The sequence below is a fragment of the Hakea prostrata genome, chromosome 2 (genome assembly GCF_041222555.1).
Source record: "Hakea prostrata isolate BN-2017 chromosome 2, UWA_Hpros_2, whole genome shotgun sequence".
NCBI classification, from domain to species: domain Eukaryota; kingdom Viridiplantae; phylum Streptophyta; class Magnoliopsida; order Proteales; family Proteaceae; genus Hakea; species Hakea prostrata.
In genome coordinates, this window is record NC_142601.1 from 29,530,577 (window position 1) to 29,602,665 (window position 72,089).

At 38.3% G+C, this 72,089-nt stretch overlaps 1 protein-coding gene and 1 pseudogene across 1 annotated transcript; one reads left to right on the top strand and one right to left on the bottom strand.

Annotated features, from left to right (window-relative positions):
* The first annotated feature begins 10,445 nt into the window (after positions 1-10,445).
* On the top strand, positions 10,446-51,783 carry LOC149024194 (glutamate receptor 2.7-like; annotated as a pseudogene).
* Positions 51,784-59,673: 7,890 nt separating this feature from the next.
* Positions 59,674-65,263, bottom strand: LOC149024195 (glutamate receptor 2.7-like). The gene is made up of 5 exons (XM_089142905.1): positions 64,936-65,263; positions 61,566-62,905; positions 61,142-61,454; positions 60,515-60,921; positions 59,674-60,413 (listed from the first exon to the last, which is right to left on the bottom strand). Exons 1-5 carry the CDS (start codon positions 65,222-65,224, stop codon positions 59,856-59,858), a joined length of 2,907 nt encoding a protein of 968 aa, XP_088999031.1. The 5' UTR covers positions 65,225-65,263; the 3' UTR covers positions 59,674-59,855.
* Between the last annotated feature and the right edge of the window lie 6,826 nt (positions 65,264-72,089).

A 72,089-nucleotide genomic window follows, 5' to 3' on the forward strand; every position in this document is an offset into this window, starting at 1 on the left:
TTCTAGCAACAGTAAGTGTAAAAAGATAGATTCCAAGACAAATACACTCCATTAGAGATTGAAGGGAATATAGGCACCCGCAGACTTAAGCTCTTTACACCCTCTCTTGAGTCTAGCTCTAGGCAAACAATTGAATCGAGAAGTCTCCTCTTATCTTTAGCCCACCAATTCACCCTCAGATAAGACTAATCTAGGTACCAAATAATACCAAGAACTCAAGATCTACACAATATTGACCTTCTTAGACATTTAACATTTATAAGCACATTAATTCACTTATTTCTTTCATGCACACAATTCTAGTATGTGCAATGTCTTGCCTCTTAAGCTTTCTAGATGGCCTATGTAACGAGTGTTGGGTCAGCCACTCTCAAGCCAGATGGCCTTAAGAGACTATGTGTAGAACACCCCTCAAACTTACTTACTCAAGCCAACTAGGCTACAAGCTAAGACTGGACCAAAGACACCCCAATTGTTTGACGCGAGGAACAATGTTGGTGACACCGAGACCCGATTACTAAGAAGGAGGTATAAACTATAAACTTCAGCAGATGTTTTCCTTTTTTTTTTTCTTTTTTTTTTCACATTATACTTCAATTCAATTCACATTAAATAGTCTAAAATCGGTCTCGACTTGTCACCATAAGCACAAGGCAATACAAGACCACTAGATGGTTAGACCTTTCAGACTACCTAGAGTTCCTATTTTCCGACAAAATTTGATCATGTCGCTAACCAATCAAAAATAAAATCCTATACTAATCTAGCTAGCAGAAAGTACGGGGTTGAACTATGGGGAACTAAAAGGCTAAGTTATTAATATTGAATTCAACAAAACTAAATTTAAATTAAATCTATTAATTTATGCAAAAACTTAAACTATGATTACATGAAGATCTTTGGGATTTTGTATCCCAATGCTTTTCACTAAACGATATAACTCTACACTTCAAAGCAAATTAAGGATGGTGTTTCTAGGTATACCCTATCTTCGCAAGACTATCATCATTCGCCGAAGGCTGGCATGCTTAGTTTGCTGAGATATAGAACATCTTTGGCCAGACTCAAACACAATCAACTAGAAAATATAGAACAATCAAATTAGTGAAATAAGCATGGTTCATCTACATCCCAAAGAAAAGAAACTAGCTACTCATTATCACAAAGTTCACAATACAAGTAAAGATGAAACATAGAGAGAGAGAGAGAGAGAGAGAAAGAGAGAGATGTGGTCTTCTTCTTGAGCAATGAGAAAGATGAGAGCCAAAATCCATGTTCGCCGTCTTCTCCTCTTTTCTTTGTGGCTGGCTTCTCCTTTATGTATCCTGCACACAATGAATTCATTCCTTTTACCCATCAATTCGACCTTTATTCATTCGGATTCTAGAAAAACTAAAAACTACAAAATTGTAGATATTTTTGTTACTTTCCATAGCATCTTGAATCACCAAAATACAAGTTCATACGAGAGAGATATGTCCAAAATACTCAAGGTGGGTCTGTTTACCCGATTTTTAGATCTTATTACCAATTTTGTTCCTTGGGCCTCCGCTTGTTTCCAATTTGGCTAAGATTCATGCTCTCCTTGAATAAAATACAAGTTGCTCTCCACTTGTTTCCAATTTAGCATTCATGATTTCTTGGGCAGCAAGATTGAATCCCATGATTTAAAATCCTCCAATATCTAATATATTTGCCAACTTTGCTCCACATTATCTCTAATAACAAAAATCAACTTATTCCTGAAAAATACACAAAAATAACCAATAAACTCTTTTTTAATTAACTAAGTATGGGAAATTAAATCAAATAAATAGTGATAAATGAATGCTTATCAACGACTGCAAAGCTTATGACTCTGTGCAGTGGAGCTTCCTCTTCACAGTGCTCAGTAAGTTTAATTTCCATGCAAAGTTCATTAATTGGATTGTACATTATGTAGTTGACTTGAGTTATGTTGTTTTTGTGAATGGAGCTCAATCCCCTCATTTTACTACTAGTTGTGGACTGAGACAGGGGTGTCCAATGTCGCCATTACTGTTCAACCTAGTATTACCAGTGTTCTCAGACTTTCCTTATGCTGCTATTCGAAGTGGAAGGTTCCATTATTATCAACATTGTGAGGTGGCTCGCATCACTTTGGTGTGTTTTAAAAATGATCTCATAGTCTTTGGTAAGTCTTCTCTAGGCTTTTGACACATTCTTGATACATGGGGACAGGCTACCGGTGGTTCGGTACCTTATTAAAGATAGCAAATCCATTAACCTGTGGAAAGATCCATGGTCACCTGGAGGGTTTTTCTAGCATGAGGGAGTGCTAATGTCGCTTGCCCTTGGGAGGAGTTCATTTGATGAAGTGCACCAACTCCTTGATGAATCGGGTTGCGAAGTAGATGGGGTGAAATTCAAAGTGTAAGTATCCACCCCAGGGTCTTGTCAGATATTTTAGTTTGGATGCCGTTGGCTAATGGAGTTTTCACCTTATACACAACGTGGGATTCAATCCACTGAACTGTTGAAAGGGTGTTGTGGTCGTCACTGGTGTGGTTCAAACACCACCAACCTAGGTTTTCATTTGTGGCGTGGCAAGCTTGTAGGCAACTTAATAGCCACAAACATGCTAGACCAATGGGGAATGCTGGTTGCTGAATGGTTTGTGTTGTGTGACGGTAATAGGGAGGACATCTCCACCCCTTCTTTCGATGTTGATTCTTTACTGAGGTTTGGATGCATGTCCTATAGTTGAGTGGGTTTGCTAGGGTGTGAAATCCAGCTCAAACCCTAATCCGGAAATCTATTTTGTAGGACCGAAGACCCGAAGTGAAGGAATAAGCAGTTGTGGGCCATCTTAGTTGAACCTATTGAGTCTGATCCAGAACCCATGGAGATTGATGATGGTGTTTCTTCTATGGAAACATTACCCAACTTTGAGAAGAAGTTGCAGCTTGTTGATGAAGAGCTTGTTTGACGGACTTGAGCCCTAGCTTGACACTCTTCGGAAGGTCCTTCAATGCTAGGTATGACCCTTTGCTAAGTTAGGAAAAGACCCAGTGGAGTTTGTGAATTTTGGAGATCAAAGACCTGATTTTGGCCTCTCTGACCACCTTGGTCTCTCTAAGCGACTAACACTCCAAGCGACCAAAGGTGCGAGGGACAATTTGGTCAATCTTTGAGATTTTAGGTTTACAAAGCCCTATTTATTAGATCTTCGAACTAATTCATCTCATAATGCTATAAAGCCTCTGAAGAACGTGGTAAGCATCTCTTAGCACTCTCATTGGAGCTTTGGAAGATCCTCAAACTTTTGCCAAAGTTCTTTTGTCGAATCTTCTTCTTCAAGGATAGTAATCGCTCTCACTCTCTCTAGATTTACTCTCTTCTTAGTTTCTACTTACATTTGTGATATTGAGGAAGGTTTCATGCCATTGTTATAACCTTTCCTTCAATCCCCATAGTCTTAGAATGAATCCCCATTCATTCTATTACTTTTGTGATCTACACAGGATGATTTCGAAGGGGAAATCTAGTGTAACCTTCACGAATGTGTATCCATTTGAAGACTTTGACTTATACTTCTTATTAGATCTGTTCTTATGTTTGTTTTTGATTATTATCTACTGTTCTCTCTTTCCTAGAGTGAATCCTCATTCGATTGGATTTCTATCTATTGACCATCATTGATGCTTAGAATATGCTAGGTAATCTTATTTTACTATTATATAATTTCCCTTAAAATTTCAAAGTGTTTCGAATCCCAGAAGATGAGTTTCCAATCAAAGTTTAGAGTTTCTATCTATACAGGGACACTTTGATCGATTGAGCCTTGGTCGCTCCAAGTGACCAAGCCTGACTGACCAAAGGTGGCAGTGACAACAACTTTTCCAGCTTTGCTCAGTTTTGATCTCCAATCTTTGGGGGTTTGTTCCTTATACTTAAACTATGTTTGTTTAGGGTTTCCTTGGTAACTTTGGACCTATCCTTTGACCTTTCCTCCGGAGCCTCCTAACGCTTTTGGCTTACAATATATTCCCTATGCAATGAGGTTCATCTGTTTTTTTTTTTTTTTTTGTTAGGTTGTCCATTCCAGAATCTTTGATAAATTGCATTTATTTTTGCACATGTTGTCTTTGGGAATCTCAGACATTGCATTCATTATAAAACCATATATTGCAAAGCCGCCTACATCAATACGCCTCTTCCCACAAAGGAGAGCTTTGTTGCCTTCCAACATGCCATCTTCTTGGTCATTCGGTCCAGCACATTTTGCAGGGTTTTTGCCTTCCCTCTCCCAGTCATCTACTTCGTATCCAGATATGTCGTTTCTCCTCTTATCTCCGATACCCTTAGGATGGAAAATATTGCATTTCTTTCTTCTCTGGGAACATTTCAGCTAAAAAGTACTCCACTTTTCTCAAAATTACTCTCTTGCCCATTCAAATCCAAGAAAAGTTCCAACACTGCCTTTAATGCCAACACTTCTTCTGTGTCAGCTTTGCAGAATAGGAAAGTATCATCTGCAAAAAAGAGATGTGTAATATCTGGTGCCCCCTACCTACTTAATACTGCTAAGAAGTTTGAGTGATTTGTACTCATCAAGTAGACGAGACAGAACTGCCATGATTAATATAAAAAAGGTATGGACTGAGGGGGCACCCTTGGCGTAAGCCTCGGGAACCTAAGAACCAAGAGTAGGGAGATCCATTGAGCTTAACAGAGAAGGTGGGGGATGAGATTAAAATATCAATTAGCCTGCACCACTTATCATCAAATCCAAGAAAATGGAACAACTTTATTAAAATGCCCCTATTAGCCCTATAATAAGTTTTTGACATATCTAATTTCATAGCGATAAACCCTCTTACATCGGGTTTTATGCATGAAATGAAAGATTTCATGAGCCACAATGATGTTATCTGTAATTTATCTTTGAGCAACAAAAGCCACTTGATTCGGGGAAATGATCCCCGGAAGGAAAGATTTTAATCCTTTCGCTAAGATTTTAGCAATAATTTTATAGGAAACATTGCATAAGCTGATGGAACGAAAATCAAAGACAGATTTCGCATCCTCCTTTTTAGGGATGACACACAATAAAGTGTGATTTACACCATCAGGAAGAAATTCATCCAAAAAGAATGAATTCACAAAACTGATAACATCTCCACAGATTAAATTCCAGAACATCTGAAAAAAGAAAGCATTAAACCCATCCATCCCCGGTGCTTTATAAGGACCCAGCGAAAACACAACATTCTTGAGGCAAGAGGCATTCAACAAAGTCAGAGTCCAGCGTACGACTAGCTTGGAACAGCTGTTTCATATAGTCCGCAAACACTCCTACTATCTCACTTTGGTTCGAGAAAAGCCTCCCATTAGCTTCCACAACTGAAATCTTTCTCTTGTGGAAGTAAATTTTGCTGGAAAGATGGTAAAATCTGGTTAATATCCCCATCAGAAATATATATCCCATGTGATTTCAGAAACCAGAACATTTCTTCAGCCTCTAGGGCCTACTCCAGCATTTTTTTTTTTTTTTTTAAAGAATAACATTCCAATTTGGATTAGAACTTTGTTCTAGAATCTCAATTTTAAGAGAAGTTCCATGGAAAACATTATCCACCAGGCCAAACACCAAACTATTCCAGTGTTGTAAGAAATGGGTCATATTTGCCAATTTAATATTTAGAGGGGTACAAGAATTTTTAAACCATGCATATTGGAGATCCGCGGAAAACTTAGGATGAGAAATCCAAGCATTTTGAAAATAGAACAATTTTCTTTTGATAACATGTCACAGAATGTCTGAAGAATTAAAGGGTTGTGGTCAAAGCTAGTTGCGAGAAGTTATTTCCACTTGCTAGTTCGGGAAAACACTAATCCACCTTGGTGACAATAAGACCCTATCCAGTTTTTCCTTAACCAAATGAGGAGGTTTTTGTCTATTTATCCAAGTAAAAGAGCAGCCAGGCGTAGAAATCTCATACAGATTTTCATCATTAATTATAGCTCTTAACACTGGTAGCGCCCCCGAAGGCCTAAACAACCCCCGAATCTTATCATTGGCCTCTAATAATTCATTGAAATCCCCCATAATTACATAAGGTTCAGTTAAGTTTTGTACCAATGAAGCCACCTAGGACCAAAAAATATTCGATCCGAGTAATGGGGGGCATAAATAAAGCAAACAATGTACGAGAAATCATTCATCCAGCATCAAATCATGAAAGTTGAAGGGTGTGAGTGAATTTGTTCAGCTCTGAAATCCATGGATCTTAGGGCCATAGTTCCTCCATTCAACCCTTTTAAACCGCTACTAGTCATATGCCCCACTATACCATACCTGTGAAAAATATTCCACTTTTTCGACCCCAAGTCTAGATGATCTCGACATTTTGTTTCACACAGGAAAATAAGGTCCGGTTTGTGTTTTCTCAGAATTTTTTTAAGGCATTGTTGAGTGAACTTGCCATCGATACCTCGCACATTCCATGCCAAGAATTTCATAATGATTGAGAAAACAATGATCCACCCAGTTAGTTTAATCAAGAACCCACCTAATGATTTCCACCACCTATCTACCCGCCCTCGAATCCAATTGCAAGACCAGATATAATGATGAAAAACTAAGATAAGAAAAAGGAAAAGTATAAAATAGATAACACAAAGTTTTCCCCCTACTAAGCATAGACATTCAAAAGTAATATTGGTGATTAGATCAAAGTAAATCAATAGGTTAGCAGAAAACCTATTTCTAGATTTAGGATTGATTTTTTTCAGCCAGCTATTCATGACATCAAGGATTGAAATAAAAAGCACAATGCAGAAGTCAAAGAACTAAGAGTATTTGTGATATGGAAGACCTCGGGGATGCCAGTCTCTGTTTCCATCACCATGTTCTAGAGGACAGCTCGATTGGGCTGTTGTAGCTGTATCATCTGTTGAATGGGAATCATTGGGTTAGGATTAAGCAAGTAACACTTTTCCCTAGATTTCCAAGCCTCCCAAAACAAAGTATTCGGATCCAATGACTCCCTCAAAAGTGACTCCATAAAGAGGTTAAAGCGGTCGATAGGAAGAAGTTGCATGTAATCCGGAGAAGTCCTACGACGTTTGCGAATGATTGAAACATCGAGTGCAGGTTGTTCCACTTCCTCCCGTTTCGGCAGTATCCCTTCATCCGTTTGTGTGAATGCATCTGCTGTTAATGATGCTTGTTTAACCCTATTCCCAGAACCGTTTCCCTCCTCTTTTGAGCATTCATAGTTTGATGCAAAAGTGACCGAATTGGTATGTAGTGACTGGATTGTCACTCTCTCCAATTGTTCCAGCCGCTCCATAGCTAACAAGACTTTTTTCAGCGTTCCTGCGTCTACCTCACTTGGTTCATCGGTACCACTTGCTTCCCATCTTTCACAATCATCTTGTCTTTGTTGCAGACCTGACCATTTTTTTCTCCTTGATCAAACTGGCTCTTTTCATTTTTGTCCACTTTTTTCATCATGAGCTCTAGCTTTGGTATCATGCTAATACTCTCGAGCTCCAGATCAGAAAGATCCACCTTCTTTTGCATCTTCAATTTTTTTGCAAACATTCCCCTTGAGGCCACATCTCCTTTCGCATTTTCAGGTGCTAATTCTTCTATTTTTCCAGCACTTCCCAAACCACAGTTCACCATCGATTCTTCAGTTGGTCCCTTCGACTCATTCTTCCTACTTTTGTTCTTGCTTTTGTTAATTTTCTCTGCCTCTTTCTCACCTTGTTGCCTCAAACCTCTTGACACCTCCCGATTACTAGTTTGGCCATCAGTTGATTCCTCCATTGAAGAAGGGAGCTTAAAGAGGTTTTCTAGAATATTGGTTGACATCATTCGATTATTCCTAAACTTAGTTGGCATTGTGGTTAGTTGTTGATAAATCTTCATACCTCCTTGGGACAGTGTCATATTGTCATATTCAACCGATGGACATCGCATGGTGGGGTGAGTGATTTTTCAACACACCTCACAAATGAACTGAAGTTCGTATTGTAATTTCACATGAACCCACTCTTCACCATTGCTTTCAATCTGAGCGTACAGCTTCACAAGGTGGTTGATGTTGAGCATAACTTTAGCTCGAGCCGAACCTTCAAGTAACCCCATATCAGTGACTTCTAGCTGATGTTCCACCACTTTCCCAACCTCATTAGCTGCCTTCAAGATCATCCCGTATTCGAAGCAGTCAAAACAAATATCTTGCAGTTGGATCCATATCGGAATAGGAGGCAGAACACAGTTGCTTTTGTACTCAGGGATAGGGTCCATTGACAAGTGTAAGAGTCTATTTTCCACCCACTAGGGAGCCACGGAGAGCACTTCATTTCTGTTGATTTCCAAAGCAAAAATCGCCTGAAAGCCTTCCTTGCCGATGAAAGAGATGTCAATGGCACCCACCGGTACCCAAAGTTCCACCAGTCTTCTACAGATATCAGATATCTGTTCAACCTACTCTCCGATGATCAAGCCATATAGAGTTTTAGACCCCATGCATCGAGCAGAAATATTCGCAGAGCCAACTTCCTTCCAACCCATTGAGCTTGAGCTTGAAAAACCCTTGTGGTTATCCCTTGCCCAAGTTCATTCCCTTGCCGGAGTGAACAACTTGCTCGAGTTGGTCGCTGCAGTGGATATTTTAGACTCGGGATGGCGGGAACCACCTGCACTCACGTGTCTCTTCATTGCACCGTCGTAAGAACAACCCCACAGAAAAGGCAACACCGACAGTGAAAGAAACAAGAAAGAGGCTGCCTTTAACCTTTGGTCCATCTTCACTTGCAAACAATCAAGAGAAAACGCACCAAACGAAGAAAGAAACAAGACAAAGAAAGAAACAGGACAGAGACAGTTCTCGGAAGTTTTGAGATAAGGATGGGTAAGGAAGTGGAAAAAAGAGTAAGAGTCAGGTTCTTGGGGTCTCGTTCAACGTTAAGAAAATTAATGGCAAATGCTTTATCAAGGGCAGCAATGAGAGGGGTGGTAGGTGATCATAAAGGCGGTGGAAATCCATCACTGTAGCTGAGGTGCAGCTAATGCTCAGTCATAAGGAGGTGTTACCTGCTCAATCTTTCACCCTCAACCCCTCCCAGCTGTTCCATTAACCTGGTGATTTCATGCAGACCAGCATCCCCCAGAGGGATTCTAACCCAGAAGAGAGGAGAGCACAGAGAAGAACGGGAGGCTCTGTTTGAAAAACGGTGGAAGATGGGTATGGAAATGGTGGAAATCATATTTCTAACCAGAGGGATTCTCGTTCTAGAAGGGTTCACCAAAATTGTATTTTTCTTGAACACTATGTTTGAGAACCAAGATTTGTTCCTTTTTCTTTATCTCTGATTCTTCTATGCATTACGTGCCACTTTGCAAATCTCCAAAAAAGCCCATCTTTTAAAGCAGAAGATGTTTTGGACCACATTCAAAATCTGCAACTAAACTTGTTTTATATCCCAACTTACAGCTGTCCCTTCTTAACGAGGAGACCCCAACCCAAGAGCCAAGGAAGAACTTTCCTTCATACAGTACCATAGGAACCTTCACTGTTAAGAGCTTCGTAACAAATATAATATTCTGCAAATCACATTTCAAAGTAATTTTAGATCCCTCAGGCACTTAGAACGTTTATGTTGGGGGTAATCTGGTAATTGTCTCTTTTAAGTCATGTACTAAACCGGTTGGGTTCATACGGTTCATAGCCTTTGTATTTGATGAGGCTTGGGTTGGTTCATGGGCTATTATGCAATTCGTTTTCTTTTACATTTTGAGGTTCTGTTCTACGGGTTCTTGGAGCTCTCTTGAAGGATTCCATGGCAGCCATCTTCGAGCATCTGCAACTTTGATTTCCAAAGGATCTTGATGAAGATTGTTTAGGGCTTTTGATCAGAGGAAGAAGACGAACACTCGATGGTATTATTGGGGCTTATTGTCACCTGTACCAGGTGTTATCACAAACTCTTCCCTTCTTCTCTTTCTCTGTAAACATCCTTGATTTAGTGCAGTTGGATTCAAACTTGAATTCCGGAGACGTAGGCAATATTGCCGAACTCCGTAATCATCTCTCTGTCTCAATTTGTTTAAACCCTTGTATGTTTCGGTCCATATAGAATTAGGGCATGAGGTTAATAACGATCAGAGTTTACATTGGGATATGATGTGGGAGTTTTTAATTAAAAACCAATCAGTCAATGAGTTTAATAGACTTGGTTTTAATCTCTCTCCTCGTTGTGACTTACCGTGTGGATGAAGAGTAGAAACTTTCAACCCTTAATTCATAGATGTTACTTTATTCATAGCTTCAAATCTCTTCAACTCAAATGAAATCTCCACTTGTTCATATTCATATTCCTCTACCCTTATAAATAGTCCTCTGGAATTTTGGAGATCACCTTCTTCTCCAACTATATTTTCAGAGAGTTGATATATGATCTATTTGAAGCTGCCACCGGTATGCACTCTCCCGCCGCTGATTCGAATGCTGCCGTCAATCGCTCTCAGAATGTTGCACCTTTCCAATGCCTAATGTGATCGTCCACAGTGGTTTATGAAGATGAAGAACTCATTCCAATACCTTTCCTTTCTTTTATTCTCAATAGTACATCTCAGTTATTTTTCTCTTGGTGAACTGGTTTCTGCTCAAAACAATCCAACTTTGCCATTTGATGTTGGAGTGGTTCTTGACTTCATTACCGACGATGCAAAGAAATCTAATATCTCGATGTCAATGGCTCTGGAGGAATTCTATGCATTGAACAGTTTTTACAGAACAAGAGTCATTTTCCATGCCAGGGACTCAAAGCAAGATAGTGTTACTGCTGCTTTCATGGGTATTTCTCATCATTATATTCCTTTCCCTCCTCATCACTAGTTAATCAATTTTAAAATTTCAGTTTTAATTTCTAATGCAAAACCTGTTTCACGATCATTCTTTGCCCGATAGAGTTGAGGAAAGCAATTCTATTCCTAGAGCATCGCCTAATGCAAGGCAATAGCAGGCTTTATTATATTCAACAGTTCAGACTTTTTTTTCTCTCTCTATTTTCCATTTTCAGAACACATAAAATTAAAGAGGGTATGAACAGGTTCTTTTAACCTGGCTACGTTTTTTTTGAAAGGTAAGGTGGCACCTTAAACTGAATTTTGAAAATGCCAATCTATAAAGCGCTGATAAGAAGAGGGAACCACTAAGCGCTTGGTCACCGATGAAGAACCCTGATTTTCTCATCTGGGGAAGGTCTAGCTTCAAAAAAGACCTGGACTAAGACTGGAATGTGCAATTCTTTAAAATCTAGGGTTTGTCCGGGTCAGTTTACACACACTTGGAGTGCATCTTCAGCATAACTTTTATATACAAAATATGAAGCATTGGTCTTTGACCAACTGAGCTAATCTCTAGAGATTAAATCTATATTTATTTCTCAACAGGACCACAATTAGTTAACAGAATTGTTATATTTTTGTCTCGAGATTCTTTTTTTCATCTACTATATATAAAAAGTAATTTTTTTATTGGTTTGAGTCAACCTTTGACTTCTCTTATTTGAATATTTCTGCCAGCAAATATACTTCACAAAAATATTATATTTTTATGGTACCTGTAGAAGAATAATAGTAGGTAGAATCAGATGAATACATAACTAGGCTTTATACCAGAAGAGTTTTTTTTTCTTTTTCTTTTCAAGACCCTTCTAGGTCTATTCAACAACATATTAGATTAAATCACTAGCAATTCAGTCATAGTTTTTCTTTTCTAGGTTAGTATAGAACCTTCTGGCTCTTTCTATCTTTCTATATCTTTCCATAAGTTTCTGAATAAGTAAATTTTGTCATGGATCTATCAAGTATAAAATCAAATTGGTTAACCAAGTTAAACAAGCTTTAGAATCTTCTTCCTAAGTATCATAGTGTGAATCATTAGCTTTGTCACATTTAGGGGACATCATTCTATGTTTATAATCATGTTAAATAGATTGGTCAACCAATATGCCACACAACCACCTACGGTTTTCAGTTTTCACATTTCAATTGAAAAGACTTTCTTGAACTTGATGGTTGCTTCAACTTCATAGTTCCACCTGAAACTTACAATAAAGAAGTTTCATTTAGATAGTCTTAGGGATGTAAACAGATAGTCAAAAATCCGAATTCAATTTGTATTCATATCCATTTAAGACATCCAAATTTGATTTTTTTGGGATTTGATTTAGAATTTGCATGATCCAATTAATAATCGGATTCGAATTCGGATAAGCCAATTTTAAGTTGAATATAATCCGATTCAATTAGATATTTGACAGATATTATCCATATCCAATTAAAGTTTAATTTTAGGGAATACATCGTTATCCCTTCATTAATATCCATTAATTATATTAAACTACGAATACACCATAACATTAATTGGGCCCAACACTAAAGAATGAGATGAAAGTCAAAAACATGAAGTCTCTTTAGACTTCAAGTTTTATGAGTGTATGACACTACAGCTCTTTCTAATTTCTACTTCTAGTCTCTTCATTTCCTCCTAGTAAATCAGTTTTTTCAAATATTCTATCAATTTGTACTTTCAGAAGAATTTGAACCTTGAATCTCTTTGCAATCCAATAGGAAAAGAAGCAAATTTAAATTATTTGAGCACAAAAAATTTATGTAGATTCTTAAGTAACTTAGTGAATCTCAAATTCTTCTTCAATACAACTATATAATATTGTTCATAGTTGGATGACATAAGCAATATATAGATAAAGAGGAGATCGTCAAAAGCTTTCACTTTCCCTATGATGTCAGAGCTACTCTCTGATCACGGCTCCAAAGATGAGAAGGTGTGCTTCGATGATGTAGACATCTTTAACCAAGTAACATTGATGGATAGAAAATTTTCTATTTGAATGTTGTTACTAAATAGGATATTCTAATTACATTCAAATATTTTTATCTATAAGATTAGTTTGAATTCGGATAGGATATTATCCAATAAATATTATTAACTAAACAAATTAGAATTTGGTTATAAATTTCCACATCCAATGGATATTGGATTCTAATTCTCACTACGTGCTTAATAATCGAATTTGAATATGAATAGTACCACATTCGAGCTGAATTTGATCCGTTTACATCCCTAGAGAGTCCCATCAATGTATCAACCATTGAAAACTGCTATCCCTATATCTATACATATGTTACATGTATCTTCTTAAAGTTCATCTGAACAAAAATTAAGGGATTTTCTTCTTATGCTTCTTAAATGAAGGAAGTAGAGATAAGACACCACCTGTTCCTAAAAATATGATCTTCAGCATGTCCCATATCCTTCTCAAAATTAGGAAGCAGAATTCATAGATGGTAATATAAGAAGGAAAAAGGATTCACAAAGTTTTATTCTACGATTGCAGGCTTAGACCTCATAGAAAATGTACAAGTTCAAGCCATCATAGGACCAAACGATTCAGGAGAGGCCAAATTTATGGCAGATCTTGGAGACAAATCTCAAGTTCCTATTGTTTCATTTACTGCAACAAGTCCTTCCCTTTCATCACTACTTACTCCATTATTCATCCGAACTGCATACAATGACGCTGCTCAGATGAATGCCATTGCTGCAATTGTTCAAGCATTTGGTTGGAGGGAAGCTGTGCCTGTCTATGTTAACAGTAAGTACGGTAATGGAATTATACCATATCTGGTTGATGCTTTTGAAGCAATCAATACTCGAATCCCCTATCGAAGTGTTATATCTCCCAATGCCTCGGATGATCAAATTCTTCAAGAACTATACAAATTGATGACAACGCAGACCAGAGTATTTATTGTACACATGCTTCCCTCTCTTGGCTCTCGTTTATTTGTGAAGGCAAAAGAAGTAGGAATGATGAGTGCAGGTTACGTCTGGATCATCACATTTGATATGACAATTTCCTTAAGTTCTGTGGATCCTTCTGTTGCCCATTCTATGGAAGGTGTTTTGGGACTAAAGCCTCATGTTAAGAGAACCGAAAGACTTGAGAAGTTTGAAGTTTCATGGGAAAAGAGATTTTTACAAGAGAACCCAAATATGGCCAATGCAAAATTAAATATTTACGAACTATGGGGATATGACACTGCTTGGACATTGGCAATGGCAGCGGAGAAAGTTTCAGGGGTCATTTCTGGTTCACAGCAGACTAAACTTTCGCTGAATATTAGCAGTATGGATAATCTTCGAGTCTCCCAAATAGGTTTGAAACTTCGAGAGCAGATATTAAATACTCAGTTTGAAGGTTTGAGTGGGTAATTTAAGCTTGTTGATGGGCAACTGCAATCATCAGTCTTCCAAATAGTGAATGTAATTGGTGGTAGTGAAAAGAATATAGGATTTTGGACACCCATGAATGGACTTCTCCAAGATTTGAATACGACTGAGACACAGACATATTCAAGCTTCAAGGATAACAAGCTTGGTACTATCATATGGCCAGGTGGTTCAACCACTATACCTAAGGGTTGGAAGTTGCCTACGAATGAAGAAAAGTTGAAGATTGGAGTTCTAGTGACGGAAAGATTTAAAGATTTTGTGAATGTGACATGGAACAAAAACAAATCTGCAGTCACTGGGTACTGCATTGATGTGTTTGATGCAGTAATGGAGGCATTACCATATAACATTCCTTATGAGTACATTCCATTCGCGAAATCTGACCATACAAGTGCAGGGACTTACAATGATATGGTCTACCAAGTTTATCTGCAGGTAATTGAACTGTAGTACTCTGTGGTGGTGTAATTTGTTGTTGGGGGTAATCTGGGTATTTCATGTATTTACCTGGTTTGTTATTGAACCGCCTGGTTCATGTGTTTGTATAAGGCATAGTTGGGCTGGTTTATTTCATTTCACGTATGCAAACAGTGTCGAGGGTTTTTTTTATGTGATTTGGGGTTTGAGCTCTGGCGATTCTGGAGATTCGGAGATGGCTATTCTTCTTCCTGCTCTTCATCTTCTACCTACGTTCGATGGTTGATTCTTGTGGTACTTTGAGGCAAAGTGCTTGGCAAAGGAAACGAATCACTCGATGGTGTTCTTGAGTGATTCGGTGATGGCTTGGAGTTGTTCTTGATGTTCTGATCTCACTCTGTGTTTGGTTCTTTGAGGCGATACCAGAGGGCTTTCATTCCTCATATGAAGAGGAAGACTCAATGTTGATTTGAGCATCAACTACTTCCATATACAGTCATCTCTGTACTCTTATTCTTCCCTGTTTATTTGTAATCTCTCAAGCTATAGTAGATTGGACTCTATCCAGAGTCCCGAAGACGTAGGCTCAAGAGCCGAACTCCGTCATCAAACGCCTGTGTCTCTTCTTCTTCTTGCTTCCAATTTTATTGTTAAATCACACGACCGATTGGCTTGTTAGGTTAGGGTATAGGTTGCGTTTTTCTTTTGATTCAATTGATAATTTATATGAGTTAATCACCTAATGCTAACGTGAATTGAGACCTGGGAATATCAAATTGGTATCAAAGCTCAGGCTAGGTGTTTCAGTTGAGCTTTGGCTACTGCTTCTGCTGGTTACAGTTTTGGCTACTGCTACTTCTGGTTAGGAATTGATGATATACATAATCTGATTTTGTTTGTATAAATTATGCCACTGTTAGCCATATTATTCTGTTAACCATGTTAGCCTGTTAGATTGATAGCCTGTGTTTCGGTTAATATAGATTGATTCATTGCTTCTGCTGCTTACCATTCTGGTCTGCTTATAATCTATTGGTTCATTTCCACTGTTAATCTATATATGAGGATTGGTGATTCTGATTAGATTAATTTGCTGAATTAATCTCATAAGAATATAGGTTGATTACTATTATATGTTGGTCATATATACTACTGTTGCTCCTGTATGTTACCAGTAGGTATTCGGTTCTAATTTTTATGACCTGTTTTGACTTTGTAATTGTGATAATCTATGTATGAGATTTATTCTGTTTTATTAACTGTTAATTGATCACTGGTTATATAATTTATGCTAGAATTTTATACAAGACTGCAGTAGTGATCTCAATTGATAACTTAGGCACTTTATTTGGTTTATATTGGCCTATTGAGTTAATAAATGTTTAATTGAATACTGCTGACACATGTATATGAGTAGATAATAAAATTGTGATCGATTAATTTTGTTTATTATATTTTTCAGAATTGTTTATATCAGTATTGTGATTTAATTCCAATATATACTGATTGTGTGTGATTTACCTGCTCCAAAGTGGAGTTAAGCAAGGGATTTGGTCTACCAGGGGAGGGCCAAACCTTGCTGACACTTAAGTATGCATTTTGATTTATCTTAGCTTGCGCATTGTATGAATACCACATGCATTGCCTTGATTTATTCTTTACTTATGCATTACATACCTATCATATGTGTTGCTTGATTTAATCCTTACTGATGCATTGCATATAGGCCATATGCATTGTTTTTTATTTATTTATTCTTGCCATATGAGTTTGCTTAGTCTTGATTGAAGTGCACCGTGAGTATTGTTACGAGTTCCTCTTAGGCTTTTTAAGAAGTCAGCCAAGATTCCAGTGTTCTCTACCTATTAGATCTATTTTTCTTTGTACCTTCCATCCCCTGGTAAAGTTTCGGTGGAAGAATCACACCCCTGAAGAAGTTTCCTCACCTTATTGGAAGCCCAAGTAGGCTTTCAATTTCGAGGACGAAATTTTTTTAAGCGGGGGAGATTGTGAAAACCCACCTAATCCTAACCTTGCTGTTGTATCAAATGCATACATACCATATGCATTGTTCGATTTATTCTCTGTTGTATGAGTTGCCTAGTTTCGTTTGGTAAAAGTTTACCTTGAAGCTGATCTATTCTCTCTACAATTTCTTCTTGTGCCTCCCATTCCCTTTGATAGGAGGGTGATCTTAAATCATTCCCATGACTGATCCTTCTATCCCTGCTGTTCTAGAGTTGATCTCCATACACTCTATAAACTTGTGAATTCTCCACGTGATGATTTCGAAGAGAAATCAAATGTGATCTCCATGAATTGATATTCCTTCTAATTGTTTCAAGACTTCAAACTTTTCATCTCCTATTCTTCAACCAAAGATTAGTAATCTCTCTTGTGTTGTATTGATCTACTCTTGCTATGATTTATTCTTTGTGATTAAGATTACGAAGAAGATGCTGCATCCTTGCAACCATCTTTTCTACAATCTCATTTCATTCTTAAGGTTTTCTGATCTTCATATTGATCTTCGCCATGATCCGTGTGAAATCTTCATGAAGCCATGATCATATTCTCGATTTGCTTTCAAAGCATGTTAGATTTACTCCCCTGTTTTCTTACAAAAGTCTTATCGTTATTTGTTTTCCCGTAGATTTTAAGAGAAGGAAGTCCAGTTAGAAGCGAAGTACCACCATCTCTTTAGAAGCCTATTACTCTCCCAATTTCGAGGACGAAATTATTTTAAGGGGGGGAGAATATGAAATCCAGCCCAAAACCTAAATTAGACACCCTATTTGTTTTGGATGAAGAAGAACTTGTTTGATGTTTGACCTTGAAGTTGGACCTTGAGTATGGTGTTGATATGTTTAGAAGGTCCTAGGAAGTCAAGTCGGACCTCTCCCTTAGTGTAGATTCGAAAACCCATAAAAAATTGATGATGGAATTCCCTACTTGAAGAGCTTGGTTGATTTAGAAAAGAGAATGCACCTTGATGAAGAGAAGATTGGTTGATGACCTTAGAGAATGGTTAGATATGATTTAAAGCCATTTTCCTATGCTAGGTAAGTTATAGTTGTTGTGTAGAAAGTTTCGTTTGATTCCGATAAGAGAAAGGCCCTCAAATCCCTGTTTTAGGCTATGCTGTCAGTCTGGGTCAAGTGCTTGGGTCGACTGGGCCATGCTACCCAAGCACTCAACCCAAGTAAACAGAATTCGAGCAGAATCTTTTGTTTAGGTCCTTATTGCTATATATACCTCATAACTTTGTGTTTTTAGTATCCCTAGCCTCCAAAACACCTAGAGAACGAAGGAAACTCATCTCCAAGCCTCCTTTGCGTGTAGAAGAAGATCTACATTCAACTCTCAAGCTTTCTCTCTCTTGTTCTTCAATCAAAGGTTAGTATTCAATCTATTATGCTATTGATTCATTCTTACTATGATCATTCTCTTCTCTAATCTAAGATTATGAAGAAGATATTGCATCTCTGCAATCATATCTTCTACAATCTTTTCTCATTCTATATGCTATGATTCCATATTCATTCTCTACATGATTTTCATGATTTCTTCTTAAACTATGATCATGTTTTTATTTCAATTTCTTCTAGCATATTAGATGCATCTCTATGATCATTCTTACTGTTGATTTACTGTGTTCATATACTAGAATGAGGTCTCATCATCTCTAATTCATCTCTTTCATTCATAGCTTGTTTTCAATGAAAACCATGTTGTTTTCCAAATTAGAAAGTCTTGTTTTCCAAAATAGAAACTATGATTCTAAATTAGTAAGTAATGGTTTTAATGGTGGTTTGATGTCTAAATTATGCTTTTTAGTCTTAGACTACTGTGTTAGACAATCTCTCCAAGTTTCGTCGCATTCCGGTTTGTGTAGCATAGGTTTCGGATCAAGATTCTCTTTTTATTTCCGGATTTGCTCTTGGGCAGATTGCCTAGGTCGACTGGAGCACTCAACCCAGCCAATGAACCCGCAAGAACAACAACTCTGTTTCTGATCCGTTTCGACTCCAATCTTTTGGAATCACTTCTTATGATCTATACATGTTTTGTCAAGCTTGTTTAGGTGATTTTGGATCTGTTCTCTATTTCTTATTTGAAGACTATAAGTTCGGATTACGAGGTGAGTATTCCAACTCACAATATGCCTATTTACATGTCTTTATGTATTAAGACATGAATGCATGATTTAGCTACTGTTATGTTAGTTTCCATTATGATATGAATGTTGTAAGTACACTAGGATCTTATTTCCTTATTTACTTTATGTACTTGATCATGAATGAATACTTATTCATGTATGTTTCTCATTCATTTAATCTTGTCTTATTATACTCTTCTATTTGATGAGATATCTGTCATGGATGATATGACTGAATTATGATTGTGATTGTTTAGGTATGATTTGGGACTGAGGAATGTCCTTTTGACATTTCTGTCCTTGGACATCATTGGGGATAGTATGGGATATTTCCAATGTTGCCCTTTGACACTTTCCCGGATTATTGGCTGTCATACCTAGGACTTGTCTAGCAGTGTTTGACTAGGATATTCCCTGTTATATTAGACCCAATTCGGAAGGCCGAACGACCCGTGGTAGCAATGGGGATTCATGGGCGCTCAAGACCGGTAACCAACCCTTGAGGGGACATGAATCACATTATGGGGGCCATTCATGGGTAGGGTTGCATATGGATAGACTTGGGCTCATGGGCGCTTAAGACCGGTAACCAACCCGTGAGAGGACATGAGAGCTTCCCGTTTACTATATGTGGATGACCTATAGGGTTGATGAGTCCGTAGTCTGAGACTATGCTGACTCTAGTGTGAAGGATACCAGAAAGGATCGCCAGGGGTGAGGAATGGACGTATCTGGATCTGAGTTGATATGACTAACTAGAAGACTTGCATTGGGCTAGGCTTTACCTTGACATGCGCCAATACTTAGACCAAACGGTTATGTGAGAGAGCGGTGACTTAACCCCCAGCCATGGATTGTCCAAGATGGATGAAGGACCCTTTGCCAGCCGGAGTTGTGAGATGAGACCTACCCAAAGAAGTATGGTGCTATGACTTAAAGCATGTCTGCCTATAGAGACCAGCATACATACATAGAGTTAGAAGCATATTTGCATATATTGTTTCATATCATTGCATATATGTTTGCTTGTGAATACATGTGAAGATGCTTATTGTGTTTGGTTTACTTGCTAAGTTCTTTTGAGGTTACCCTTCAGGGGACTTGTTTGTAGATGACATTGCAAGTACGAAAGTGAACCTGTACACCAGCACGGAGAACCTTTCCGTACATGGTACAGCTCCGGATGTCCTTGGACAAGGTAATAAAAAGCGAGGCAGCCAACACTCGGATTCTGGCTGCACCGACGATTCCCATTGATGGTAGCCTGCATCATCTTATTCGTCTATGGGATTGTGCACTAGATGCTGATTTGAAGCTTCAAGAGCATGACCCTAAAGTGAAGAGGATGAAGACTGAAGAAGAAGAAGAGCCGACTGAAGATGTGGATTAGATTCTCTTGTTTCTTCTAGACTTTTATTTTACTTGTATTAGCTTAGAGCTTGCTAGATTTCGATCTACCTTCCGCATATGTTGTGGGGTATATTTCCGCTATACTCTACAGTTGTCTTTTGATTTGGTATCTTGTTATTCCGCACTCTGATATTCTTTAGTGATCCTTCTGTGATCCTTTCTTGATTTTTATTGTTAACTTATTAGAATACAATGATTTGTTCTTGCTTTTGATTATGTTATTGTGCTAAATGGATATGATCGTTCCTAAACTTGATCTTTTGGGCTGTGGATCACTCCCCCGGGTAACCCAGATAGGGTATAGGCTAGGTGTATTTGGGCGGGATGTGACAGATGGTATTAGAGCCCAAGTTTTCGGACAATCATAACCATAGAACACGATAATGAAAGCATCCTTGAGTCATAGATCCATAAGTGACTCAAATTTTCTTAGAAGTGAATTATAGAAAACTTGGATTAGAAACTTGAACAAATGAAGCATAATGTACCAAGTTTGAATAATACACAATAATTAAAGTTTATGACTTGTACTTGGGTTGTAGTCATGGTTAGAGTTAACTAGTCGGTTTTAAGTATTGTGTATGTGTGTTGAGTCGTGAGTTGAGTCTTGAGTTAAAAGTTGTCGTCGTGAGTCGTCGTCGTGAGTGAGTCTTTGTTGTGAGGTGTTGTCGAGAGTAAGTTATCATGAGTCTGAGTTGTGTCATCGTCATGTGTTGTCGTATGAGTCTGAGTCGGGAGTTGTCATTGGGAGTAATGGTCGTGAGTGGTCGTCATGAGTTATAAGTCATAACTAAACATTCACAATTACTAATACAACAAAAGAAATGCATAATGTACAATAACATAAGTGAAACAAACTGAATTTCATTAATCACATAAGGGATTTTTACAAGTCTGAAAGAAAATACATCTGTGTAGCATAAAAGGAAACTCCTAGCTCTACTTATCTAAGTGATCGACTTCGGCGATCTGTCTGATCTCTCCTAGCTATGAACTCCTCCTCCTCCAATCGTGTAAATCACTCACCCAAGGTGCACATGTAGGACTCTATCCTCCTCTGCCCATCCTCTATAGTCACCTGACGAGCCTCTATCCTCTCCAGTATAGAATGGAGCGATGACTGATGAGAAGCCACACCTGGAGCCTCAGAAGTCGTATGTAATGGACCTCCAACCTCGAAGAACTGCGGTGTAGGAATCTCCTCATGTTTAGGAATCTCATCCTGACCTTGATCCTCATCTCTATGATCCTCACCTCCCTGATCATTAATGTCATCCCCACCTTGAGTTGGAACCCCGTAATGGTCATTATCATTATCATCTCCGTGCTCATCCCCATCATCATGATCATCATCATCACCACCATCATCCTCTATGTCATCAGCACCCTTAGCGATGTCACCCTCATCTTCTGACCTAGCTACGTCGCGAAGCCCCTATGATATCCCTGGTAGTGAAGCTGATCGCTCTTCCTCCAACCATAGAATCGATGACAATCCTAGTACTATCTGTTTAAGCAATTGTTCTGAGAATCGAACTGAACTCTATAGCCAGAGACTTTTCCTCCAGTCATGTCAATCGATCTTCTATATTGTATGTGTGCCTCCATCCTCAAAATTGTTGAGCTGAAATAGTTTCCTCCTCAACCTACTGAATCTCCTGATCCTCTGCATCATCATCTTCATCCTAATCTTGAACCTCATTTGGAGTTTAGATTGTTGCCTCCTTATTCATGTATTATCTCTGCTTATGACATAGGAATATTACTTTGATCTTCACCTCTACCTCTCCTAACCCCTAGGTGTTTTCTTTGTGTTGGTTTGAAGGGAATTTGAAGAGTCATGTTGAGTTTTGCATTGCATGAGTAAAGGAAGTTAAGTAATGCAATATTTGGTGAAGAGGGGCATTTTGGTAAATTCTTGGAAAATTTTGTTTTCGATGGAAACTGTGATTTGGACATGTTAGCATGTGTATAAGAGTCGGTTTAACATGCTAAGAAGGTTTGTTTGGAGAAGATCCATTTGAAACCCCTAGAGTTTGAAAAAAAAAAATTATGCAAGAAGGGCATTTTCGTAATTTTTTGAAAAAAAAAATTCGATTTTGTCAAAATTTCGATTCGAACAATCTAGTGTGTTCATAAGACTTGGATAAACATGCTGGGATGGTTTGTTTGGTGAAAATCAGTCAATTTTGATGTGTGAAAGTAAAAATTCAGCAACTTTGGAAGAAGGAATTCTCTTTTGGGCTAAGTTTAGTGATTTTTGGAAAATCGGATTTTGGTGGAACGAAGTGCGTGAGCAGCTTCCTCATATTGAAACAGTCATGTAGGAAGTGGTTTGAGGTCAAAATTCTATTTGGTTTGAAAGTGGGACAAGTGTTTGCAATGTGGGAGTTTGTTGAAGTAAATAGTGAAATTGGTGCAAAGTGTGGGAAATCTTTTAGTTGAAGCTTGGCATTTTGTGAAAAATGGTTGGAACATATTTCTTAACACCCCTAAACATGTTTTTAACCAAGAACAATAAGCATTTCTCAGTTTTGAAGAAAACCAAGAAGTTGGTAAATGGCATTTGTAAGAAAAGAAGTAAGAATGAAGACTACCTTGTGTTGTTGATCAAAGAAGGTTGTAAGTTGTTGTTGAAGCCTCTTAAGAGTCTTGGAACCTTAGGAATCCCTAGAGAACCTTTTCTCCAGAGCCAAACTCGAAGTTGGTGAAGGTAGAAATGGGATTGAAATAGAGAAGTGGTCCCTTTAAGGCTGTTTTTTTTTTCAAGCAACGCAAATTTTGCTGTTTTTTATTTCAAGCAAGGCAGATTTTGCTGTTTTGGACATTTTTTAAAAAATCTGATTTTTTTTTTATGCCTTGTTAGGATTTTAATGGCATGTGCAGTTGAGTTAAGTATGTTTGACATGTTGGAAGTGTGATTTTGAATTTGGACATTTTCTCGTAGATTTTTGACTTTCTATTGGTTTGTCAGAATGACCGGAAGAAGGAACTGTGGTGCTTCCTCAAGTCAGAATGGAAAGAGAGTTGTTCCTGGAGCTGGAGTGTCCTCTGGCAATGTTGAAGCCCAGAACCCTTTGAAAGGTCAAGTGACCGGTAACCTATCCGGTGCTCCTCCAGTGGTCAACTACCAAGAAATCATTAATCTTATGGGGGAAATGTTGCAACAGAAGAGTGCACAGTTCAACCGAATCTTGACTGGGATAATGGCCATGCACAATGAGACCCGTGCTGCTGCCTAGGCAAACCCTAATCTCGCTATTGTGCCTGATGTTGGAAAAGTGAAGTTAGATCACCAGAAGTCCCTGCCCAGTAGAAGTCCTAGCTATGCTAAAAAGACCGGCAAGAAGTTCACTAGGCACCACCAAGTACCTGACCTCAATGTATCAGCCTCGGACTATGGGACAAAGTGTTGGGAATGCAAACCTCAATCAAATTGCTGCAGACCCAAGGCCAATGAATCAAAGATCTATAGAGCCGGTACAATCTGTAGGATAGAGAGAACTTGTTTGTGTTTACTGCCATCAAGAAGGACACCCTACCTGTCTCTGCCCTCATAAACCAAGTCGTCGAGTTGCTTTAGCTGTGAAGCCAGTTCAAGCCCCTTCTGCCATTAATGTGAAACCCAGCCCTGACCCTAATCTGGAAACTTTGTTATTTGTAGGTCCAGTGACCCGAAGTAAGGCAAGAAGTCATCTTTGGGCCATTTCTATTGAAGACTTGATGGCTGGATTGGAATCCATGAGTGTTGATGCCAGTGTTCCAATGGTGGAAACTGCACCCTGATGAAGATTGGATTAGTTGGTGGTCTTGGAGTGGTCTCTGTATTGATTCAAAGGCATTTCTAACTCCTAGGTATGTCACTCTAGGTGTAGTGCAAAACCCCTTGATGTTTGGACTTGATCTGAGCCTTCAATTCCCTGTTTTGAAGTTGTTGTGTTGATTGGTCGACTCATTGGTCGATTGAACCAATCGACCAATCAATCGACCAATTGATTCTGTTTATGAAATTTGAATCCTGTCTCTTCTATTTAAGTCTAATCTCGGGAATACTCCGCCTCCTCTGCCTCCTAAACCTCTGGAACTAGTTAGAACCCTAATCTAACCCATTCTCTTGCATTCCTTGGTGATCTCTCACAAAGACTTGAAGAATTCTTCATCCTCCTACAGCAAAGGTATGATTTCACTCACTCTTTCTTCTATCTCTGATTTTCTTTCTTTAATTCTGTTCTTCGTTGAGATCAGGAAGAAGATGATGCACTCTTGCAACCATCTATTCCATGATCTCATCATGTTCTTTAAGATCCATGATCTCATCATGTTCTTTAAGATCCATGATCTCATCATGTTCTTTAAGATCCATGATCATCATCATGATCTTAACCTCAGCCAGTAGAATCTTTGAAACCCTAACCCTAATCCTTTGAAACCCTAACCTGTGTGATCGTTTGGAGAGCTTTTGGTAACCTCCCTTGTGAAAGGAAACCTCATGGGTAATGTGGAGGTTGATCTAAATTCAATATTCTTTAATTCTTCTTGTTATAATTGACCCATCATCAATTCCCTCCCTCCTGTGATCTCAACCTTTTTCATGGGAACAAAAAAAGGGTGAAACCCTAATTTCTTGGGTAAGATCAAGAACCCCTAGTTTGATCATGGTAACCCAATCAATGTGTTTTCTTTACTATATCTGTAATCTTCATATCCTAGTTCTTTAATCTTTGATTTTAATATTTTCCCTCATAATCTATGTTTAACCTAGTAGGTTAACCTTTTTGTTCCTAGGTTACAACTTGGGAACTTGATTTGATTTATGATTTGATATCCTCTATACCCTAGAATACTACCATGATAATTTCCCTCTGATTTGTACCCTTTTGAACCATCAAATTCGGTTCTTGATTCTCAAAATTCAGATTCTTGTAGGCCACTGTCTGCATTGGTCGACTGGTCCAGCAGACCAATCAATCGACCAATGAGTACAGCAACCTCATTCTTGGTCTGTTTCGATTGATTTATGATCTTTTCCTTTATGCATCTTTCCTAACATGTTGTGTGCACTTGTTTAGGACTGTCTTCTCAGGTTTAGTCAAGATCATACTTGATTCTTTAAGATCCTATCCAAGTTAGAAGGTAAGGACAGTTAATTCCTTAACTACATAGATTGCTTGTTCTCTGGTTTCTACTTTATGAAACTATGAGATTACCTACTGTTGTTGTAATTTAATTCTGATCTCCTACTGTGGGAACAGTAGCACTTGTTTTATATTGTCTTTTTATATCATGATGATATATGAATTACGTATTATTGCCTAATTTGATTTTTGCTTTTACATTCTCTTGTATATGATGAACTGCTGGTTGTGTATGTCATGACTGTTCTGAGAATGTGTTTGCTTAAGTTTGGTTTGGGATTGGGGAGTATCCTTTTGATGCTTCCGTCCTTGGACATCGAAGGGAATAGTATGGGATGTTCTCCGAAGATGCCCATCGACGCTTTCCCGAATCAATGGTTGTCATACCTAGGGATGTCTAGCAGTGTTTGGCTAGGATATACCCCTGTTATATCAGACCCGATTCGGAAGGGTATTGAGACCGAATGACCCGTGGTAGCATGGGGATTCACGGGCGCTCAAGACCGGTAACCAACCCGTGCGAGGACGGGAATCACATTGTGGGGGCCATTTATTGGAGGGTTGCATATGGCTAGACTTGGGCTCATGGGCGCTCAAGACCGATGAAATGATCCGTGAGGGGACATGAGAGCTTCCCGTTTACCATATGTGGATAACCAATAGGGTTGATGAGTCCGTAGTCAGGGACTATTAGGACTCTAGTGGAAAGGATACCGGAAAGGATCGTCAGGGACGAGGAATGGAAGTATCTGGACCTGAGTTGATGTAACTGACTAGATGACTTGCATTGGGTTAGGCTTTTCCCTGACATGCGCCGGTACTTATGCCAAATGGTTGTGAGAGAGTGTGTTGACTTAACCCCCTGTCATGGTTTGTCCTAAGGGATGCAGGACCCATTACCAACCGGCTGCCCAAGATATCTTAAATGGTTGAGGGAACCCAAGATATCTTATATGGTTGAGGTGTGAGCGGACTTTCCCTAAGAAGTACGGTGCTATGACTTAAAGCATGTCTGCCATAGAGACCAGCATACATAGAGTTAGATGCTTACATACATTATCTGTTTCATATTGCATTGCATCTTGTTATGTTTTGCCACATGTTATTTATGTTGTTATGGATTAACTACCTTACTGAGTTTCTTCGAAACTCATTCCTTTTTGTATATTCTTTGTTTAGATTATACTACAGGTACAGATTATTATGACGAGCAGTACAGTGAAGAGCAAGCCAACGAAGCGTATTACACGCAAGGTGCTGGCAACGATCAAGATTACTCTGATGATCCCCCGGCGGATCAAGCTGCGTACTACTTTTGAAAACAGCATAGAGTTAGAACGGATTCATTGGATTGACGAAGTCCATACTTATGAAGACGTTATCTATAAACTAGAAAACGCTTGATCTTAGTTTATTTCTTAGTACGTTTGTTTCAGTTGTAATTCCTTTTGACTTTCATACTACGCTCCGCTATATTGGTGGAGTGAGTTTCCGCCTCACTTTACTCTTTTTTATATCATTGGATATCTGGTATCTTTTCCACACTCGATTATACTGATTATTCATTTTTGTTTTGAACCTTTGTTTATAATATTAAACCTTGATTAAATTCCTGTTTATCATTATGTTATTGTATATGTGGGAGGATGATTTCCTCGATACTTGATCTTTGGGGCTGTGGATCACACTCTCGGGTATGCCAGTTAGGGTACTAGGCTGGGAGGATGTGACAGTTAATGTAATATCCAGCCCTATTCTAACCTTGACCCTGACCCGGATCCACTGATGTATTCAGGTCCGAGGACCCGAAGCGGTGGAAGAAGAGATTTATGGACCATTCTGATTGATGATCATGATTCGGAGACCAAGCCCATGGACATTGACAATGATACCCCTTGCTTAAATGCATTGTCGGTGTTTAAGGAAAGTCTGCGCATCGGAGGAGATTAATATGGTTGATGTACCAAATGACCTCCTGTGCACAATCCGAAGGTATTCCCGAAACTAGACTTCTTGATTGAATTGTGGAAGAAAACCTCACTCAATTTGACCTTGTATAGCCTTTCAAATCCCTACTTGAAGTTGCTGTTCTAAACCTGAGTTTTCTGCTGAAAATATTTTGGTCGATCATTTTGGTCGATACCATCGACCAAGGACCATCGACCAAAATGTCCCAGTCTGCCAAGTTAATGATTCCATGGAATATTCCTTTTCTATTTAATATGACCTCGAGCCTTAAGCCTTGAGCCTTTTGCAATCATTTTTCTCACCTGGGAACGTGGGGAGAGCTTCCCAAAGCAGCTCCTTGGTTAGTGTGAAGGGTATCTCATCAAAGACACTTAGTTTATCATTGATTCTTGTCTTCATCTTCCACACTAAGGTATGACTCTTCATTCCACTCTCTACCCTACCATTTTCTACTCTTTTCTATTGTCATCTTGCTGATGGGACATTTGGAATGGTGCTGCAACCTTGCAACCACCACTCCAAGTGCCTACTCATGCTCAATCCATGATTCCCTTAGCCATTCATTGATGCTAATGCTTATATCTCATGCCTAGCATATGTATTCCATGATTTACCTATTAACATCATACCATTTGATATTAAACTGAGCTATAGAGTGTATTATGTTAATGTTTAACATTGCCATATGATTCCAATAGAATTTCTATTAGTTTCTCTAGCTATTGCATGCTATTCCTCATCAATGCAATCAATTCCAACTCATGCCATGATGTTTATCACTTGAACTTGATAGCTCAAATTGGGGCTTTTTAATTGGACCATTGGATTGGGTTAATTCCTTGATTTATAGTGTCCTACTACTGTTGTTAAGTATGCCTCCAAGTTTCAGATTGATCCGAACACCGGAAGACTCATTTCGGACCAAAATCCCCAAAATCCACTATTCTACCCGAGGACAATTTTGGTCGATACTTTTGGTCGATACCATCGACCAAGACCATCGACCAAAGTTGTTGCTGACAGCAACCTTGGTCAGTTTTGACTCAAATGACATCCGATCTTCCCGACTTCTTTTCTAACTTATTATTGATGTTTGTTTAGGGCCTTAACAATTCTATTGGACTATTCTTGGTATTCTCAATTCATCATCAACTCATCCAAGGTAAGGATGGTTATATCCATAAACATATAAGTCATCAAATATTGAATTGTGCTTTATTTAAAGAATAAGATCCCTAAATTTCCTTTCAATCATTATGAGACTGTTACACATGTGTTAGAATAGTAGCATTTAAATCTTTATACTTTGTTGGGTTACTTTATCATTTTGATTTGCTTATGATTATAATGATTCGTTTCAATATCATGATTTGATTACTATTATGAATATGCATTGGATGCATGAGAAATGATGATATTTGATGTGTGATTGCTTACGTATGACTTGGGATTTGGGGGTGTCCTACTGACACTTCTGTCTTTGGGCATCGGAGGGAATAGTATGGGATGTTCTCCGATGGTGCCTATCGACACTTTCCCGAGTTATTGGATGACATACATAGGATTGTCTAGTTGTGTGGCTAGGTTCATCCTTGTCGTGTCAGACCCGAATCGGAAGGGCATTGAGACCGAACAACCCGTGGTAGTGTATGGTTGGATGGGCGCTCTAGGCCGGTAGCCAATCCGGTAGGGGACATAAACCATGCTACGGATACCTGAAAGGGGCCATTTATTGGTAGAGTTGCATATGGATAGACTTGGGCTCACGGGCGCTCAAGACCGGTAACCAATCCGTGAGAGGACGTGAGAGCTTCCCGTTTACTATATGTGGATGACCAATAGGGTTGATGAGTTCGAAATCTGGGATTTCGCTGACTCTAGTGTGAAGGATACCGGAAAGGATCGCCGGGGGCGAGGAATGGATGTATCTGAATCTGACTTGACCGACTGAGTAGATGACTTGCATTGGGCTAGGCTTTACTGTGACATGCGCCAGTACTTGACCAAATGGTGATGTGAGAGAGCGGTTACTGATCCCCTTACCACGGCTTTTTGATGACTTTACCGATCTTCCCCGAGCATTCCCAAGATATGGAAATGGGAGAGTGACTAACGACCCAGAGAAGTACGGTGCTATGACTTAAAGCATGTCTACCTTAGAGACCAGCATTCATAAAGTTAGGCTCATATCTGCATCATATGTTCCATATCACATTGCATTATTATATGTTCTGAATGTGTATGATTTCTAATTATGGAATAACTTCCTTGCTGAGTTCTTCGAACTCATTCCTTTTTGTGCAAATGTTTTAGATTACATTCCAGGTACCGAAGATTACGATGGCACCTCCTATGAGGCGGACTATGATTCCACATACTACCCTCCGGGTAGTGGCGTCGGTGAGGATCCGTATATTGGAGCCGAGGAGGATTACTATCCGCACCAGGGTTAGCCCCACAATTGTGCAGGAGCGGCAGCGCTGGGTTTACTTCATCCGTACTGTTGAGGAGACTACCATTAGTATAGAAGAAACCTTAGCATAGTGCCCCATTCTCCTGATGTATTTGAGGAACCTTGGATATTGTAATTAACTTGTCTTTGAATTATTCTGGTGATATTCGGATATGTAACTAACTTGATTTATGTTGCTTGTATCTCAAGATATCACGCAAGTATACGTATCGCAATCAAGTAATAAATGATAAGTACAGTATCGATCCCACGGAGAATTATATCCTTAACTTTCAATGTAAAAATAAAATTGATTTAAATGAAATTAACAAGGTTGATTGGTGTTTGTCTAACTAATTAACCAAATGACAGGTAAAGAAAACTAAGGAACTAAAATGTAGATTTGAGCAATGGAAGAAACTTAATGAGTGACAAGTGTGTTAGGAATCAAGTTTCCCTTCCCCTGAATTTTAAAACACAAATACTAAAACAATACTACAACCCCAAGATAAATCAAGAACTTGGAATGAATGGCAATATGGTATTTTCCAATACACATAAGCTAGCATCCTAAATCAACATCAGCATATTCCTATGAAGAATTGAATTAAGAATGCAATTTAAACCCAATCCAATCAATGGTAATGTGAGGTAATTGGGTATTCCTACCCAACCTACTAATTAACACAACCTAATTAAAGATGATGCTAACTCACACAATTCAACAAACACCTAGACTTCATTAATTTTCCAATTAATGAAATCATAACATTCATTCAAGAAAGATCATTCAAGAACTGAAATTAGTCAATATAACATGCTGAATTCATTAACAATAAAGTGGATTGCAATAAAACTAAAGAACACATGATTAGTTACATATCAAAATTCAGGTTTAGGTACTACTATCATCCCAACACAGCTAATATTTAGCCCATAACAGAATTCAAATGCATAAAACCAAGTATAGTTGACATGAGACTAGAAAATAAGAAGATAGAGTTATAAAAACAAGAATAAACTAAGGCTTCAATGCTTCCACATGAGCTCCAGCTTTCTTCTTCAGCAAATCAACAACTCCAGCAGCTCCTTGCTTCCACAAGAGCTCCAGCATTCGTTCTCTACCTCCTTCCTCTCAGCCAAGTCTCTCTTCCACCACCTTGGTCGAATCTCCCCTCTTTCCTCCTTGCTTCTCTTCTCTTTCTTCCATAAATGTCTTCAATCATTAGGTTAGATTCTGGCCATAGGATTAGAACTTTCCTCCTGAGATTAAGGGCTGAAAACCATCATGTATTTACAAGAATTTAGTCCACTTAAGTTAGCCCTTTTTGGTCAATTCCATTTGAATTGGATCTGAGAATATTCTGCTCCGTTGTTGTAGCAATGTAGCAACAACTCTACAACAAAGTTAGAGGACATGTTCTTCTATTATGAATCTTCACCTACATGTTCAAGAGAAAGAGAAACAGTCAAATTCATCCATAAAAAGAAGGGAAATTCATGTAATGTGACAAAAATGAACTAAACAAAATGCAACATGTTGAGACTAAATAAGACAACACCTAATGAATACTATCACTAAAACAAAGACAAAATACTCCTAAATCAAGCCATCTCAAGTATAAAAGTTATAAATCTTAACTCTATTTCATAGAGTTATCAATTTACTTCTTTTCCGCTGCTCTGAGAGGGTGACTACCACACCTTCTCACCCTTTATGATTTTGATCACACTTTATTATTATCTATATTCCGCACTCTGATTTAGTTACTCTTATCTTATTCATGATACTTGGTATTAGCTGTTTTTACCATTGATTATTACTGTTCATGATTGTGTTACCGTGTATGTGGGAGGCATGGACCTCAGATCATTGATCCTTGGACTGTGGATCACATCCCGAGTATTCCAAATGGGGTACCAGCTGGGTGGATGTGACAGTTAAAGTGATTTACAATGTTGGAAGTGAGTTAGAATCAAATCGTGATGTCATAACTGATACGTTACTCTTAGCCTTTAACTCCTACTATCGATCTATTCTTTAATTGTTCATTGCATATATACCATATGCATTGCTTTGATTTATTCTTTGATTGTTCATTCCATATATACCATATGCATTTCGTTGATCTAGTTTTTGCTTGTGCATTGTATAAATACCATATGCACTGTTTTGATTTATCTTAGCTTGCGCATTGTATGAATACCACATGCATTGCCTTGATTTATTCTTTACTTTTGCATTACATACCTATCATATGCGTTGCCCAATTTAATCCTTACTGATGCATTGCATATAGGCTATATGCATTGTTTTGATTTATTCTTGCCATATGAGTTTGCCTAGTCTTGATTGAAGTGCCTGTAAGTATTGTTTTGAGTTCCTCTTAGTTGTGTAAGAAGTCAGCCAAGATTCCAGTGTTCTCTACCTATTAGATCTATTTTTCATTGTACCTTCCATCCCCTGGTAAAGTTTCGGTGGAAGAATCACACCCCTGAAGAAGTTTCCTCATCTTATTGGAAACCCAAGTATGCTTTCAATTTCGAGGACGAAATTTTTTTAAGTGGGGGAGATTGTGAAATCCCACCTAATCCTAACCTTGCAATTGTGCCAAATGCATACATACCATATACATTGTTCGATTTATTCTTTGTCGTATGAGTTGCCTAGTTTCATTTAGTAGACGTTTACCTCGAAGCTGATCTATTCTCTCTACAATTTCTTCTTGTGCCTCCCATTCCCTTTGATAGGAGGGTGATCTTAAATCATTCCCATGACTGATCCTTCTATCCCTGCTATTCTAGAGTGGATCTCCATACACTCTATAACCTTGTGAATTCTCCACATGATGATTTCGAAGAGAAATCAAATGTGATCTCCATGAATTGTTATTTCTTCTAATTGTTTCAAGACTTCAAACTTTCCATCTCCTATTCGTCAACCAAAGATTAGTAATCTCTCTTGTGTTGTATTGATCTACTCTTGCTATGATTTATTCTTTGTGATTGAGATTACGAAGAAGATGCTGCATCCTTGCAACCATCTCTTCTACAATCTCATTTCATTCTTAAGGTTTTATGATCTTCATATTGATCTTCGCCATGATCCGTGTGAAATCTTCATGAAGCCATGATCATACTTTCGATTTGCTTTCAAAGCATGTTAGATTTACTCCCTTGTTTTCTTACAAAAGTCTTATCGTTATTTGTTTTTCATAGATTTTGAGAGAAGGAAGTCCAGTTAGAAGCGAAGTACCACCATCTCTTTAGAAGCCTAGTACTCTCCCAATTTCGAGGACGAAATTATTTTAAGGGGGGGAGAATATGAAATCCAGCCCAAAACCTAAATTAGACACCCTATTTGTTTTGGATGAAGAATAACTTGTTTGATGTTTGACCTTGAAGTTGGACCTTGAGTATGGTGTTGATATGTTTAGAAGGTCCTAGGAAGTCAAGTCAGACCTCTCCCTTAGTGTAGATTCGAAAACCCATAGAAAATTGATGATGGAATTCCCTATTTGAAAACCTTGTCTGATTTGGAGATGAAATGCACCTTGATGAAGAGAAGATTGGTTGATGACCTTAGAGCATGGTTAGATATGATTTAAAGCCATTTTCCTATGCTAGGTAAGTTATAGTTGTTGTGTTGAAAGTTTCGTTTGATTCTGATAAGAGAAAGGCCCTCAAATCCCTGTTTTAGGCTATGCTGGTCAGCTGGGTCGACTAGGCCATGTTACCCACCCACTCGACCCAAGCAAACAAAATTCGAGCGGAATCTTCTGTTTAGGTCTTTATTGCTATATATACCTCATAACTTCATGTTTTTAGTATCCCTAGCCTCCAAAACACCTAGAGAACGAAGGAAACTCATCTCCAAGCCTCCTTTTGGTGTAGAAGAAGATCTACATTCAACTCTCAAGCTTTCTCTCTCTTGTTCTTCAATCAAAGGTTAGTATTTAATCTATTATGCTATTGATTCATTCTTACTATGATCATTCTCTTCTCTAATCTGAGATTATGAAGAAGATATTGCATCTGTAAAACCCAGCCCTAACCTTGACCCGGAAACCTTGTTATTTGTAGGTCCGATGACCCGGAGTAAAGTAAGAAGCCAGCTTTGGGCCATCCCAGTGGAGGACTTGGTGTCTGGCTTTGAATCCATGAAAGTTGATGATGAAGTTCTATTTATGGAAACTGAATCTTGATGAAGATCGGATTAGTTGATGGACTTGGAGTGCTCTCTATCTTGGTTTGAAGGCATTTCTACCTATTAGGTAAGTCACTTGACTTGTGTGCAAAACCCCTTTAGGATAGGATTTGATCTGGGCCTTCAATTCCCTGTTTTGGTCTTGCTGTCAGCATTGGTCGACTGATTGGTCGGTCATCGACCAATCCACTCAACCAATGAGTTTGTCTTTGGCAATTAGGTTTTTCTTGCTCTATTTAAGTCCAATCTCGAGTCCACTTCGTATTTGCTGCCTCCAAACTCTTTGGAACGAACCAAAGACCTCTGCAAGTCATCTCCCTTGCATCCTTGGTGTTTTCTTGACGGATCTTCGTCGAAACTCTTCCTTTTGCATCAAAAGGTATGTCTACTCTCTCTTCTTCTCCTCCATCTTTGTTTTTCTTTCCTTTTTGAGTTGAGGCGGTAGAAGAGATGCTGCATTCTCTGTTGCAAACATCTCTGAACATGTTCTCATGATCATCCTAAGGATTTGAGGCTAGAACAATGATCTTAACCATGATCATTGCAAGCTTTTGAAGGAATCATGATCAAACCATGATCTAATCTTGTTAAACTTCTGATTTGAATTCTGATCTCTTTGGATCTTCTTTATTGATCATGTTATTAGTTAATTACTGTGTTTTCTTTCCATGATCCATAATCTATCAATTTCTAGTTGTTCTCTTCTACCATACTATGTGTTCTTCATGAAGCATGGTAGTTACATATATGGTAGGTTTTATTTCCTTATTTAGATTTATGCTTCTAAGCCTTGTTCCTTGAAGATCTAAGTATGTTTTCATGATACCTTTACCTGAAGCAATGATCCATCCTCCTATTGTTCTTGTCTTTGATTTCTATTTCGAATTCATCAAGATCCATGGTTGATCTAATTATGGTAACTTTTTGTTTCCTAATTTGGATCTTGAAGTCTTGAATTGATTGGTGTTTTGAAGTCCCCTATATGTTAGAATACTACTGATGTAGTTTACCCCTTGATTAGTACCCTTTTGAACCACCAAATTCGGATTTCATATCTTAAAACTCTGTTTTTTTTAGGCTATCGTCTGCATTGGTCGATGATTGGTCGATGGACCACTCGACCAATCCACTCGACCAATGAGTCGGCAACTCCGGGATTGGTCTGTGTTGGATGTTTTGGTATCTTTTCTGTTAGGGATCTTTCCTAATATGTTGTATATACTTGTTTAGGACCTCCTTCTCAAGTTTGCCAAGATCTTACTTGATTTCTTTGGATTCCTTTGCGAGTTATAAAAGGTAAGGATGGTTATTTCCTTAATTACATAGATAGCATGAATCTAGTTTCTATATTTGAATATCATTGACATGTTTCCTAAATTAGATTCTTACAATGATATACTACTGTTGCATAACTTTGATTACAGTAGCATTACTTATTCATATTAAATTGATTCATGTATGATTTACTTACCAATTGTATACAAGTGATTGTAATTATTGATTTCTTTCCATATATGAAGTTACCATATATGTGATGATATGAATTGATGCATGTGTATGCTTAAGTATGGTTTGGAAAGGAGAGGTGTCCTTTTGACATTTCTGTCCTTGGACTACTACGGGAATATTATGGGATGTTTCCGGAGATGCCCTCTGGACACCTTCCTAAACTATTGGATGACATATCTAGGATTGTCTAGTAGTGTTTGGCTAGGATGTCCTGTTATGTCAGACCCTAATCGGAGGGGTATTGAGACCGAACGACCCGTGGTAGCAATGGGGATTCATGGGCGCTCAAGACCGGTAACCAACCCGTGAGAGGACAGGAATCACATTGTGGGGGCCATTTATTGGTAGGGTTGCATACGGTTAGACTTGGGCTCATGGGCGCTTAAGACCGGTAACCAACCCGTGAGAGGACGTGAGAGCTTCCCGTTTACCATATGTGGATAACCAATAGGGTTGATGAGTCCGTAGTCAGGGACTATGAGGACTCTAGTGTGAAGGATACCGGAAAGGATCGTCGGGACGAGGAATGGACGTATCTGGATCCGACTTGATGTAACTAAGTAGAAGACTTGCATTTGGCTAGGTTTTACCCGACATGCGCCGTACTTATACCAAATGGTTGTGAGAGAGTGTGTTGACTTAACCCCCTGCCATGGTTTGTCCCGAGGGATGAAGGACCCATTACCATCGGCTGCTCAAGACCGGTGAAATGATCCGTGAGAGAATCCAAGATATCTTAAATGGTTGAGGATGTGAGTGGACTTTCCTAAAGAAGTACGGTGCTATGACTTAAAGCGTGTCCGCAATAGAGACCGCTACATAAGTTAGTTTCATTCATTCATTGCTTGTTTCATGTCATATTGCATTTATGTTTGTTCCGGAATCCTGCCATTTATGTTATTATGGATTTTTAACGCCTTCGAGTTTCTTTGAAACTCATTCCTTTATTGTACAATGTTTGTTAGACTATCCTGCAGTGCGAGTACTATGACGGTCCCTATGAAGAAGCGCAAGGCGAAGAGGCATATCTCCAAGAAGGTGCTTGCGGTTACCACAATTACACTCAAGATCCCGCAGTGGTTATGCTCGTCGATGCTTAGTCCGCCATTGAGTGGAAGCGTCCTTGTGCTATTTATGAGATTTACACCTATAAGGATGTTGTCTATAAAGTGGAGAACAATTTAGTTTCCCAATGTACTTGCTACTGGGATTAGATTTTGTCTAGTTTATTCTTTTAGAGCTACTTTTCCGCTGGTTGTAGAGTGGGATTTTTGCCTCACTTTACTTATCTGTTTGACACTCTGACTATATCTATTATTCTGATTCATTTATGATTCATTCTTTCTTTATTGGATCTATGGTTTATCTTCCGCACTTTTATTATGATTGTTCATGATTATGTTATTGTTTATGTGGGAGGTTGATCACTCGATACCTGATCTTCGGGCTGTGGATCACACTCTCGGGTATGCCAGATAGGGTACCGGCTGGGAGGACGTGACAGCATCTCTGCAATCATATCTTCTACAATCTCTTCTCATTCTATATGCTATGATTTCATATTCATTCTTTACGTGATTTTCATGATTTCTTCTTAAACTATGATCATGTTCTTATTTCGATTTCTTCTAGCATATTAGATGCATCTCTATGATCATTCTTACTCTTGATTTACTGTATTCATATACTAGAATGATGTCTCATCATCTCTAGTTCATCTCTTTCATTCATAGCTTGTTTTCAATGAAAACCATGTTGTTTTCCAATTAAAAAGTCTTGTTTTCCAAAATAGAAACTATGATTCTAAATTAGTAAGTAATGGTTTTAATGGTGGTTTGATGTCTAAATTATGCTTTTTAGTCTTAGACTACTGTGTTAGACAATCTCTCCAAGTTTCGTCGCATTCCGGTTTGTGTAGCATAGGTTTCGGATCAAGATTCTCTTTTTATTTCCGGATTTGCTCTTGGGCAGATTGCCTAGGTCGACTGGAGCACTCAACCCAGCCAATCAACCCGCAAGAACAACAACTCTGTTTCTGATCCGTTTCGACTCCAATCTTTTGGAATCACTTCTTATGATCTATACATGTTTTGTCAAGCTTGTTTAGGTGATTTTGGATCTGTTCTCTATTTCTTATTTGAAGACTATAAGTTCTGATTACGAGGTGAGTATTCCAACTCACAATATGCCTATTTACATGTCTTTATGTATTATGACATGAATGCATGATTTAGCTACTGTTATGTTAGTTTCCATTATGATATGAATGCTGTAAGTACACTAGGATCTTATTTCCTTATTTACTTTATGTACTTGATCATGAATGAATACTTATTCATGTATGTTTCTTATTCATTTAATCTTGTCTTATTATACTCTTCTATTTGATGAGATATCTGTCATGGATGATATGACTGAATTATGATTGTGATTGTTTAGGTATGATTTGGGATTGGGGAATGTCCTTTTGACATTTCTGTCCTTGGTCATCATTGGGGATAGTATGGGATATTTCCAATGTTGCCCTTTGACACTTTCCTGGATTATTGGCTGTCATACCTAGGACTTGTCTAGCAGTGTTTGGCTAGGATATTCCCTGTTATATCAGACCCGATTCGGAAGGGTATTGAGACCGAACAACCCGTGGTAGCAATGGGGATTCATGGGCGCTCAAGACCGGTAACCAACCCTTGAGGGGACATGAATCACATTGTGGGGGCCATTTATGGGTAGGGTTGCATATGGATAGACTTGGGCTCATGGGCGCTTAAGACCGGTAACCAACCAGTGAGAGAACATGAGAGTTTCCCGTTTACTATATGTGGATGACCTATAGGGTTGATGAGTTCGTAGTTGCTGACTTTAGTGTGAAGGATACCGGAAAGGATCGCCAGGGGTGAGGAATGGACGTATTTGGATCTGAGTTGATATGACTAAGTAGAAGACTTGCATTGGGCTAGGCTTTACCTTGACATGCGCCAATACTTAGACCAAACGGTTATGTGAGAGAGCGGTGACTTAACCCCCAGCCATGGATTGTCCAAGATGGATGAAGGACCCTTTGCCAACCGGCATTGTGAGATGAGACCTACCCAAAGAAGTATGGTGCTATGACTTAAAGCATGTCTGCCTATAGAGACCAGCATACATACATAGAGTTAGAAGCATATTTGCATATATTGTTTCATATCATTGCATATATGTTTGCTTGTGAATACATGTGAAGATGCTTATTATGTTTGGTTTACTTGCTAAGTTCTTTTGAGGATACCTTTCGGGGGACTTGTTTTTAGATGACATTGCAGGTACGAAAGAGAACCTGTACACCAGCACGGAGAACCTTTCCATACATGGTACAGCTCCGGATGTCCTTGGACAAGGTAATGAACAGCGAGGCAGCCAACACTCGGATTTGGGCTGCACTGACGACTCCCATTGATGGTAGCCGGCATCATCTTATTCATCGATGGGATCATGCACTAGATGCTGATCTGAAGCTTCAAGAGCATGACCCTAAAGTGAAGAGGATGAAGACTGAAGAAGAAGAAGAGCCGGCTGAAGATGTGGATTAGATTCTCTTGTTTCTTCTAGACTTTTATTTTACTTGTATTAGCTTAGAGCTTGCTTTAGATTTCGATCTACCTTCCGCATATGTTGTGGGGTATATTTCCGCTATACTCTACAGTTGTCTTTTGATTTGGTATCTTGTTATTTCGCACTCTGATATTCTTTAGTGATCCTTCTGTGATCCTTTCTTAATTTTTATTGTTAACTTATTAGAATACAATGATTTGTTCTTGCTTTTGATTATGTTATTGTGCTAAATGGATATGATCGTTCCTAAACTTGATCTTTTGGGCTGTGGATCACTCCCCGGGTAACCCAGATTGGGTATAGGCTGAGTGTATTTGGGCGGGATGTGACAGCACTCCTCCCAGTGTGGTCAGTGTAGTTACCACAGGCTCGAGTAGAGCAGTAGGTCTAGGGGGGAATCCTATTTACCTAAGTTTGGATACTCCTATGGGGGGTTCCAGGGTAGACATTGAGAAGTTTGATGGGACAGGGGACTTTGGGATTTGGAAGAGAAAGGTTAGGGCTTTAATGGCTCAGCAGAAACTCCTAAGATCTATAGATGACCCAGTTGCTTTCTTTGAAAGCATTGACCCAGTCTTGAGAACTGAAGTGATGGAGAATGCAATTGGTTGCATTCTCTGGAATATCACTGATGGTGTTATCAGGTGTTTGGATGATGATGACAATACCCCTATTAAAGTATGGAATAAGCTTGAACAAATCTACCAGAAAAAGAATTTAGGTAATAAGATTTATCTAAAGAAAAATTGTATGGGTTTAAGATGGACCCTACAATCAGCCTTGATAAGAACCTAGATGTATTTAAGAAGTTGATTCAAGACTTGGCTAGTACTGGGGAAAAGACCAAATTGGAAGACCAAGACCTGTCTATTATCCTATTGAATTCCCTTCATAATGACTATCTTGTTGTTAATGTAAAATCCAGCTTTTACCTAACCCTGACCCGACCCGGTCATTGTTATGTTTGTAGGTCCAAAGACCCGAAGTGGTGGTAGGAGGGACTTATGGGCCCTACTGGTTGATGACGTAATGTCGGGATTCCATTTTATGGACATTGATGATGTTGCTCCTTCCTTGAGCACATTACCAGTGTTAAGTTAGAATCTGCGCACTGATGAAGAGCGAGACAGTTGAAATAGCAAACGGACCCCGGTGCATAATCCGAAGGTACTCCCTGAAACTAGACCTCTTGAGTGAACTGTAGGAGAAAACCCCATGCAATTTGACCTTGTATAGCCCTCCAAGTCCGCACCTAAAGTTGCTGTACTATTCTGTAAAATTCTGCAGAGTTTGAATTGGTCGATACTATTGGTCGATACCATCGACCAAATGTATCGACCAACAAGTCTGCTGAGCCCAGATTTAAAGATTCTTAGAATATTCTTTTCTATTTATTTATTCCTCGAGACTGGAGCCCTATCCTCGTGTCTTTAACATCTGGGAACGTGAGAGAGCCTCCCAAGAACTCCTCCTTGGTAGTGGTGAAGCATCTTCTTCATCAATCATTGCCAACCACTTATTCCTACCTTCTTGTTCCACTCTAAAGGTATGACTCTCTCTCCTAATCACTTTCTTACTCATCTTTTCTCTATTTTACTGTTGGGACCATGGTCAAGGTGCTGCAACCTTGCATACACCTTGCCATGAACCTTCTAAACCCCACACAATGATGTTTTCACCGATGTGACTATGATTGATTCACCTCATGATCATTGACTACACATTTCCATGATTTATTGCTTACCAACTTGCTTTATTTACCAAAACTGAGATGAAGCTCGTGATTTACTTAATCTATACCTTGCATATGTGCTCCATGTTACTTCTAAACGATTCCCTACCTAATTCCCCATGTTTTCCCCTAATTTGCATTGAGTTATAGCCAATGCTATGATCTACAACTCTTAACCTTAATATGTCAATTTGGGGATTTCCAAATGGACCATTGGATTATGAAAGTTTCTTGATAATTAGTGTCCCCATGTTGTGCCTAGACTATCCTCCAAGTTTCATGTCAATCCGAGACCAGGAAGACCAAATGGGGCAAGAATCCGAAAAGCCAGCCTTGTGTCCTGGAATTGAATTGGTCGATACTATTGGTCTATACTATCGACCAAATGTATCGACCAATAGAGTTGCTGTCAGCAACTTTTGCCCAGTTCTGATTCGTTTGATCTCCGATTGTTCTGATTTCTTCTCTAACCTTTCATATATGCTTGTTTAGGACTTTAAGACTATTTGGGCCACGCTTGGATCTTGGACCATTCTCTTCTCCGATTCATGGTAAGGATAGTTATCGATGTAATTACCTAGGATATGGAAATCTTGACTTGGTATTCCTATCCTAGTAAATATAGTTTCTAATTCATATCCTTATCATGTTAGACTTGCTACATATGTATTTTAACAGTAGCTTTGTGTTTACATTATATTACTTCAATGTTGTATCATGTTTATCAATTTCAATATATGATGACTTATGTCAATGTCATGAATCGAATGTTTATTATGACGTTGTATCTTGTGAACTGATATGATGAACTTGGGCATGTGATTGCTTAAGTATAACTTGGGATTGAGGGGTACCCTACTGGTGCTTCTGTCCTTGGACATCGGAGGGAATAGTATGGGATGTTCTCCGAAGGTGTCCATTGACGCTTTCCCGGGTTATTGAATGACATGCATAGGATTTGTCTAGATGTATGGCTAGGATGTCCCTATCATATCAGACCCGATTCGGAAGGGCATTGAGACCGAACAAGCCGTGGTAGTAGTGTGGATTTGTGGGCGCTCAAGACCGGTATCCACCCCGTGAGAGGACATAAATTGCATTACGGTTACCCGAAAGGGGCCATTTATTGGTAGGGTTACAAATGGCTAGACTTGGGCTCACGGGCACTCAAGACCGGTGAAATGATCCGTGAGAGGGACGTGAGAGCTTCCCGTTTACCATTTGTGGATGACCAATAGGGTTGATGAGTCCGGTGAGTAATATCCGTGACTCTAGTGTGAAGGATACCGGAAAGGATCCCTAGAGGGGAGGAATGGAAGTATCTGGAACTGGCATGATATGATTAAGTAGATGACTTGCATTGGGCTAGGCTATACCCTGACATGCGCCAATACTTAGACCAAACGGTGATGTGAGAGAGCGGTGACCGACACCCCCAACCATGGATTTGTCCGAGAGGGATGCAGGACCCAAGTCACCCCGGTGATGAGTGACTGAGACTACCCAAAGAAGTATGGTGCTATGACTTAAAGCATGTCTACCATAGATGACCAGCATACTTAGAATAAAGTCATATTGCATTATATGCCTCATATCATCTGCATCATTTTATGATTATCTTGTGGTTTATGTGTGGAAGGATAACTTCCTTGCTGAGTTCTTTTGAACTCATTCCTTTTCTGTTGCAATATTTTGTTAGGCTATTCTACAGTGTGATTACTCCGATGGCACCCTCCCCGAGACGGACCCGGATACCTCATACTACTATCCGGAGGCTAGCTACACCGAAGACTTCGGTGACCATACCGAAGAAGATCACCCGGCGTACCAGGGTTAGCCCTGGAGTTGTATGGGAGCAATCATGTTGGTTCTCCATGGTCCTCACTTTTGAGGAGGACATATCCATTGTGGAGGAGATTTATGAGTAGTTACTACTCCTTTTTGTGACAGTTAAACTTAGAAGAATTGTAATAACTTTAATTTATCTTCATAACTTGAGACTTGTACTTAACTTAATTTTGACCCCACTTCCGTTTGGTGAAGGAGTGGATTCCGCCCACTGCCTTCTTAAGTTATCTGATTTGATATTTATTTCCGCACTCTGATTATGTCTGACACCTTATTTTTGAATTCCATGATCATTCATTGTTAGTTTATGATTATTATCTGTTCATGATTGTATTATCGTTGATGTGGATTATGTGGTCCCTGAACTATGGATCTGCGCGGCTGTGGATCACATCCCGGGTATGCCAGATAGGGTACAGGCTGGGTGGATGTGACAGTTAAGAATTCAATTAAGTATGCTTGTCAAAACATTTCCCTAGAACAATTGATTGGTGCTCTAAGGAATAGGGAGTCAGAGTTGTTGACTTCTGGAAAGACTTCAAGGAGTGGGGACAATTTGTTTGTTAAGGGTAAGGGCTCTTACAAACATGGGAAGTCCAAGGGAAAGGGTAAAATGTATGACAATCATGAAAATAACAACAAGAATAATAATGGGAATAATAATAAGACTGATTCTAACACCAGGAGATGCTATTTCTGTCATAAAGTGGGTCATATTAAGAAAAATTGTTTTGCATACAAGAGAAAACTGCAAGAGGGTGAGATATCTAATAATAATGTGTCTAATTCTGGTGAAGTAAACATGTTTGAGGTCCTTTGATGACCTAGGTGCTTTCTGTGTTAGCATAGACCTTGTTTTAAGACCTGGTTATTTGGGTTTCCATTGGGTGCACACTTTGATTTATCCTATTTTGTTCCTTTGTTAAAAGGGAGGTGGTCTATTTATCTTTAAGGTGATATGCTTGTGTAAGGAAGCTGTTTATTTTAATAAATCTGAGGCAATATGTTTTGTACTCTCATGGATGCTTTTATTTGCATTGATATACATGTCTGACTGAGTTTTTTATGCTAGAGTGGTTATAGGTGGTGTTGAGACTGTTTAGTACATTTGGTTACACACATGAGGATTCCTATTTCACTTGGTATAGCATTAGGTATATCCCTGGTGTTTGGAGAGGTATAGTCTCCATGTTTAGCATGAGTGCTGGTCTTGACACAGGAGATGTCAAGAGGGTGTGTCCTCACAGGTTGTTGGGGTTCACATGATATTCAGGGGATATGGTCTGTCAGCTTGTGTGATTTTGAGTGGGAGTAGTTCTTGTCAGATTTATGGAGTTGTCTGGTAAGATGACTTGCACCAGTTTTATTGGTTAGATTATGTCTTGTTTGCAGTTATATTTTTATGTGGTCATTAAGTCTGGTCTTGTAGGTCAGAGTTGTTAAGTCTTATTGAGTTTACTTCTTTTATCTCTGGTTTGGTTTCTACTCTAGGTGACCTGGATGTGTCTAGTTGTGACTTGTGCCTGTCATGTGTGGTGAGTGGGTGAAAAGATCCTGGTTTGAGTAGTGGTAGTAAGCTAGCGATGGATTGAGGAGTGTTATTGCCTATTTGGGTTTGTTTAGAATATTTTCATCTTGTTGGTTAAATGTAAGGCTATAAGAGTGTTTGCGATCTTGAGTTACTCTCTTCATTATTTTAATGGGTAATTGGATACTTGTTGTCTTTCTTTACTTTAGTGTGGAAGAAAGAATGATTTGCAACTTCTTTAGGCATTTTAACAACTGAATTTGAAAATATGACTTGTTAATGAATCCTGTTGTGATTTCATTTGAATACCCTTGGCATTGATATATAATACTTGATGTTTGAGTTTTTTTGCATTGTATTTGCATTTTTAGGTTGACAGTTGCCTCTAGTTTCTCATTTCATTTTTCTGTGTATTATATCTGCATCTATGTGGTTTACATATTGATTGCATAATTGTATTCCTTGGGGAAGGTTTTAAAATCAAAATTTGAAATGAAAATACATGGATTTGTTAGGAATTTCCTAAGTTTTGGGATCTACTGGTTGAGGGGGAGGGATTTATGCTTATTTGTTATGTTTTATATTTGAATTATTCAAATCTCTCTTCTCTAGGTTGGTTAAGTTCTTTTATGTATCATGTGATATGTTTTAGACTTGACTTGGCTTATATTGTAAGCATTGGTAGATTCATGGGCTATGTTGGCATTGTCAATTATGTCATGATCCATGTTGTTCATCTGTTGATGTGTGTGAGGTTCTGTTAATCTAGGTTGGTTTTGGATATCACCATGGATTTCTTGAAGTTTATACTAGTCTCTTGTTTAAAGTCTTATTTGTTTTAATTCATATATTTATTATGCTTTGGTTAGCATTAGTAAGTCTATGTAGTGGGTTATTACCTTTTGTGGAGATTGTATACTTGTTTTCATTTATCTATGGTGTGGTGATGTCCAGGTATGTCTTGTGTTTGTTTATTAAGTTTGCATATGTTGCAGTTTTAGGGGAGATGCTGCCCAAATTTTTATGACTCTTGTTCTGTTTTTCTCTGTTATGAGATATATGCCTGGTGTGTGCATATGTACTCTCCATGTTGATTTGGTTGAGTTGTGAACTAGGAGTTGTTGTTGTTAATGGGTTTCTCTACCTGATGCAGTTTGTTGCATGGTGTATCTGCTGTGAGTCCTTTAGTGTTGCATGGTTAGTGCATGTCTAGGTACTTTGCATATTTTTTGATTGCTTTGTACTATGGTCTCTTTTCTTTTGTTTGTGCAGGTACACTTGGAAGATGACGGTTGAATCCCAGTCTACTATGGTTGTTGTGTAGAGTTACAGATTAAGGGGGAGATTGTTGGGGTAATCTGGGTATTTCATGTATTTACCTGGTTTGTTATTGAATCGACTGGTTCATGTGTTTGTATAAGGCATAGTTGGGCTGGTTTATTTCACTTCACGTATGCAAACAGTGTCGAGGGTTTTTGTTCTGTAATTTGGGGTTTGAGCTCTGGCGATTCTGGAGATTCGGAGATGGCTATTCTTCTTCCTGCTCTTCATCTTCTACCTTCGTTCGATGGTTGATTCTTGTGGTACTTTGAGGCAAAGTGCTTGGCAAAGGAAGGGAATCACTCGGTGGTGTTCTTGAGTGATTTGGTGATGGCTTGGAGTTGTTCTTGATGTTCTGATCTCACTCTGTGTTTGGTTCTTTGAGGCGATACCAGAGGGCTTTCATTCCTCATATGAAGAGGAAGACTCGATGTTGATTTGAGCATCAACTACTGCCATGTACGGTCATCTATGTACCCTTATTCTTCCCTGTTTATTTGTAATCTCTCAAGCTATAGTAGATTGGACTCTATCCAAAGTCCCGGAGACGTAGGCTCAAGAGCCGAACTCCGTCATCAAACGCCTGTGTCTCTTCTTCTTCTTGCTTCCAATTTTCTTGTTAAATCACACGACCGATTGGCTTGTTAGGTTAGGGTTTATAGGTTGCGTTTTTCTTTTGATTCAATTAATAATTTATATGAGTTAATCACCTAATGCTAACGTGAATTGAGACATGGGAACATCATTTGTGTTTCATGCTACATATTGTTTTACCAATGTATATGATACTTATGATTTCTAAACAGAAATTTGATGTTGTTGTGGGCGATACAACTATTATTGCAAACAGATCATTGTATGTCGACTTTACAATGCCATACACCGAGTCAGGTGTGTCAATGGTGGTGCCAATCAAAGAGGACAATGGGAAGAATGCATGGGTATTCATGAAGCCTCTGAGCATAGGTCTTTGGTTGACAACTGCAGCTTTCTTTGTCTTCACAGGTTTTGTGATCTGGGCCCTCAAACAAATAAATGATGAGTTTAGGGGTCCTCTTCATCATCAAATAGGAATGATATTTTGGTTTTCCTTCTCCACCATGGTTTTTTCACACAGGTAAGTTCTCTCCTGTTTTTGTCCATCATCTTTCGTCCTTTTAATAGAACTGTGGATAATGAAATCATCTCATATTAACAATTTCAGAAGGGTAACTCTATTGGTAACTATAGTCATACTCTGCCATTACCATTTATTTTATATAAGCTTGTGAATTGAAGATTGGATTTTTCATTTACACTACTAGTATGCTGAAAACGCCCTAGCTCACAGGTAGATTAAATGATCCTTCTGCACTATTAGTTTAATTCTTATACGACTTCGGGGTTTACATTCCGGACATTTGGTATAAAGAGTTTGCCAATGGAAGAAAAAAAGCCGAGTTGTCAGTTCTGCATTAAGGATCGTTTAAACATCCAAATTTATTTGCTGAAATCCATTAATGGGTGCAAAGGAGAAGGTGATTAACAACCTTGCGAGATTTGTATTGATTATATGGTTATTTGTTGTCCTTATCCTTACGTCAAGTTATACAGCGAGCTTGACATCGATGCTAACAAATCAGCAGCTCCAACCAACTGTAACTGATGTACAACAACTACTGAAAAATGGCGATAATGTCGGTTACCAAGGTGGCTCATTCATGTTAGGGTTCTTGAAACAGATGAACTTCGATGATTCAAATCTTAAAATATATAATTCTATACAGGAATTGAATGATGGTTTATCCAAAGGCACTGCCAATGGAGGGTTTGCTGATGCATTTGATGAGATTCCATACCTCAAGCTCTTCCTCTCACATTATTGTTCCAAGTACAACATGGTTGGCCCTACATACAAGACTGATGGATTTGGCTTTGTAAGTAACTTTCCTTTAGGGTTTATGACCAATCTCCTTACATCCTCCAACCCTTTGGATCCCACATTTGTAGAAGCACTCTTCCCCCCATTAGATCCAAACCTGATACCACTGGGTATGTCACACCCTCCGTCTATAGAGGAAATCAAATCCACCCTTTTCTCACTAGGCTCACATAAAGCACCAGGGATGGATGGATTCAATGCTTTCTTCTTTCAAAAAAATTGGGAACTAGTTAATCATGAACTTTGCTCCTTTGTCTAGGATTTTTTCCGTCATCTATGTCTACCTTTTGGAACAAACCACACCTTGCTGTGTTTCATTCCCAAAATCGACACACCAAAAGTTGTGTCGGACTTCAGACCAATCAGCTTATGTAATGTTAGTTATAAGCTACTAGCTAAAATACTAGCTAGGAGATTGAAACCATGCCTGCATAACTTAATTTCACCCTGTCAAGGAGCCTTTGTCCCATCCCGACAAATCTCTGATAATATTATCATTGCTCATGAAATCTTCCATTATATGAAATCAACAAGAGCTAAAACTGGCTTTGTTGCTCTTAAACTTGACATGTCCAAGACCTATGACAGGGTTGAATGGGATGCTATATACCATCTCTTTCATCAGTGGGGTTTTGACACACATTGGTGCAACATGATCAAAACTCTAATTTCAACTACTTCATATTCCGTAAAACTTAATGGTAGCCCCTACCATTGGTTCAAAGGATCCCGTGGTCTCCGGCAGGGATGCCCCCTCAGCCCGTACCTTTTCCTCATCATCATGGAAGTTCTCTCTAGACTTCTATCGGAATACAAGAATCTAAACCTTTTCAAAGGCATCAAAATTGCTAGGAACGCTCCAGAAGTCTCACATCTCTTTTTTGCAGATGATACTTTCCTCTTTTGCAGAGCAACAAAGGAAGATGTACTAACAATACAAGCTGCTATTGAGTTATTCTCTGACATAATAGGACAACAAATCAACTTCGAAAAGAGTGGCGCATACTTCTCCAGAAATGTAGACCACGAGCATAAAGGAGCGGTTTTAGCAATCTTAGGCATACAGGAAATGAGAAATAATGCTTCTTACCTAGGGACTACACTGTTCCAAGCTAGAGCAAAAACAAAGAATTTTCAACACCTGCTCAAAAGAATTGGAAATAAGATGGCTACATGGAAAGCGTCAAATCTTTCATTTGCAGGAAGGGAAGTACTCATGAAATCGGTACTTTAATCACAATCCATATACCTCATGCAATGCTTTTGTTTCCCAAAAACTGTATGCAGGACTTTGGATGCAGCATGTCAAAGATTCTGGCTGGGAAAGCCCAACAAAATCAAACAAATGACACTCATCTCCTGGGATCGATGCTGTAAACCCAAAAATCAAGGAGGACTAGGGTTCAAAAGGATGGAGCAGATTAATAGTGCCCTGTTACTCAAACAAGGATGGCGGCTTCTCAACCAACCAAACTCCTTGTGGGGAGAAATCATAAAAGCAAAATATTACCCCAAAACATCTTTCTTCGACCCTAAAGTGCAACACAAAAATGGATCATGGATTTGGAGGAGTATCACCAGTATTACCCCTCTGCTCCGCACAATGGTAAAAAGGAAAATTGGTGATGGGAACAACACGTACTTCTGGTTTGATCCTTGGGTTGACTCAACAACAGACCATATGGTAGGTGATTTTAATACCGTAATAGGGCAAAGGCAAGCTACTCACAGAGAGGTATATGAACTACAAAGCAATAGGGCGGCAAACCAGCAAAATATCACATGCCAAATACCTCCACTCCTTTCCTTGTCAATTTCTGCAATAAACCCCACCCCTACTATGGACTCATGGTTGTCACTTATCTCAGCAACAGGTGAATTTACTGCAAAACTCGCAGGAATTGCACTTGCTAAGATAAATAGCCATGATTCAGTACCAAATGTAGCACAGTGGTGGAGGTTTTTTTGGAAGCTACCTATACATCCAAAATTTAAAACATTCTTTTGGCGTCTCTTAAATGCAGGACTACCAACGAAGAAGATCCTATCCAAATGGATGCTTACAAGCCAAACATGCATACTATGCAACAGCGTCGAGGAATCAAACTGGCATCTGTTCATATCGTGTGAATGGACAAAGAGAATATGGGCAGCAGGACCACTAGGGTTGCAAACAGGGCACATCCGAAACAACTCTCTCCTTAATCTTTGCTTTTCATTCTTTCATGAACGGCACATGGATAAACATACAAAAAAATGGTTTTTTTTTCAATTTTCATAATAACATGCTACTTTATCTGGGTTAAACAGAACGCAAAACTCATGAATAATAAAAACATTAACCCAATCCAACTATTAAATGATGTAAATAGATGGATTAAGGACCAAAAAATTTATCCAAATCACTTAGAGGAGATAACAAATAATGATATTAATTCGTCAACCAGCTGTCTTATTTGCTTAATGTCACAAACAAATTTTGGAAACTTACCAACACTCTTATGTGCAGGTATATCTTCTGAGTCACAAGGAGACAGATGGAGCGTAGGACTACTTGAAAATGGAATCGTCAAGGATCTACAACAAGGCAGGGCACAACCAGGACATCTTTTGAAGTTTTTATTAGAAACAATCTGGATTGTAATAAGAAGAGCGATTCAAACCAATGTACAACTACGGTACATTTGGTGTGATCAAACTCTAAACAAACACCTAACTAAAGGCGGGGAGATATCACAAGTATCACCTACCCTTTTTCCTTTGCTAGCGATGATGATACCAATCACATCAAAACTAGAAGTTTGTAATCTAAGACAGGACACAACAAGAGATTGGCTTCTCAGCTTGACTACTGGACACATAGGGTCTAATTATATAGACACTATGTCTCACACTAGATGTAACCTCTGCTTAAATCTCTAATCCAACTTTCACTTTTATCATCAAAAAAAAAAAAAAAGTAACTTTCCTTCTCCCCTCTTTCCCCATTCACACATTATTATGTAATGTTACTGACCTTATGTTGTATGAATTTTTCGGTTGAATACTTTAATTTGTCACTTCCTTAGGTTTTTCCAAGAGGTTCTCTTCTAGTAAGTGATGTTTCAAGGGCAGTCCTGAATATAACAGAGGGAGACAAAATGACAACGATTGAGAAGAATTGGTTTGGAGATCCCATTTGCCCAGACTCTAGCACCACTACCTTATCAGCCAGTCTTACATTGAGAAGCTTTTGGGGCCTATTCCTCATCACAGGAACCATTTCATTTATAGGGTTCCTTGCATTTAATATTTATTTTTTCTTGAGGTATCGAAATCTATGGAGGAATATCGATCAAAATGCTACCCTTTTGCAGAGAATTGACATCATTAGAAAACAGTTCATGAGGAGGGATTATGAATGTTTTACATTCAGAGATCTTAGATTCCGGATCCAAAATTCTGCAAACATCATGGTAACTACTAGGAGTCCTCCTGTCATCTCCCAGAAAACAACTGGAAATTTTGATCAAGCAACAACTTCCACTGGAACTACTCACCCAGGTCCAACTAGTCCACCATCTGAAAAGATATCATCTACCATTGAGCTTATCAATCAAGTAAGTAATTACACCGAGATCCATTGATACGATTAATGGAAAATTTTGAGTTTAGTTTGACATTTTCTTTTGTAACTACCAAGGTTACAAACATGTAATGTCATTCCTCTACAATTTTTTTTTTTTGTCTTTGAAATTAAGTCCTCCTTACTACACAATGTCAATGTGCAGGCTATCCTTCAAACCTATGAAAGTTCTGAAGGAGAGGAGGATACTCTTAACTGTGGGCTCAAATCGTGGGCATTCAGTAAGTCAGAATATTGTTTGCCTCCTCAAAAGGTGTTGGAGGTTCTTTCGACTGCAATGCTCCCTCCAAGGGTAAAGAATTTTCTGTGGCGAGCTTGTGAAAACCGATTAGCAGTGAAGGAAAATCTTCTTCGGCTCAACATGGTAGATGACGACTTGTGTCCTCTATGTGGACTGGGGGCAAAGTCTGTGGCACATGCTCTATTTTATTGCCAAATGAGTAAAATATTATGGTTTGGCTCCTCTCTTTCCATTATAATCCCAGATGAAGCTGAGTTACCTGTTCATGAGTGGATTATTCAATGGTCCAGTGATCCTAATTTTGCCCACCAAGATGGCCAAATGACCTTTGCGTCCAGAGCCTTGATTTGTCGAGAAATTTTGAAATATCGAAATAGATCGAAAGGTGTCCAATAGCCCACAGCCACTGGATCAATGGTTTCAAGTGCTTAATAGAAAGATATCTGACATGAACCAAGTCCCCTTTTCAAGTTCAAATTCTACCCTCAATACAGCCTGCTGCATTGCCTCTGGTGATACCAGAGTGGCTCCACTCCAATTACATGAGATTTCTTGTGAGAGAAAAGAGAGTGAGGATTTCTCCTACGCAACATGTCCCACACCCTCACAATTATGCGCCTCCGCTCCATCCCTCTCTGAATTGACCATCAAGTCACCAGAGGAGATCTACAATTCTAGCGATTCATCTCTCTCTTCCACTCCAAGAGTTCGCTATTCAGTGTCTTTTAAAGAACCAGGAAAGTGAGTTGCAAGTTACAGTGACAGATCAGTGTTCACAGGTTTAACTGGGGATGCAAATGGTATTGTAAGTAGAGTTTAGCCATGAAAGTAGAAAGATTATTCATGGTCCATCCTTGTTGATCAGCAGAAGTTCAACTAGTCCTGGACTATATCGGATTGCTTGGAAGTGGAAGAAGAAGAAAATGTAGATACTGCAAAGCATTTCCCTACCATTGTTTGAGGTTTTGGGTTCCCAACATTTTTTTTTCTCATCAGTTTGGCCTGAAGGGGAACATTTATTAGATTCATCAGAGATATACTTATGCAAGCTTTGGAACATTTCCAGGAGGAACATTTAATGTAGATGTTTCTTCTCTATCTAATCAGTCCAATCGTACATTCCCATAATGACTTGATCATTGACTGAGAATTGCGTTTCACATTTGGACTCAATAATAAAGACTCAAAATCTTCCTAATCAAGGAAATATCCAAATTAACAGAGAAATCAAGGATTTAGTGGAACTACCAAGATTGGGCCAATCTTATTTCAATCACATTTGAGAAATTGCCATGTAGGTGAGTGGAACCAAAACTGAAGAGGTAGGATCTTAGCAGAATTTTACTTAATGCATGCATTAATCCCCTTAAACCACCCCCACCCCCAAAAAAAAAAAAAAATCACTTAAAGCATGCACTATAACTGTCAATCCTTAATGAACCAATATACAATATCAAAGATTCTACCAACCTTATTAGAGCCCCAAAAAAAAAAAAAAAACATATTCTCAAAGAGGTTTTAAAATATAAAGAAAGGTTTTACATTTGCACATATATAAATCATTTTTTAGAACAAAATCATTCGAAAATGGCTTGAGTTCAATCTCATACAGAATGCTCTGTGAAACATATTTCCTACTTTTAGGTTGTGGATTCTATATTAAGCATCTCTTTCAAGTACAATAAGATATTATGAACCCAAAAAATAGATATGTGGTCTGAGAGACATCAACCATTGGACATTGATAAACTAAGATGCTCAATATATGAATGATGTGATAAGGACCCCTTAGGTTAAGGGACCAATTATGAACTACTTCAGAGACTTCCATTTTCTTATAACCCAATAGTGCACCACATTTGAAATGCTATAAAAAATATACGCACACAAAATTAATGAACCACCATACAGATAGGTTTCCAATCTTGTCCCTAGTTATGAATAATTTTGGTAAGCAATCCTGTTAAAAATACATTGAGCACAAAAACTGATCATTCTGGAGAAAATAAATTTTCAACAGCTAAATTTGTACATTAGATCTAATTTCCCACCTTATACCCATCTTCCCAATATGTTTCTCGGAAACACTATGAGATAATGCTTTCTCAACTGATTAAACATATTACCTGCAGAAACACTGTTAGCTACGGCTATGTATATTAATTACCTTCCTAGATGATCCCACAAATCAAGTGATATTTCTACCCCAGGTGCTTGTTCCTTTACCTATGAACAACTCCTCTATTGTCATATAACAATAGTATAGGTTGCTCTCGATGTAGGCACCACCCTTAAATCATTCATGGTTTTCTTGAGCCAGACGCCTTTGTTGTTTCACTAGTTGCCAACTAGTCAACTTAAATTGTGGAACCTACTATTAACATTTGTTTAGCACTCTTCCGTGTAGAGTCTGATTTTCATATATGTAAGTAGTGATTACATCATGTATTTATAGAGAATACAAGATATGTGATACCAAGAATGATACAATGTATCAGGGGTACATTACTAAGTGACAACACTATCTTCTACACGCCCCCGCAAGCGCAACAAATCCATGAGTGTAAGCTTGTCACGGAGAGAGAAGAAATGAGGACGAGGCAGATCCTTGGTAAGTATATTAGCAAGCTGATCTATAGTAGATACATCACGAACCAAAAATTGTCGAGAAGCAACCAAATCTCTGACAAAATGAAAATCGATCTCAACATACTTAGTACGAGCATGAAAGACAAGATTAGCCGTCATATAGGTGGCTCCAATATTATCACACCAGATGGTTGGAGCAATTGGAAGATAAGCACCAATCTCCCGTAACAAAGAGCGAACCCAAACCATCTCAGTTTCAATAGATGCAATAGCACGATATTCCGTCTAAGTAGAAGAGCGAGCAACAGTCTTCTACTTGTGAGAACCCCAAGCAATAAGATGATGTCCCAGAAAAACACTATAGCCAATGGTAGAACGACGATAATCGGGACATCCAGCCCAATCAGCATCAGAGTATCCAGTAAGAGTCATCATAGGAGAATCAGAACAAAAGAACAACCCAAAAGTAGATGTACCACGAAGATAACGAAGGATTCACTTAACAGTACCCCAATGCAAATCAGTTGGAGAATGCATAAACTGAGCAACATGACTAACAACAAAGTGATATCCGGGAGAGTATTGGCTAAGTATTGTAATGCACCCACCGTATTCCGATATTTAGTTCCATCCACCAAAGGAGTGCCATCATGGAGAGATAACAATGCACCAGAAGCAAGAGGTGTAGCTATAGACTTAGCTTCATGCATCTTTGTATGAGTAAGAAGATTAGATATCTACTTTTGTTGAGATAAGAACAAACCATGAGAGGTACGTATGGCCTCTAAACCAAGAAAGTAATGAAAATCACCAAGATTTTTAATCACAAAAGCTGTTGCCAAAGCTTTGATGAGAGAGGAAAAAGCAAAGAGATTATTTCCAGTGACCTTATCATCCACATAGATGAGAAAATACAAAGTCACATAGGCCGATTTGTAGAAATAGAGAGATGTATCAGTACAAGAGCCAACAAATCCTTGGGAAACAATAAAGGTAGTAAGCTTATTATACCAAGCACGTGGAGGCTGTTTCAAGCCATAGAGCGATTTTTTAAGGAGACAAACATGTGAGGGCTGAGTCATGTCTACAAAACCGGGCGGTTGTTGCATAAACACTTGTTCTTGAAGATCTCCATGAAGAAAAGCATTGGAGACGTCAAGTTGTCAAATCAACCATTTATTGGAAATAGAAATGGAGAGAATAAGTAGAATAGTAACATGTTTAACCATTGGACTATAAGTATCACCAAAATCAAATCTAGGGCGTTGATGAAAACTCTTAGCCACTAAATGTGCTTTATAATGATCTACCGTTCCATCAGGTTTTCTTTTAGTATGAAAAACCCACTTTCATCCAATGATGTTTTGAGAAGAAGGAGTTAAAACCCAAGTTCCATTTTGAATGAGACTATTAATTTCTTCATGCATGGCTTGGCGCCAATAGTCAAATTTTGCAGCCTGAGCATAAGTGGTTGGAACAGTAACATCCTCACTTGAAGTTAAAAAACTAAATGGCAAACAAGTTCTTAAAGAGCCAGTCCTCAACTGAGTAATCATAGGATGCTTAGATCCAGTAACGGTGGTAGGATTATGCCCAATACTAGCATTTAAAAGCCCACTCTCTTCTACAGCCAGAATACTAGCATTTAAATCACCATTGGCAACAGCTAGAAAACCAGTAGAAGGCCCATCAGCAGGAGTAGTTTGGATGTTAGCTGGGCTGCCTATAGAGGGCCCAACATGAACTAAAGAAGCATAAGACCCATGACTACTAGGGGTAGGGAGATGTTCACTAGTAGTGACAACCCGTGGGCCAAGATTACAAATTACATCATGATGGGCTCTTACAGAAGATACATTTTGTTGAGCAACTACATTAGTATGGGCATTTACAATAGATACATGGGACTGTTCAACTACAATAGAAGAGATATCCAACCATTTAGCAACAAAACAACAAGAGGAATTTGAATGCAATAAAGTTTGATGAGGAAATTGTCCTTCATCAAATATCACATGATGAGATGTATAAATCTTCCTTGTAGACAAATCAAAACACAAGTAGCCCTTGTAAGTTGTAGGGTAAACCCAAGAAGACACAAGGCTTTGACTGAAGGTGAAGCTTTGACTGTGCATAAGGTCGCAACCAAGGATAACAGAGACATCCAAAGACTCTTAACTATTCAGGTTTGAGTCCAAATAAAACCTCTAGAGAAGATTTGTTGCCCAAGACTTGAAGTGGAATGCGGTTCATCAAATAAACCGTTGTTTGAACAACATAAGTCCAAAAAGATTGAGGTAAATGTGCTTGAAACAAAAGGGCTAAACCTGATTCCAAAACATGCCTGTGTTTTCTTTCAGCAATTCCATTTTGGGAAGGAGTATAAGGACAAGAAATCCTAGAAGCAATACCAAGCTCACCCAAAGCTCTATTCAAATGTAAAAATTCAGCACCACCATCTGATTGAAAAGTACAAATCCGTGTTTTAAAATGATTCTCAACAAGAATTTTGAACCTTTGAAAAACAACATACAGATCTGATTTGTGTTTTAAAGGATACAACCAAGTATACTTTGTGAATTGATCTACAAAAACCACATAGAATCTAAAGCCATCAACACTAACAATAGGAGCAGGTCCGCACGAATCACTATGTATCACATCTAAAGGACCCCGACAAGTAGTAACAGCAGTATGAAAGGGAAGCCGATGACTCATTGAGCATTTACACGCATCACAAGTTGAAGATCTGAAGTTTCTTGAAAATCCAAGTTGCTGTAAAACAAAAGAAGTCCGAGAAGGTGATCGATGACCAAGTCGTCTATGCCAAACATCAGCATTAACAACAACAGTAGACACATAGCCCACTTTTGGAGAGTTGGAAGAAAAATCAATAGTTGATGAACTAACAGTAGACTGATCGGAGCTTGAACAGCTACCAATAGTAGGTTTAATAAAAAATTTGACAACATAGAGTCCATTAAAAATTAATCCACGATTCAAGATCCGATGACTCTGGTTGTCCTTGATGACAAAGAAGTATGAGTGAAAATTTAAAATAAACTCCATTTTCTTCACAGAATTTAGACACAGAGAGAAGATTGTATTTAATACAAGGAACACATAACTTCTAATAATCTGAACAAACAATCACCACATTGAACACTCAACATACCAACATGAGTAATACGCAAAGCATGACCATTACCTACAATAACACTGTGCGAACCAGTATAAGGTTCATGAACAACTAGATGAGCAAGATCTGCAATGATATGGCAATTAGAGCCAAAGTCCAAAATCCAAAAAGATGCATCCAAAGAATTCAAAGAAGATAAAACAAAGGAGCAGACAACCTTACCCACATACGCATGATTGAACAATTGTGGACACTGAGCACAAAGATGACCCTCACCTTTATAGAGTTGACAAACAACTCTTGGTTCATTCACAAAAGAAGGTGAAGCACCAAAATTACCAGAACCATTCAAAGAAGCAGAATATCCATTTGGAACAGAACCTCTAAATCGAGAATTAATACCAAAAGTAGATTGAGAATAATTTCCTGACTTGCTTTGAGAGGAACTAGAGGAATTACCAAAATACTGTCGATACCAAGGTCGCCGACCACCAATACGACCTCTCTGAGAGTAATCTTGATAATACCGAACATTACCAGAAGCCAAAGGAGCAGCTGGAGTTGCAGAATTTCGAACAATAACATTAGCCAAGAGCAGAGGCTTCACCGACTCAGTAGAAAAAGCTCTCATATGCATTTCTTGAGTTAGGAGCAGGCCTTGAAGATCATCAAAACTAACCGGATCAGCATGAAGAAGAACAGATGTGCTAAAATCACTAAACTCTTATCCTAACCCTCTTAAGGTTGTTAACACCAAATCTTCATCTAGCACAGGGGCATTAGCCGCAGCAAGAGTATCGACGATTGAAAGAATTTTAAGAACATATTCCCCAATCGATGATGAACCTTGTTGTATTCGAAAAAGCTGATTCTTAAGTTCCAAGATCTTCGATCTTTGCAAAGCAAACACTGTTCAGTTTATTCCACACTTCACTCGGAAGTTTTGGCAGCAACAATATGGGAAAACACTCTTTCAGATACAGAAACAATCAACCAGCTTAAGATAAGTTGATCCTGGCAATCCCAAAGCTCTATCGATGAGGAAGAAGACACAGGGTCAGCAAATTCCACAATTGCAGAAGGGCGTGGGAACAAGCCATCCAAATACCCAAATAGATCGTAGCCTCTCATAAGGAGAAGGAACTGGGCACGCCAGAGAAGGAAATTTGTCGAATTGAGCTTTAGAGGTAAAGCAGCAGCAACATTTATGCTAACGATCAATGACAGAGATGAAGACATCGCAATCGGAGATGAAGATGCGGAAGCCATCCCAAGAGAATTAGGGCACACACCTTTAACCAGAAGCGGATACCATGTAGAATCTGATTTTCATATATGTAAGTAGTGATTACATCATGTATTTATAGAGAATACAAGATATGTGATACTAGGAATGATCAATGTATCAGGGGTATATTACTAAGTGACAGCACTCTCTTCTACATTCCGAATCATTACCATTATACAATTAATCCCAGAAGTAGATTTTCTACCATTGCTATCAGTTTGGAAATCATAATCTATGTATCCATCACTGACAATGGATCAAACAATAACTTAACAAGTAATATTTTGTCCTCCTTAAGTATTTGAGGATCCCTTTGGAGGGCAAGTATTGTAACCTCTTGTCACACGCTAGATTAATACCAGCTTACTATAGCTACAACATGACAAAGATCTGCCTTGTACACAAGATGGCATGCATTACTCTTCATAATGTTGAAGGATAAGGAACTCTCTCCATAGCCCCAACATCTTTAGGATTTTGAAGACCCTGTGATTTAAAAAGACTGAATCCATGCCTTGGAGGAACATTGCCTCACTTGGAATCCCAACATGTTGCACCTGCCTTGCTTGCATTTTGTTGATGTTGGTGGAGTGATATCCCCCCCCCCCCCCCCCCCAACATCCTATTCTTATGATCTCACACAAGCTTAAACCAATGATGTAATTAACCTTTCCTAGATCTTTCATTGAGAATGTCTTGGATAAACACATCTTTAAAAATGGAAGCATATCTGCCAGCCATTCTCAAGTGAGGAGTATATCATCAAAATATAAGACAAAGAAACAAATGAGACCCCTACTATTTATTAATGTTTTTTTCAAACTCAAAATCCTTGAGTGTTTGATCAAAATGGAGTTTCCAACTTCATGAAGCTTGTTTTGTTCCTTAAATAGACCTCAGCAATCTGTATAACTCATTTGCTTCCCTATTAGAAGCATAATCCTCAATGCCCTAGTTCCTTACTCAGTAAGCTATTAAAGCTTATCCCTTCTTTCTAACTTTCCATGATGGCAATTTTGATGTTTTGCTCAATGTCGGTTACTGAAAAACTGTTCTTTTGAAATGGAACCAATCAAGCTTTTCATCATCAACCATATTCACCCAAAGAAGATTTTCGTTCACTATTAACCTATCCGCACTGGCTCTCCATAGAAAATTTTTACTCATGGAAGGAGCAGTGCCATAAAAAAAGCTCTAATATTTTTTAGGCAAACCATATTCTAACTTCAGAGTGAATGCATTCAAGGGTTTAAAGGATAGCCGACACATTAGGAGTGAACTAATAAATAGAACATAATTTCTGATACAAAAAGGTACAAGTCACATAGGAATTATAATACATGTTTATCCACAGAAATTTAATATTGACAAATGCTTCTAAAATTCTCTTTTGATGAACGAATGCAAGTATTTGTTCCCATGTTAGTTACATGAGAAAATGTCAAACAAATCTCAAAATTTTCCATTAGTCTCCTCAGGGGATCTTGGACTCGTTACTTCAGTTATTGGACTAGTAGGACTTTTCTGAGCAGCTCCAATGGATGTTGTTGCTTGATTGGAATTTTCATTTGTATGTTGGGAAATGACTGATGAGGGACTCCCATCAGCACCTATGTCATCTGGAGTATTTCGGATTCGGGATTCATGGTTCCTAAAAGTAAAATATTCAAAATCCTTCCTAAGAAACTGTTGTACCATGATGTCAATTCTCTGCCTTAAGGTAGCTTTTTTATCAATATTCCTCCATATATGTTGATATCTCCATAAGAAATGAATCAAATATGCGAGGAATGCTGTAGATGAAGCTGTTCCAGTGATGAGAAATAAACCCCAAAAGCTTTCGACTGTAAGACTGCCGGTAGTCGTAGTTGTGCTAGTGTCTGAACAAGTAGCGTCTGAACAATTTGAATCTCCAAACCACATTCTCTCCATCAGTTTCATTTTGTCTCCTCTTACATTCAGGATTGCTCTTGAAACATCACCAACTAGGGGAGAACCTATTGGGAAGACCTATTGAAGTTACAAAATCACGGAATCGTCAGAGACATGCATACAACCTGAAGGTTAGTAATATTTCATACAGATGAGTAGTGGCGGAAGAGAGAACTTACAAATCCAAATCCATCAGTCTTGTATGTAGGGCCAACCATGCGGCATTTAGAACAAAATTTTGAGAGAAAGAGCTTGTGGTATGGAATCTCATTAAAATAGGCAGCAATCCCACCATTCGAAGTGCCTCTGGATAAATCATTATACACAACTTCGTGATTTTCATACCCTCTAAGTTGTGGATCAGTGAAGTTCATGCGTCTCAAGAACTGATACAAGAATGAATATTTTGGGTAACCAACAATCTCCCTGTTTTTTAGCAGCTGTTGTATGTCAGTTATGGTCGGCTGGAGCTTCTGAACTGTGAGCATTGATGTGAAGTTTGCTGTGTAACTTGATGTGAGGATTAGGACAACAAATAGCCATACAATCAATATAATTCTTGCAAGGTTGCTAACCACCCTCTCCTCTGCACTCATTAAAACATTAATTGATTATTTTCGGCAATCAAAAGATGGAACACATACACTAAATTAAAATAGCAGTATAAGAACATAGTTATGAAGCCAATGGTGGTGACGGGCTTCCGTTTCTGAAATTCTTATAAAAAATAGATGTCATTTTCCTAATTGATTGACAGTTCATATTATCTAAAAAATGTTGGGAAGAAGACTTAAGAGAAACCTTACTATGTGAAAAAACCATTGTGGAGAAGGAAAACCAAAAGATCATTCCCACTTGGTGATGAAGAGGCCCCCTAAACTCATCATTTATTTGATGTTCAAGGACCCAGATCACAAAGCCTGTGATGACAAAAAAAGCTGCAGCTGTTGTCCAAAGTTCTGCTCTGAAAGGTTTAAAGAATACCCATGCATTCATCCTATCATTCTCTTTGATTGGCACCAGCATTGTCACACCAGTCTCGGTATATGGCAATGTGAAATCTACATACAAGGATCTGTTTGCAATTATAGTTACATCACCCACAACAGCATCGTATTGCTGTTCAGCATTCAAAATGTATCGTTTATCAATCATTTTAGCATTTGAAAAAGAGAAATTACCATGAAACTCAAATTATATACTACACCACCATACAAGCTACTAAATTACCTGAAAATAAACTTGGTCAACCATCTGATCGTAAGTCCCAGCACTTGTGCGATCGGCTTTTGCAAATGGGATGTACTCATAAAGGACCACATATGGTAATGCGTCCATTACAGCATTGAACACATCAATGCAGTAGCCAGTGACACTTGTTGCATTTGTTGCATTGTCCCATTGCACTTTCACAAATTCTGCATATCCAGGCGCGGCAGGAACTAAAATCTTCAACTTCTTTCCATTTGTAGGCATCTCAAAACCCTTGGGCACAGTAGTTGAGTCACCCGGCCATATGATAGTACGAAGCTTGTTATTCTTTAGGCTTGAATGTGTCTGTGTCTTATTCAATTTCAACTCACTGGAAAGTCCATTTCTGGGTGTCCAAAACCCAATATCCTTTTCACCCCTTCCTACTACATTAACTATTTGAAAGATTGATGATCGTAGTTCCCCATCAACAAGTTTAAATTCCCCAGTCAAACCTTCAAAATGGGTATTTAAGATTGCTTCTCGCAGTTCCGATCCTGTTTGAGAAACACGAAGAGATTCTACGCTGCTAATATTGAGGGAAAATTTAGACTGCTGTGAGCTTGAAGTCACCCCTGCAACTGTCTCTGCTGCCATTGCCAATGCCCAAGCAGTGTCATATCCCCATAGTTCATAGACACTAAGTTCTGCGTTGATTTTATCTGGGTTCTCTTGTAAGAATTTCTTCTTCCATGAAACTTCAAAATTCTCAAGTTTTTTTGATCTCTGAACATAGGGTTTTACTCCCAGTACACCTTCCATAGATTGAATAACAGAACGATCCATGGCATTTAAAGAATTTGTCATATCATGAGTGATGATCCAGACATAACCTTCACTCATCATTCCTACTTCTTTAGCCTTCAAAAATAAGCGAGACCCAAGAGGGGGAAGCATGTGTACAATAAAAACCCTAGTTTGCATTGTCATCAATTTGTATAGCTCTTCAAGAATTTGATCATCAGATGCATTAGGAGAAATAACACTTCTGTAGGGGACTAGAACATCAACCGCTTCCAAGGCATCAACCAGATATGGTACAATTCCATTACCATACTCACTGTCTACATAGACAGGAACAGCTTCTCGCCAACCAAATGCTTGGATAATTGCAGCAATTGGTTTCACCTGAGCCGAGTCATTTAATGCAGTGCGGATGAAGAAAGGAGTAAGAGCTGAAGAAAGGGAAGGACTTGTTGCAGAAAAAGAAACAATAGGCACCAGAGCTTTGTCACCAAGATCTGCCACGAACTTGGCCTGTCCTGAGCTGCCTGGTCCTATGATGGCTTCAACTTGTACATTTTCTATTAGGTCTATAGCTGTTTTCATAGAAACCAAAACTTAAATTTAGCTACAACTTTATCTTCATATATCAATCCTACTTCTCAGTTTAAAAAATCTTATTAGAAGTTCTTCTAATAGAATTAAACAAAGCAACTGTACTGGAATTCCAAATAGTATTTAAGAACACAAGAACGCTATTTGATTGCAATTCTCAAGTTATCATTAGTTTTAAATTTAACAAGAAAAAAAGTAACACCAATTTATTTTTGAAATCTCTTTGGTCCCAAGAAAATCCTGAAGTTTGAAAAATATAAAATTAAAATCAATAGGTTTTTATTTGTTGTGAAACATTCTTTAATCTGCTAGAAGAAAACAAATCATGAATGTTGCAACTTGCAAACAATGTAATTGTATTCACTGTAATTGTATTCATTAGGACCAGTATCAAATTGATGATGATCTATAAATTTAGTTCAATTTTTTTTTTTTTTTTTTTTTTTCATTTGAGCTAGTTTGAGCACCTCAATTACATCCTTAGAATAGTTTTTATATATAATTAAATATACAGTATGGTTTTACCGCTGACTTCACCAAAATTCGAACTCTTCTTTTCTTAATTAATTGCATGTATAGGCTGTCAATTGATACCTATGATTTTATTTTTATTTTTCCACCACTACGATAAGCATTAATAATGTTATTAAATACTTCTACCAAAAAAAATATAATCTTATTAAATACATTACAACGGAAAAAACAATAACAAGTCAAAGATGAACCCGAACCAATCACCTCAAAGTACTTGCCACATGTTATTATTATTTTTTTTATAACAATGCTACATATTATATTTGACTATTGCTTAAATAAACTTCGAAATTTTTTGGTCAGTAAAGAAAAATAAATTCATAAATTAAAAACGAATAACCGGATAAAATGAAAAATTACCCAAAAAAATAATTAAGAAATAAAAGTGAATATGTTGCCATTTTTTATGTTTTTATATTGATGTAATTAACTATCAGAAATAAAAGGAATTGATTCGGTTCAGTTTCTTATAACCGGGTTGGGTTCAGTTTGTAACTACTTTAAGTTATATATATATATATATTTCTTTTTAATTAACTATTATAAAAGGATTGCGATTAAAATCATACTCATATTACCCCCTAAAATCAGAATGCACTTATAGATTAATCAATAAACGTAAAAATAGCGGATAGGCTCATTAACAAAACCATCCATTGGTTTATTGGGAGCTTATGGATAATTGATATATTTGGTTTGTATTTGATTGATTTTCGTTCGTGGTGTAATTTAATTTAGGTTTATTAGTCTTCTCTACTACGCACACTAGCTATCAATTGGTTTAGACTGGACTTAAACCAAAAACAAAATACTTGCCGTAAACTAGAGAGAAACCAAACCAATAAGGGGTTGTATGGTAATGTTCATATTTCTTGTTTCTTGTGTGTGCATGTGTTTTTGGAATTAAAACAACCCAAGTCACGTATGCATGATCTATTATAATTGTTTTTCTTTTTCTTCTTCTTTTTCTTTTTCATTCTTGAAATAAGTCATGTTTTGATAGTTTTGAACCTACTCTGAGAAAAAACTCTCAACAAAAAAGAGGAGGGAACAAAAAAAAGGTAAAAAAACACAGCTTTTCGAATGGGACATTCTCGCGTTTTAGACGTAAAAACATATCCTCCTACTTTAAAGCCCATAAAACTCAAAATTTCTTGGCGCTTCATTTGTCTTTTTATTATTATTTTTTGTTACAAAAAAATTTATTATGTAATCATCCATAATTTTAGCAACTAGAAATAGTGAGAAATAACAAAAACTATTTCTCACCTACAAACAGGAAAACAAAACAAAAATTTATCATACAACCCCTAAAATTCAGTTTATTTAGGGCAGGTTTTTTCATTGCTTCTGTCTGATATTCATTGTTCAAGGTTCAAGATTAACACTCCTGATAAAACCTAATATTATAATTGCTCCACAGAAAATTAGGAATGAAGATGAAAATAGAATCTGAATGAGGATTAGGAAATTGTACCCATGAAAGCAGCAGTAACAATATCTTCATTTGAGTCTCTGGTATGGAGGACCACCCTTGTTTTGTAGAAACTGTTCACTGAATAGAAGTCTTCCAGTGCCATTGACATGGAGATGTTAGATTTCTTGGCATCATCTTCAATGAAGTCAAGAACCAGTCCGACATCAAATTGGAAAGTTGTGTTGTTTTGAGCCGAAACGGGTTCACCCAGAAACAAACTGAGATGCGATACTGAGAAGAAGAGAAAGAGAAGCAATTGGAATGAGTTCTTCATCTTCTTCATCAGCATCAACACGCATCAACACTGAAGGTGAATTGTGATCTCCAAAAGTCCCCAGCAGACCATTTACAAGGGTGGATCAAGGGATTTAAATAAGAACTAGAGAAGATTATAATAGAACACAAGGGAGTTGAAAATATGAATAAAGTATATCCATGACTTAAGTATTAAGAAGGTTTCTAGTAATTTCTGATGTCGATATATACATGAATATAACTTAAACCAGGTGAGATTTTCAAACTTAGCTCTTTAAATAAGACATCACTTGTTAGTTTTTTAAGTCACAACTAGTTTGAACTTGATTTGCAGAATCTCTTTCTCTCTTCTTTGAACTTCGTTGTGACAGGTTTATGGGTCAACACCAAGTTATGATAAGATAATGACGACCTCCAAGTTTCAAATGACATGGAGAGGTGACGTTTCTAAGTACATGAATCTATACTTTTGACCACTGGAGGTGGAGGCCTAATGGTCCCAAACGGTTTGGTAACTCTTATGTCTTAGGCTCGAATATCCTTTGCTTTTCTGTTTTTCGTATTGGATAGTTGTGTGCTCTTTGGTTTGGACATGGGGATCACTATCGGCTTATATTAACTAGGCCTCCAGTGGGACTACATTGATGGGGTCAGTGCTTGCGTTGCTAGTTTACAGGGCTAATATTTGCATAAATCGAACTCGAAAGTCTGAACATTGTGTAGCATGGGGCACAAAATCGCTACTACTGCATCCCCTCTTTTTCATTAAAAAAATTAAAAAAAAAAATTAAAAAAAAAAATCTAAACTTTTGCTAAAGTATTCTCTTCTATTTTTTGCCATATGAAATTTGTGAAATGGATATTTTTATTTAGAGTTTTTTACACTTCACCCACTATTATTTGGGGTGAAACTAATGACTACCCACTATTATGCTCTAAAGTATATGACATCCTATGTCAGAATTACAAGTTACCCATAGTTAAGATTTTCTGTTAGTTGACAAGTAAAATGCCCTTATACCCGTTTAGCTCATTAAAAATTTTAAATATAAATTTCTCAAATGCATTTGGGGTAATAAAATTAAATTATTGCTCCCAATTTGACTCACTAAATGACCTAAATACCCTTATCCTCATTTAACTCATTCAATTTTTAAAATCCAAATTACCAAAATATCCTTTAGATAGTAAAATTATAATATTGCCCAAAACTTACTCAACATGTCTCTTCACCAACTAACCCACCGTGTATCTCTCTCCAAACTTGCTCCGCCCTCTACAATCATCTTCTCGAAGCACCTCAAGCACCGCTACAACTCTCCGTTTTCCGTTGATGAAAAATGGGGAAGAGGACCGGAGAAGACGACTTGTGACTAATGCTCATTGAAACCTCTTGGAATCAAGATCTGAATAATTAAGTGAAACTGCAAAAGCAAATTTGCCTTTTAAAGTGCTAACAATGTCCGCTCAAGAATTAGATGGAGAAGACTAAAAACACAAGAACAAACACTATTTCTTATCTCTGCAGCCTATGTTCAGCTAAGAGGTTGAACCCTCAAACACACCATTGTTGATGGCTGATGCCAACGGATGATACCATTACCTTCATAATGTGTTCTAAATTTTGATCGGTCTAAAATCTCACAATAATCGTCACAACATATTCAGATTTTAGAGTAAAGAAAATCAACCTCATTGTTGTGGTGAAAATGTGCTTGGGACTTGTTGGTTCGCTCTTGATCCGGGTCTGGTTCTTGAGACCAAAATAATGGTGAGAGTGGGCTGCCTCTGGGTACAAGATGCACCTCCAATGATTAAGTTAGTTCAGGTAAGAAAACTAGAGCCTCCTCCTCGAGGAGTAAATGCTCAAGAGGATGAGGAAGAGAATGTTCTTCAAGCGTTAATGCAGGAGAATAATGGCTGAAGTATTCAAGTCTTACCTTTGCTCAGGCATAGTAATGATTTATATAGCTGGTCCATACCTAAAGAGATAGTGGACGCTTCTTAACCCTATGATGCTCCTCGGATGAGATGAAGGGTGTAGGTGACTTCTTGGAGAGGCTTGCTTAGCAAGCTAAATCGTGTTATCTTCACAACACCTGGAGATCTTGTTGGTGAATCAAGTGGTCAGCATCAGGTTGATCCTGATGTGACCCCAACCTATTGTTGGGGGGACAAAAGGTGTAGATGCAAGACTCGAGGCAGACTTTGGACGAATGAGAAGCTTCCTCACCAATAATGAACATTTAATGATTCTCAATGCATTCAATGCTAAATTAAAGGATGTGACTGGCGTTTGGATAAGGATATGTCAAACCCTTATTTGCACAACTTTTTTCAAGAAGTCACATGAGGATAGCTGTGTGTCACTACATGGTCTTCTCTGCAGCTTCTCAACTGGTATCTCTTTTGAGAAGTATCAGATGAGTCATCTTGGACTAGATTTGAACCCTTGGCTTGGTCCAAATAATCCTCTCCGATTCATTGGCTTGACCCATAATGACCGTAACACTCATGAAAATCAACCTATGAAAATTTGAATTCCCAATTTCGCTATCTTTTCTGTGAATTGCTGAGCTCCTCTCTTTCTCCGTCGTCTTCTTCTTCTAGATCTACATTCTTTTCCACTCTAGACCCTATCAAAATCAACGTATGGCTTCATTCTCTTCTTCTTCTCTATCATTTGGTTTTAGAAGTGTTCAACCGTTTTGTTCTAGTTGCTCCTTGAAGAAGCCTAGATTAACCAAATTTGTAGATCCATCTTCTGTTATATGATCCATCTCAATTTGATTCGGCACCTACTTGCGCTATTTTTTCTCTTGGAGAAACCGCCGGAGGAAACAGAGAGAGGGGGAGAGAGAAAGTGATACTTCCATGTAAAAAAAGTAAGGAAAATTAGGATGCGTTTGTTTGTTGGAAAAAAAAAAGGGGTGGGAAAGTTGTACTTGTGGGTCCCATATGTTAGTGGGGTGGGAAACAAGATAGTAAAGTGTGGAAAAGTAACTGTTTCTATTCCATTCCTGTGTTTGGTTGGCATGGATGAATATACTTTTTCAACCCAATACTTGTTTGGTTAGGTGGGATGGCAAAATCTTTTGGATTAAGGATATATTATTATTATTATTATTATTATTATTATTTTATTATTATTATTTTATTATTATTATTTTATTTATTTATATATATTTTTTTTGAGTAAACAACATGTTATTTTCTCTCTGTGCGCATGAACGCGCGCACATGTAGTGGTGGTATATGTGACAGTAGTGCAGTTGGTGGAGCTGTTTTGGCACTGCCGCTGCTTGGTTCTCTACTCTTTCTTTCTCTTCTTCTTCTTCTTCTTCTTCTTCTTCTTCTTCCTCCAATGACGTTGGCCACTGATGATTCCGACGTTGCTACCTGGTGATTAGAGAAATCAAAATGGTGGATCTAAGATTCAGCTCAACCTGAAAACATGGAAATCCACTCGCCGGCAGATCATCGCTGCTTCAAAATCCACCGATGCCGTCCAACTGAGACTGAGAGGAGATGATGCCATATGCCTCCCCTGTTTTGCCTTTGCCTCTGCTGCCGGCCACCTCCTCCACCATCTACTATCTCCACTGAACCTCCCACCAAACGGTTGTAGATCTCCCGTCAAAGTCTTCTCAACTCTCCCTCATTTTCCCTGAAAATCCCATCAAAATCGTGGGGTTTTGAGAAGGCCTAGGGTGGGAAAATAAGCCTCGACAAGGATTCCATGGTGGCTAGACTTTTCGGGTGAGTTTCCCACCCTAGGCAACCAAACAGGTCAATACTTGGAATTTTGTGGAAAACAAGTACAACTTTCCCTCCCCTTTTTATCCACCCAAGTTTATTCCTACAAACAAAGGCAGCCTTAGGGAAGAAAAATAAGTGGAATAAGTTTGATGTGAATCTTGATTTTTCTAACCTTTTAAATTGAGAGATGTTATATTCATTATGGTTCAAGCCACTGAACTAGAACAAACCATCTGAATCAAACCAGTGGCTCAACTCTAGTCTAGGATGGTCACCTGACGCTTCTTGGATTAGGCACTTCTCGGGGGAATGTCTGCTGAGAAGTTGAGAAGTGGGCATTATGGTGATACTCAGCTGTCATTATGTGATTTCCTGACAAAAGTAACTTTGATAGGAGATTCGACATATCTTTATCCAGATGCCAATCACAATATTAATTTCAGCATTGAATGCACTGAGTATAATTAAATGTTCATTTCTGGTGAGGAAGCTTCTCATTCGTCTAAAGCCAACCTCGAGTATAGCATCCTCTCATTTTGTCTCCCCAATTGGAGATTGATGTCACATCAAGGACAATTTGATGCTAACCTTTTGATTCAGCGATGAGATCTCCAGCTGTCCAGCAGATCAAGTGGTTAGCTTGTTGATCGAGTTTCTTCAAGAAGCCATCTCCACTCTCCATTCAAGTACATGGACATCGTAGGGTTGTGGAGCATCCACTCAACTGAGGTATGGACCAACTATATATAAATCATCACTATGCATGAGTGAGGGGTAAGACTTTGAATCTCCAGACATTACTCTCCTGCAGTAACTCCAAAAAACATTCTCCTCTTCGTCTTCTTGGGCATTTATTCCTCAGGAGGAGGACTATCACATCCCCCCAGCCGGTACCCCATCTGGAATACTCGGAGGTGTGATCCACAGCCCCGAAGATCAAGTTTAGGGAAACCATATAACGACATAATGCAATAATACAATCACGAGTAAGAAATAATCAATGTTCAACTTTATTAAGAGATCAATCAAAGAAATAATGTTGAAACATAATTAGAATATAATCAGGGGCCAGAATAAAATGATAACAATCAAAAAATCAACTAGAGAATATAGTGGAAATAACTTTATAAATCATAATGCAGAAGCGAAGATCAAACTCTAAAGTTAGTCTAAAATTATTACATCTGGAATAAACTAACATACAGAAAACTGTTCTATTCTTCCATTGGCTCTTCTTCTTCTTCAATCTTCATCTTCTTTGCCTGGGGTTTATGCTCCTGTAACTTTGGATAACCATCTAACTTACAATCCCACCGGCGAATGAGATGATGTCTACTACTATCAATGGGATCCATCAGTGTTTTCCACACTGGTGTACTAGTTGTCACATCCACCTAGTCGGTACCCTACCTGGCATACCCGAGTGTGTAATCCACAGCCCCGAAGATCAAGTATCGAGGTAATCAACCTCCCACATAAACAATAACATAATCATGAACATAAATAATCAATGTGCAAAATTTAAACAAAAGATCCAAATAAGGAAAGAATAAATCACATATCATCAGAGTATGAAAGACAACCAAAATGTCTAAATCAGAAAGTAAAGTGAGGCGGAATCCCACTCTACAACCAGCGGAAAGTAGATCGCTAGTCAAAAGAAAGATTACATATGTTTCTAAGATAAGAAAGAAAGAAAGATATAACAACTAAACTAAAGTTTATTCTATCTTATAAAGGACGTCTTCATATACATAGACTTCATCAATGACGCTCAGACGTTCCCACTCCATAGTAGGGCTAATCCTGGTAAGAGGTAAAACCGCTTGAGGAATCCTCAATGTAATCTTCGTGGTTGCCAGCACCTTGCGTGAAGTACGCCTCTTTAGTTTGCGCTTCCTCGAATTGACCTTCATAGTCATCAGTACCTGTAGAGTAGTCTAACAAAAGATATTGTACAAAATGAGTGAGTTTCAATGAAACTCAGTAAGGCAGTTAATCCATAACAACATAAATAACAGGATTTCAAAGCAGAGTAAAATGCTATATGATATGAAACACATGATGCAATATGATTATAATTCTATGTATGATGGTCTCTATTGGCAGACATGCTTTAAGTCATAGCACCGTACTTCTTTAGGAAAGTCTCATCACACAACACCTTTTGGTAATGGGTCTGGCATCCCTCGGGACATTCCATGGCTGGGGTTTAAGTCACCACTCTCTCACATCACCATTGGTCTAAGTACTGGCTCATGTCAGGGTCAAAGCCTAGCCAAATGCAAGTCTCCTACTCAGTTACATCAAGTCAGATCCAGAAACGTCCATTCCTCGCCCCTGCCGATCCTTTCCGGTATCCTTCACACTAGAGTCCCCATAGTCCCTGACTATGGACTCATCAACCTATTGGTTATCCACATATGGTAAACGGGAAGTTCTCACGTCCTCTCACGGGTTGGTTACCGGTCTCGAGCGCCCGTGAGCCCAAGTCCATCCATATGCAACTCTACCAACAAATGGCCTCTTTCGAGTATCCACAATGTGATCTATGTCCTCTCACGGATTGGTTACCGGTCTTGAGCGCCCATAAATCCCCATTGCTACCATGGGTCGTTCGGTCTCAATACCCCTCCGATTAGAGTCTGACATAACGGGACATCCTAGCCAAACACTATTAGACAGTCCTAATTATGTCATCCAACAGTTTAGAAAGGTGTCCAAAGGGCATCTCCGGAAACATCCCATAATATTCTCGTAGTTGTCCAAGGACAAAAGTGTCAAAAGGACACCTCTCCTTTCCAAACCATACTTAATCATACACAAACATAAATCCATAACATCACATATATGGCAACTTCTTATATGGAAAGAAATCAATAATAACATCCAACTTGTATATATTTGGTAAGTAAATCATACATGAATCAATTTAGCATAAACTAGTAATGCTACTGTAATCAAGGTAATTGCATCAGTAGTATATAAGAATCTAATTAAGGAAATAAACCTAAGATTCAAATATAGAAACTAGATTCATGCAATCTATGTAATTAAGGAAATAACCATCTTTACCTTATATAACTCGCAAAGGATCTTGGGGAATCAAGTAAGACCTTGACTAAACTTGGGAAGAAAGT

Coding starts and splice junctions, on each gene's coding strand:
- LOC149024195 (XM_089142905.1), bottom strand. CDS start 65,224: ATGCTGATGAAGAAGATGAAGAACTCATTCCAATTGCTTCTCTTTCTC. Junction 62,906..64,935: donor TGTTACTGCTGCTTTCATGG/GTACAATTTCCT, acceptor CTATGAAAACAG/CTATAGACCTAATAGAAAAT. Junction 61,455..61,565: donor TTGACCAAGTTTATTTTCAG/GTAATTTAGTAG, acceptor AATGCTGAACAG/CAATACGATGCTGTTGTGGG.